Source organism: Medicago sativa, chromosome 5 (assembly GCF_051527215.1).
Source record: "Medicago sativa cultivar Bolivia chromosome 5, Bolivia_mono, whole genome shotgun sequence".
NCBI lineage: Eukaryota > Viridiplantae > Streptophyta > Magnoliopsida > Fabales > Fabaceae > Medicago > Medicago sativa.
This window is the reverse complement of record NC_140753.1, coordinates 28676729-28748817: the sequence shown is the minus strand read 5'-3', so window position 1 is coordinate 28748817 and position 72089 is coordinate 28676729. Positions and strand designations below refer to the sequence as shown.

General features: G+C 36.2%; 3 protein-coding genes, 2 long non-coding RNA genes and 1 other non-coding gene across 6 annotated transcripts; 1 reads left to right on the top strand and 5 right to left on the bottom strand.

Annotated features, from left to right (window-relative positions):
• Positions 1-15596: 15596 nt before the first annotated feature.
• Positions 15597-17330, top strand: LOC146921567 (NAC domain-containing protein 2-like). The gene is made up of 3 exons (XM_085714942.1): positions 15597-15897; positions 16142-16422; positions 16792-17330. Exons 1-3 carry the CDS (start codon positions 15750-15752, stop codon positions 17185-17187), a joined length of 825 nt encoding a protein of 274 aa, XP_085571068.1. The 5' UTR covers positions 15597-15749; the 3' UTR covers positions 17188-17330.
• Positions 17331-19731: 2401 nt separating this feature from the next.
• On the bottom strand, positions 19732-24515 carry LOC146921566 (2-hydroxy-palmitic acid dioxygenase MPO1-like). Its single transcript, XM_085714943.1, has 4 exons — positions 24026-24515; positions 20412-20474; positions 20266-20337; positions 19732-19975 (listed from the first exon to the last, which is right to left on the bottom strand). The coding sequence occupies exons 1-4, from the start codon at positions 24380-24382 to the stop codon at positions 19859-19861; spliced, it is 609 nt and encodes a 202-aa protein (XP_085571069.1). The 5' UTR covers positions 24383-24515; the 3' UTR covers positions 19732-19858.
• Positions 24516-40193: 15678 nt separating this feature from the next.
• On the bottom strand, positions 40194-40300 carry LOC146921565 (small nucleolar RNA R71). The gene has a single exon (XR_015013033.1). It is a non-coding gene; the product is annotated as a small nucleolar RNA R71 (small nucleolar RNA).
• Positions 40301-49432: 9132 nt separating this feature from the next.
• On the bottom strand, positions 49433-52870 carry LOC146921564 (uncharacterized). Its single transcript, XR_015010778.1, has 2 exons — positions 52464-52870; positions 49433-49734 (listed from the first exon to the last, which is right to left on the bottom strand). It is a non-coding gene; the product is annotated as an uncharacterized LOC146921564 (long non-coding RNA).
• A 2811-nt stretch (positions 52871-55681) lies between these two features.
• On the bottom strand, positions 55682-59095 carry LOC146921563 (uncharacterized). The gene is made up of 2 exons (XR_015012174.1): positions 58689-59095; positions 55682-55983 (listed from the first exon to the last, which is right to left on the bottom strand). It is a non-coding gene; the product is annotated as an uncharacterized LOC146921563 (long non-coding RNA).
• A 9476-nt stretch (positions 59096-68571) lies between these two features.
• On the bottom strand, positions 68572-68952 carry LOC146921562 (uncharacterized). The gene has a single exon (XM_085711332.1). The coding sequence runs from the start codon at positions 68950-68952 to the stop codon at positions 68572-68574; it is 381 nt and encodes a 126-aa protein (XP_085567458.1).
• Between the last annotated feature and the right edge of the window lie 3137 nt (positions 68953-72089).

Genomic DNA, 72089 nt, shown 5'->3' with positions numbered 1-72089 from the left:
TGGACCGGCCAAAACGAGTTTCGGCCCATCTACTTAGGCCGAATACAATCCAAATCCCAAATACCACATTTGGCAATAATACTTGGTGTTTCATCACAAAGGGGAGGGAATCCTATACAAAAGGGGTTTCATCACACCACTCATCAAGTGCCTAGGACCCAACAAGACCCAAGAAGTCCTCGCCGACGTCCATGAAGGAATATGCGGACAACATCTTGGTGCCAAAGATCTTGCCAAAAAGGTCCTACGAGCAGGATACTTTTGGCCCACCATGCCGAAGGATGCAAAAGACTATATCAACTTGCGCGACAAGTGCCAACGACACGGAGAAATGCACCTAGCACTCCTACCGAATTGACATCTATGGTCTCTCCTGGGGCCATTCCCTAAAGCTGCAGGTCAACTCAAATATCTGATCGTAGCAATCAACACTCAACTAAATGGATCGAAGCCGAGCCATTATCGAAAATCACAGCAAAAAACGTCCTCCGATTATTCAAAAGAAACATCTTAGCAAGATTCGGGGTACCGGCCCTCGTGATATCTGACAATGGGACTCAATTCACCAACCAGAAATTCCAGGTCTACCTGAGAAACAACGGTATCAAACAATGTTTTACCTCCGTAGAGCACCCTCAAGCTAAGGGCCTCGCCGAAGCAGCAAACATGGTCATCCTGTGAGGGATACGAAGAAGGCTAGACGCAACAAATACCAATTGGGCGGAGGAGCTACATACGGTCATATGGGCCTATAGAACCACTCCCCACTCTAGTACTGGCGAGTCACCATTTCGACTCACGTATGGGACGGAAGCGGTCATTCGCATTGAGTTAACTGAACTCACTTGGCGAACTAGCGCCGACTCTGACTTCCCGGCCAACACGGCCAACTTACGTAAAGAGCTCGAATTCGTGGACGAAGTCAGAAGTGAAGCAGCTTTGCGAGAAATAGCGCCAAAAAATAAAATAGTTGCTCGCCACAGCAAAAAAGTCATAAAAAGGGACTTCGAAGTGGACGACCTCGTTCTTCGGCGAAACCAGAAAGACTCTAAGGAGGGAAAACTTGCCGCTAACTGGGAGGGTCCCTACAGAGTCCGGATGAAAACCGGAACAGGAGCTTATGGACTCGAAGATCTCTACAAAGGCACAATTCCTAGAACTTGGAATGCCGAGAAACTCAAGAAGTATTACACTTAGATGGCAAAGTCAAGCCAAACTACTCTAATGTACATACTTAGTTCAAAACAACGAACTTCATGCTTTCCAAAAAACGAGCAACTACAACGGAAGAGGAAGGTCGTGCCACTCCAAATCCAAAAAACAAAAAAGGATAAGTGAAATCTACACAACAGATTCGCATACTCCTCGGTATGATCGCTACCAACTGTGACATCACCGCTCGACATGTTAGGTAGAACCCCAGCTCGCGATGGGTGATTCACTCCTCAGTGTGTTGAACTTAGATTGAGTTCTTCGTTCATCAACTGCTCTCAGTCTGAACCACAACTTTGAACACACATTCATATAAACTATCTCTTGCAAAAACAACGCAGAGCTATACGTGCCTGTCGAGCAATAATACTGGGAAATGAAAGGTGAAACTTTAATTCAAATCAACGAGTTAAAGTGCTGAATCGCCGGAGAACATACAAAACTCTTCAGTCATTGATTTATTTCATCAAAACAATGACTACGGGGGGTAGACCGTACTGCCCCAGCAAACTCCTTTTTTGTTTCAAAGGTCGCCTAGTCCAACAAGACAAAGCACCAAAAGAACAAAAAAGAAATCAGAGCATACGAATTGTTACTTTGTAAAACATACAAGGCTAGCAGCTCGCTCTAAAAAAAATAATACTTTAAACAGTACAAAAAAGCCTCACGCAAATGAGCACGCAGTTTAAACGTCATACTTGGAAATAAAACAAACATTTTTCAAGCAAAGTATGATAAAGAACGAAAAGCAACAAATTACATTAAAAGGGAGCTAAAACCACGAAGGGCGCACAATGTCATCAGCTTGGAAGCCGATTACAGATAGAAGTTGTTAAAGAAGAGTGATTAAAATTACAAGGCCTCATCGGCTTGGGCTTCATCAACATGCCCCATATCCTCCTCTAAGTCTGGGGGAGGTTTGATCATGTTAGCTTCAACATCACTAAGACGATGAACCCCCTCGACACATAAGTCGACGCAGGGGTTCACCACTTTGAACTGGGCCACTACGCGATCAAAACCAAGCCTGACGGCGTCCACCAAGCTTCCTTCCAGCACGCTCACCCTTTCCACAAGGGCAGCATGCCTCAGGACAGCTATGTCCTCCGTCTCGTCCTCCCCAGCGAAGTCCACCTTCTTCAGAGACTCTTCCAAAGTCCACCTTCTTCCTGGAAGATTTAGTCGCTTGCTCCAGGGCAGTCCGAGCATCTGCCAACTGCTTTTCTACAACACGCTCCTCAACATCTGACCTCTTGCTCGCCACCTCACCTTCAAGCTGGGAGACCTGGGCTGCTAAACCATCCCTCTCATTGAAAAATGCATTCACCCGAATCTCGCCCTCGAGAGTAGCATTGTTCAGGACCGTGGCGACCTCTAGAGCCTTCATAGTAGTAATAACTGCTTCCGTTATTGCCTTACTCCGGCCAGCAGGACCAAGGTCGTGAATGGCCCGTAACTCAGGGTCGTCCAAGAAAAGGGTCGAATGAGGGCCACAATGATCAGGCTCGGACCACACTTTGGGAAGCTGAAGGAAGTCACCACTTTTCGAGCGAAGAGGAGTGGCCCTGATTCGCGTGGTTGGCTCTTTCAAAGGGGTCTCTACCCTCCTCCTCTTCACAGGGTCCTGCACTTTCTCCTCAGAGCAGCCATCCCCTTCCAAGTCCACCATCGGACTAGAGGTCGAACAGGGGCCGGACCCAGCCACGAGATGGTCCGTGGACTGGACATTCTTGCCCCGTTTCTTGGCAGCCACCTACTTATTCGCTTCATTCACCAAGGCCTGTATCATTTTTTCTGCAAACACAAAAAGCAAAAGAAACTTGTCAGGTTCGGAAAACAATACACAGAAACAAAGACGAGAAAAAAGTAAGAAAAATGCAACTACCAAGGCAATCATCGGGGTCAGGAGACACCACAAACTCATGGGTATTGATGAAGCATGGCTCTATTACTGGTGTCCCGTCCGCATTCATCAATGGGTTTCCCCGTTTGTCAGTTTTAATCTTCCGCGAGAAAGACTGAACAAACGCCCAAAGTCTCTGGTGCACGTCTATCTCCTCCTCCGTCAAACTATGAATGGTTCGACAGAAATCCTTTAGCTCATAACCAAAGTGGTCTTGTTGCTAGTACAAGAGAAAGAGGGGACGGTGGTCAAGGATTCCTTCTGTCGCCGTCTCTAAAAGAGAATCCAGAGCAGCTTCGCTTTTCGGCCTTACCAAAAAGAAACGCTATTTGAAACTCCACACTTTCCCCGCAAAGATTTCAAACATCTTCTTGGTTTGACGGAAGGAAACCCAGTCCGCTCCTCGTTGGACGGTAAAAATTGTGAAGAAGCCATTCTTGAGAGGAGGAATTCCCAGATGCTGACACACAAGTTCAAACGCCATCATGAAGGCATAAGAGTTTGGGTGAATCTGAGACGGGGACAGTTTGGTCCAACGGAGCACCTCTCGTTGAAAATCAGAAAAGGGAGTTGAAAACCCATGTCTTTAAAAAACCACTTCGTACATGGGAAAAACGTGGTTGTCGTATTCCGACCACACTCTATCAGAAGTGCTCGAAAGTACGACCTCCTAATCTTCGATTTTACCAACAGAAGTAAAAGGGATCTATCCCGTTCCGTCCAGGGCGAACGCCGATTCTGTCTCAAGGGGTTCCTCCCCCGGCCAAGTAAGGACCGGTGCGGCGATCTCTTGTTCTTCTGCCATGGAAAACCTGAAAGAGCAAGGAAAAAGTGAATCTAACATTCAGATCCACCATTCCTTCACCCATCAGATCGACCATGGCGAGGAAGGGATCAAACATCACCGCTGAAACAGAAAAAAGAACTGATGGCGAGACCAGTCCTACCATGTCGGAGAACTCACTCATGAGCAAACAGGACTGAAGCTTATAGGTTAAAACTATAGCCTGTCGCTACTGCTTTTCTTTAAACACATAAAACTGACAGCAAAACTCCTAAGACTCCTTACACGAAGCGGAAACCACCGCGTTGGAGTAACTTCTACCGTAAAAACATGTGCTTTCTACGGTTTCTAAAACAGGAAACTAAAGAAATCAAGCGTAAAAACAAAGGGAGGGAGGATCGTCAGAACATTACATGTTACGACGAGAAACTGAGTCTGAAATGAAGAGTTGAGGGTTCAGAAAGGCTTCGTCTCTGAAAGAACTCTTGGAAATTTTCTAAGTTTCTGAGAATGAAGTGATAAAAATGTTCCAAACAAAGCGTTTGAACTATTTATACCTGCTTCGCAAACCTTTCAAGTGCCAATATGCTGCGATCCGATACAACCCTTCACACACAACTCTCCACTCAAAGTGGCCTACCCACGGTTCAGATCAAATCAAATCATCCATCCAAGGGCCCTGATTAAAGACAGCGGTTCCTCAAACGTCAGAATCAGATCAACGGTCCAGATGACACCTCAGAAACACAAACCAAGAATACATTCCAGGCACTACGTACTCAAGTACCACGCTAGCCTTTACACGTGTCAGTCAGAAGCCAGAGGTCATGTTTCCTCAAACTTCCCTCGAGATGTAGGCATTAATGACAGAATGACAATCGACCAAACTTCCTGACGAGGGAATCTTTCATTTTGAACGAAAAAAAATCGGGCATCCACATGCCGAACATAAATCACCCGGTCATCGAATTTGCCTAACTTTGGAACTAAAGGTACTTGAAGAACAACGAACACATCCCCGCACATGCTCGCCCAATTCTATCGAAGTGTTATAGCCGTCGCAGGCGAACAGTTCCCAGACTCAAGGTGTCCTCGCATGTTCCGCCAGTCCGGTTCCCCTTGAGCGAACCCCTCCTCTTCTACCGTCCACAAACAGCAACGCATATTCGCCCTTAAGTCATCACTCTTCATCAAGAGTACGACTTGGGGGGCTACTGTTCTGGCCCATCTACTTAGGCCCAATACAATCCAAATCCCAAATACCACATTTGGCAAAATTACTTGCGATACACTTCTTCCCCGTGAAGGAGTGCACAGAGAAAGCGAGACCGGTTCAAGCGAACCCCAATGTCTCTTTGCACGTTCATGCAATAATCTCTCTGGCGGTTACACTTCCCACGATTTTGTAACCGCCAGAGCCTGGTGTGCCATTACAACGGCTCTGCAGCTCTCCACCTCTATATATAAGGGACTCATAGCAGTCCCCAAGGTAGAATCTTCTTCCCCTCTTAACCCTCACTCTCTGATCTCTATTGACTTGAGCGTCGGAGTGTCTGTAGGTACACACCCCCCCGCCGTTCCAAGAGCATTCTTAATGTATTCTACCACCTTTCAACCATCACATTTAAAGTACCGGCAGTAACCTTCTGATCAGGTATGATCAAGATATATACTTTATTTCACAAAATAAACATAAATTGTTTATGTTGTGCAGTGGTTTGCAAGGCTTAAATACTACCATATGCTTAAATACTACCATATGTGCCATGGTTCGAGTCCTGCCAAGATTTTTTTGTGAACAAAAATAAAAATAAATTACAAATATGCAGAAAAGGGTAACTGAAGGAGTAGAACTCAAGACCTTTTGATGCAAAAAGACTTTAGCTACCACTACCATATGTGCCATGGTTCGAGTCCTGCCAAGATTTTTTTGTGAACAAAAATAAAAATAAATTACAAAATAAAAATAAATTACAAATATGCAGAAAAGGGTAACTGAAGGAGTAGAACTCAAGACCTTTTGATGCAAAAAGACTTTAGCTACCACTGCGTCACTTGCGAGCCACCTTATAAATCATGGCTAATATTGTATTAATACTAAATCTTGGGGGAGCCCAAGAAGATCCGCGGTTGTTTCTTCTGATAAGTGCCAAATGAACTTGATTTTATCTATATAACCCATGACACTTATTGAATTATTTTGCAAGAAACGACATGAAAATCGCCAATTATTATAATGATTAGAGTATCAATATGATATGAGTTTTCTTGTGCTTTTGTTGCTTATTCTAACACAATGTGTTTCAGTTCAACGAATAATGAAAGTTTAAAACATGGAACCTAAAAAGGCTAGGACCTTCATCCAACAAAGAAAAGACAAAGACTCAAACTCTGAAACAATGGAAAATAGCCCAACGAAGCTACTAAGTCGCCCAACGAAGAAAAGTGGTTTAGTAAGTAGGAGTTTCACCCAGTGAATCTATAAATAAAGGATTGCAGCTCATTTGAAATCATTCATTCAATACTCAAGTTAGAGAAAGCAAGTTTATGATAGAGTTAAAGGGCAAAAGTGAGGTAGAAACATCGAAGGCTTGTAGATCAAGTCGATTGATGCAACACTTCGAACTCCTATCACATGTCTTGTAAGTTATATACTATGTGTAGCTAATTTCTCTATATTTTGACATTAAGTGCAACTAGTTAGGGATCTAATGTAAATACCTGATCAGACTGGATATAAATAAATCCTATTTTATTATATTAGTGTCTTTATTACTACGCTTAATGTTTCTTTGACTAGCAATCTAAGATTAATCTTTTGACTCAGGGCGTGCTAGACATATGCATCCCTTGTAAGGGACATGTGTAAAAGAACTTGTAGATGCTAGTTGTGAGACATCGAGCTAGGTTTACAATTACACACACTATTGGAACTTAATGTTTCACTTTTAGCTAACTGAGTGAAACATCATATTTTAGAGACAAGAGATGACTCCCATTATCTACAAGATATATGGAAGGAGATATGTGAAGGTATAATTGGGATAAAAGGAGTTTATACTCGATCAAGGAAATATATGGGTGAACTAACTAATGAAGCTTAATCTCAACACAACTTGTCTGTTGTTTATTTCAACCTAGTCATATTCTACCAACAAATTCCTATAGTCATTTGAGTCGTTGTAATTTAGTTTCTTCCCAAATCATTCAACTCCATAGATGTTGAGTCTTTTTTATTGCCAAATAAATAATGTAATTTGACAAAGCAAGACATGACATGAAGGATAAAAGGATATGAAAAATGACAATCAATGGTTCATATAAGGTTTTTGAAGACAATACAAGTTGGAAAAAATTCATCCAAAGTTAGAAGAACACTCAAAAAAGGACGAAAAATTGAAGAATTCTCCCTTGAGAGGTTGTGTAATGTGCCCTTGTGTATGGGGAAAGCGCACCTGTGCTTCAGGGATGTGTAATACGCCCCTACACATGGGGTTATGTGCCTATACACTTTTGTTGTAGGCAAAATGCATTATTTGCTTGTTTTTCAAGCTAGACTGGAGGAAAAACCCCATAAATCATAACTTAATCTCCAAACTAAGATGCCTATAAATAGAGACCCACCCTTATATTGATTCAAAAAGTTAGCGGTACAAGAAAAAGGTCAAACATCTAGAGCTTCAAGGCAGGTTTTCTCCTCCTATCGTTCTCTAGAGTATGTTTTTCTTTTCTTCAAGGCAGGTTTTTCTTTTCATTGGCGGTACAAGAAGGAACTCCTAAAGAGAAAAGACAATAAAACAACCTTGAAGGGAAATATAATATTCACACAGACAAAGGAAGTGAAATGACAACTCCCCGTTTCTTGCCATACAAAGATCCAATATCTATAAACATGTAATCAACGACTCAACTCTATCTAACAATCAGCCATTGTCCTCCTCAAAAGTATCATCATCGTTTAATTCCCCCTTGGTGGGTAACCCAATACCCCAAACACGATAGAAAGATGTTGTGAATTCGGACAAAATCACACCAATGAATAACAAAGATGTGTGGAGCAAAGGAAGTGGTAATCAATAGATAAAGTGTCTCCAAGCAACAACAACAAAAACAGATCTAAATCTAAGTGTAGAGCAACACCACAAGCATAATCAAAGCAATAAAGATAAGCAATGAAAGAAAGGAACAAACACACCAAGATGGTAACCCAGTTCGGTCCAATATGACCTACTCTGGGGGAGAGAGCAGCCCTCCAATCCACTAAGATGAAAGTGATACAAATGGGTTACAAGAAATTAGCTTAAAAGCTCACAAAAGAACAAGACCTAATTTCTACCCATTTTCATGTCACCCACACTCACAATGAATCCTAAGAGAAAACACAAAAGGAAGCTTTTGATCCTTCCAATGGTGAAATCTCACTACCCAAGGTGTTTACAATGTTTCCCAACCCAAGAGATCCTCACTACAAAGACACTCAACCCTAAAGTTACCTCCTTTGTAATCCAAGTTTCTCTCTCTTCAAGCTCTCCTTCAAAATCTGCAAAGAAACACTTATATAGCAGTCTTCAGCTGTCAAAATCGTGTCACGTTTGTCCAAATCGTGACACGTTTGATACGTACGACCCAAGGTACGACCAACCTTATCCTGAAAACGTGCCCAGCAAGCCGAAAATCGTGTCACGTTTTCCCAAAATCGTGCCACGATTATACACCAGCAAAACATGCTTTCGGCATAGCCAAAATCGTGACACGTTGATGAAATCGTGTCACGATTTCTCTGTTTCTCAAAACCACAAATTTGAAGCCAAAACAACAAAAGAAAAGGACAACACTAAGCTTAAGAACCCCCATGAAATTAAAAGACACATCCTTTAACAACACTAAGACATATCACATCCAAATATGATCATTGCTCGGTCTCATACTCGACAAAGACGACCGCTTGAAGTTAACTGTTGAATTCAAAAGACTGCAAATTACCTTATGCCCCCACCTCAAGCAATGAGGTGACACTTTGAGGGGCTATTATTGTAGACCAGTTTAAGGTCCACTCCTCAGAACTAAGATCTACTAACAAATTTAAAGCCCAATAAGGCGCATGAAGACATCTACAAATCACATATTCCAACATAGATTCATGAAGAACCAAATAAGATGATTAAAGACAATATTAACACACTAAGAAATCAAGCAGTCACCTGACATTTGCCCCATAACAATACAACCATCATAATACACATACATGCACAAACAAACACACACTCATGTGTCACTTAGGAATCTATAAATATATCAACCCATCACAAAATTATGTACACATTCTCATTCAGAGATAATCCTCAAAGCACCTTGAGATCTCGTTAACTTGAGCGTTGTAGCTTCTTTATGGATACATCACAACGCACTAGTGAAAAACAATATACAACCACCATCAACAACCACAATAGTATTGTTGCACTTTCATTGACCATCTCTTATGATCATGTGTAAATCAATCTCCTTTAACCAAAGACACTGTCACACAACCAAAAGATTTAAGTAATAAGGAAAAACATATGTAGTATTAAGGAAATTTGTTGAAAACAAGGTGGGGGCACGTGCACCCGCAATGATTCGCATAGGACCGTCCATGAAAAGAGTTGTATTTGAACATCATATCAAATATAGTACACTGTGAGACACCATATATTTTTCTCTATCTCTCTCTTATTTTTTATCTTCTATAAGATACATTTTACAATTAAATATAAAAATCAAAGAATATTGTGTTTGACATCAAAACTTTGATGTTAAAATATCATTTATTATTTCAAAATTTAGAATTTTGGTTATCTCAAATTTCAAGTTATGTGATTTTTGTCCCTCCATCGATTAGACATCCTATATGACATAGACATTTGGAGCTCAACCCACAAACATAGTTGTGAAGTGTGAAGATAGAGTCAAGGGTGTTTATTGATTACATGAGAGTCTAGCTCCTTTCATTAGATGCAACTCTCATTGATTGATCACATGTATATTTACTAATTTTTCAAAAAAAAATGTATTTTGATATATCATACTTAAGCTAACAAAAGGTAATGTTAAAAATATTAATCAGTGTCCTGTGAATAAGGATGTCACTATTTTTCTCTATAAACTAGTTGTCACTATTATATTTCATTAATCAACTAGAAGCAACCGTTCATGATGAAAATATTTTTAGGATCAAAATAGACATTCTAGACTTCAAAGAAAAAATTACAATTAAGGTTGTCGAACCCGAGTTCTTAAATGAACTTATTTGTTCATGTAGAATCAACTCGTAATCTCGACAAGTTTTTCTCATATTTTTTTTAGAGGGAGTTTACCTCATATTTAAATATTATTAAAAATGCATTGCATACATACTTACATAAGAGTGTTCAAAACCAAACCAATCCAGCAAAAAAACCACAAACTGAACCAACTCAAACCGAAGCCGCATTTGATTTGGATGTATTCGGATCATTTTTTTACTCAACCGCATAGTTTGGTTTGGTTTGCGGTTTTTATTTTACATATCAAACCAAACCAAACCAAACCAAACCGCAACATAAGAAAAACACTAATTAAATCTATGTCACCTAGACCAATACTCATAGAAACTCAGTTGAAACTTTTATAAAATGACATATTTTTTCTCTTGTTATGTTTCTTCTTTGCTTTTTATTTCAAAAATATATTTATGTGCTACTTGAACTTTTAGAGAATGATAAAGTCTTAGTCTTTTATATTTCTTACATAATAGAATTATTTTTTTATTTGGTTTATGTTGTTTGGTGAAGATGAAATTGTAACGTGGGATGAAAGTAAAAACATTGTCATAAATATTGTTGAAAATATGTTGTGTTTTACCTTTTTAACTCAATTTTAATGTCGAAAACAAAAAAGTGTATTGTCTCGAGAAAAACACACCAATTGATCCAACCCAAACTGTATTGGTTTGGTTTTGTTCGCATTTTATTTTAAAAATCAACCGAACCAAAAAAAACTGCATGTTTTTTTTATCTTGCAGTTCGGATGACTTTTAACCTAAAAACCGAACCAAACCGCACCGCAAATACCTCTGTTAATAACTTAAAATTTCAACTTAATTATAAAAAATACCAAATCGCCATAATAAAGAGTCTTGATCATAAACTTGTATCAAGCAACATTAATAATTCTACCAAATCATCAAAGTATCTAAAAAAAAAATCCAAAAAACAAGAGTTTACTAAGTTTCTAAAGTTTTTAAAAGATAAAAGAAACGCAAAAAAGAAAGAGAAGTTCTTCAAAATCAAGTAAAATCACTCAAATTGGGTTGAATTTCAATTTCACAAAATCAATTTTGCCACTGATTTAACACAAAAATCACATCTAAACGAATTTCACATTTTAAAACGTGATTTTGACAATATTGGTTACAATTGGAGGAAGCATGAGATATCGATCCTTTACTCCTTTGGAATTTGAAGCAAAGGGATGTCAAAAAAGTTTGTCACATGCAACTATGTGATACTCGCAAACGCCAAACACAAACAAAATAAGGAGGGGTGGGTTTCAAAATCATGTAATAATATACTACATCCATCTCTAAATATAGGAGCCTTTTGCCAAAATTAAGGAGATTAAGAAAGTTGGTTGTAGTATTAAATTTGTATATAATTACTATTGTTTTTACAATTTTATCCTTAAGAGGGAGAGTTAATTTATGTTTTCAACATAATATTTATTGTTGATTGAAGAAAAAGATGCAAAATAAATAAGGGTATGTTGGTAAAGAAATAATTAATGTACTTGGAAATACCAAATGGGTCTTATAAAATGGGACAATTTTTTTTCCAAAAGGGTCTTATAATTAGGGACGTTTTTTTCTTCCAAAAGAGTCTTATAATTAGGGACGGAGGTAGTAATATAAATGAGAAGAACTAGTGATTTTGTGGTTGACATATATTGATGGTTGGATCTTCCATTCACACTTGCTTCCCCATAGTTTTTTTTTTTTTTAATAAAAAAGTGATTTAAATATGATTTTAGTTATGGTAATTCTAATATTTTTTGGTTTTAGTTTATGTAAAATTTTTGTTGGAACTTTATCATTGCAAATTTAAGAACTATTGCTTTTAGTCTTTGACGTCCGCTTTTTGGATCACATGACTTGATTTTATTAAATCCACACATAGCATGATTTGATTTTATTAAATCCACACATAGCAAGAAAGACTAAAATCAATAATCATTGAATTTGCTGGGACTGAACCTAGACCAAAAAAAAAAACTTATTAAAAAATAATACTATAATCATAGGAATTTTTTTGAGGGAATAATACTATAGTCATAGGAATTAAAATCATATTTAAATATAAAAGTATTATAGATTTGCTTACTCTTGGAAAATATGAATATGGCTATGGGTATATCAATCAATAAAGTTTTATTTTTTATTTTTAATGGTATGGAGCTTATAAACAAAAGTAGGTATGGAACTTATAAAAAAAGTAGGTATAGACACATACATTCAAATGCTATAGTCAATGTTTTAAAACTAATACGATAATAACCAACAAACGAACACAGTAGCTTACACAATTTACTCTCTTTTTTTGTTGTGTAAAAGGAAAAGGAAAAATGAAACAAAAAGGAAAAAACCAAGTCCTTAAAAAGGACATGTCTAAAACATCGTCTAATAAAGTAGATGATAAACATGAAAGAGATTTATTAAATGTAATAAATTGGCGGGAATTATTAGCTTTCAATTTAGCAAAAACTTTTGTGCAAGAATTTCTTTTCTAAAGATATAACGAATACAAATAGTTCAACCGTGTTGGGTGGGTAACAAATCCTTAACAAGATAGAACCTCAAAATGTCTTTTATCATCAATTATACAACATGAAAAAGGTTATACGATTTACTTAATATTTAATTGTGAAATTATGATGAAACGATATGGTGAACACATAACTTATTATTATTATTATTTGTTTTTTAAGAATTATTATTATTATTATTATTATTATTATTATTATTATTATTATTATTATTAGTTAAATTGTGACGAGGCTTCCAATCGACTTGGGATCTTGGATAGACGTCTATTGTTTTGGAATTTGAATCTCAAGCGATTTTTAATTTGATTGATGTTAATCATCAGAATGAATTTCATCCTCATATGACTATTTTTTCACTCATTAAAAAGCTCTCATCTCTTCCTTGGGTGTTTTTCTTTTCCCACACACCGAAGGAAGGCAATGAATATGCCAATTAGTTGGCTAAATACGAGGCTGGAAACATTGACACTCTGAAGATATGGATTTCTCCTCCTCTGCAACTAGATGTTATCTTGTTAGCCGACTACTTTGGAGTTTTTAGGCACCGAGTTGCTTAGTCTTTTATTTTTATTTTTATTTTTGCATTTTCCTTGTACTAAAAAAAAATCATGACTAGAAAATCTATGAATTTTATTCTAAAAACAAAAGAACAACTTTTTGTTAAAAAATACCAACTTTTATTTATTTTTTCCCATATGATTTTCAAAATTCTTGACCAGAATACCCACCACCTCAAATCAATAACATATTTCAAGATTACTAAGATATTAAAATTGCATATGCAAAATCCATTGACCAAACACTAGGGATGGGAATAGGCCAGACCGATCTACAGGGGCCTACGGACCAGCCTACGACAGGCCAGGTCAGGTCAGACTTTTTTCTTAAATAGAGAAGGCCTAGGCTTTTTTTTTAAGCCTATTTAGGTTAAAAGGTCAGGCCACATGCCTCTCAAAAAGCCTCTTAAGCTTATTAGGCCGACCTATTTAAGTAATATGAATAATATTATTTATTATTATATTAAATTTTGTACTTTGAATTAAAATATAAATTTATAAACTTTTTCAATAATTTAAGTAATATGAATAATATTATTTATTATTAATTTTTTGCATATATAAATGTATTATTATAAACTAGAATAAAAATATGATACAATATATAGTTGAATTTCTTAAAACCTCGTGTTGATTATCAAAAAAGAGTTTAATCTAATTGAACTATTAGTTTGCTAGTCCATTTAAACTTAGATCACATTGCTTATTTAAAGATGTTCATAAGATATAGACTTTTAAACAGGCTAGTATGTCGTATCAGGCTTTCAGAATGCCAGACTCAGGCCTAAAAAGTAGGCTTATTACAGGCCGCAAGCAAGGCTTTAAAAAAATATGGCAGACCAGACTTAGGTCTTGCAAAGCCTAGCTCGGCCTAACCTATTCTCATGCCTACACAAGACCATGCATATACATAAGAATCGAACTGCTTACCACTCAAACCAAAGCAATTTGATATCTTTGAAGATTATTAATACAAAACAAAACATCCATATTTTTGTAGGTGGCATTTACCATGGGAAAGGTGAATCCTTTCCCACAATGGGAAAGTTTTTTTTGGACCATTAGATTAAGTAAGGAACATGATATTATAATAGTCTCTCAACACTATATTTTCTCACACCATCTTCCACCACCATCCTACTCTTCTTCTATCTTTCTTCAACCATGTGCAACTAAGGGTGTGCAACTAACTCAATTTTGCCGGAATCTCATCGGAGACAAAGGATACCTCGTTTCTAATTCATCATTATATCATTTCATAATAACTTTTAATTAATTTCTCCCTTTCCTTCTCAAATCTCAAACCCACAAAAACCAATTAACAAGATTACATAACACCGATCTCAAACCCACAAAACCAATTTCCTGTCTCCACTTCCAGTAATGATATCTCTCTTTTTTTGCTAAGTTTGGGGGACTAATAATAAGAAATTTTAATTTAGTCATGATTCTGTTGTTAAATATGTCTTATGGGACAGCCTTTGATTTTTGTTTTTTTTTCCCTATTGATTGTTCCTCTTCAGTTTAGTTTGAGATTGTAAGTTGTAATTGTTGTTTTTGGCCTTGGAATTTTTTTAATTGGGTTGTAGCAAGATCAAATAAACAACTTTAGATCTCATAAAAAATGAAACAAAATGTTACGGTCAACTTAAAGCTACCTTGAGGAGTTTTATTCAACAAAATGTTAAGGATGCAACAAGAAGGACGCAGTTGTGAGGTTTGGGAGGGCGGCCTTGATGGTGAAGTTGATGTTGCTGGTGGGTGAGTGGGGACATGGAGGAGAGACAAGGGTGGTGTAATAGTGTAAAAATAATATAGTGTGGAGAGAATATGATAAGAATATAGTCTTCATTTGATCTAATGGTTCAAAAAAACTTTCCCATGGTGGGAAAGGATTCACCTTTCCCATGGTAAATGCCACCATTTTTGTAATGATGTAAGAATTCAAAAAACTAGCTTTGCTGACATCAACTCAACAATTATACAAAAAAATTATACAAAACTTTATATATATGCAATATGCCAATAATATTCCTCCAAAGCATTGAATACAACCTTAATGTGGATAAAGTCGACCTAGCTAGTATTATTCAAAAAAAAAAAAAAAAAAAGGAAAAAGTCATTTAAAAGATATGTGAGGGAGTTCTAGTCACTGATTGGAGCATGGCATGAGCTTAATTTGTAACGCATATTCTAAGGTAACATAAAAAAGTCTTTCTATGAACCAATCAAATCCATGCAACACTACACAAACGACAAAAAACCTCAAAGATAAAAGGGGCATCAATCTCTTTGCAAACATTTCAAACACCTTGATTTCTTTTGAACCCTTCTTTACAATATCAATTTCCTAACAACTTTTTCTCAAATTAATTTCCTAGTAACATTTTTCTCCTAAAGAAAATAGCCAAGAAAATTATTAGTCTATAGTTTCTTATTTTTCTCAATATTTTACTCAATGGAACTCCCACCTGGCTTTAGGTTTCATCCAACTGATGAGGAACTAATTATGTATTACCTTTGTAATCAAGCAACATCACAACCATGTCCTGCATCTATCATCCCAGAAGTGGATATCTATAAATTTGATCCATGGGAATTACCAGGTACATATGTTATCGCCTTATCGAATTTAATTGATATGTATATGCCGATGTAAAAAATTTCTACGCATGCATCCAATTATATATATAATTTTATCATATTAGTTCCTAAAATATATCTAATTGTTTATGCTGTCAGTTGTGATTGGACGTGTGTGTAAAACTTTTTTATACGAATTAATATCAATTTATTATGTAGAGGTTTGGATGTTTTTTTTCAATATTAACTTGTCATGGTGAAATGCAGATAAATCAGACTTTGGAGAAAATGAATGGTATTTTTTTACTCCAAGAGAAAGAAAGTATCCAAATGGGGTGAGACCAAATAGAGCAACTGTTTCTGGTTATTGGAAAGCCACTGGAACAGATAAATCAATCTTTAGTGGGTCTAAGCATATTGGAGTTAAGAAAGCTTTGGTATTTTACAAGGGTAGGCCACCAAAAGGAATCAAGACAGATTGGATTATGCATGAATATAGGTTAATTGGATCAAGAAGACAAGCTAATAGACAAATTGGGTCTATGAGGGTAAGCCTTTTAACCCTATATAGCTTTTAGAATTTCAAGATTTGTCGAGTAAATCATCCGATTAGTCTTGAAATTGTCACAGTCGAGCAGTTTGATTTTCGAATTAAAGAAATTTTAAATTAGTTTATAAAATTAAAAAATTCGGTCAAATAACATTTTTTGATCGGCCAATTTAGCATCTAAAATTGTCTTGTAAATCTTATCAGATCGAAAATTTTGATTTTCAGAAACCATTAAGAATTTTGTTAATTTGAAGGGTCGATTGCCAGACGTCTTTAATTGAGATTCCTCTTTGATTCGCTGTAGCTATTTTTTTTTATAAATATTTTTGCTTGAACTAACCTTGACTTTGTGTTCATGTGTCATCAGCTAGATGATTGGGTCTTATGTAGGATCTATAAGAAGAAGAACATCACAAAATCATTGGAGACAAATGAAGACTACCCAACAAACCAAATCAATATGACACAAACAAATATTCATGATAGTGAACAAGAATTGGTGAAATTTCCAAGGACATGTTCCCTTACTAATCTTTTGAATATGGATTATATGGGACCAATATCACAAATATTATCAGATGGATCATACAATTCAACCTTTGAATTTCAAATTAATACAGCACATGGTGGAACAATAGACCCCTTTGTAAAACCACAGATGGTTGAAATGCCTAATAACAACACTTATGCAGCTGATCTAGAGAAGTACAATGTGAAACAAAATAGCAGCTTTGGGAACCAAGTATTTGATCGAAGGGAATAATAACCAAAAAAGAATAGAAAATGACATTAATGGATTATTTGGGTATGGCGATAAGCATTACCAATATAATAATCTTGAAGATTCTTTGTAGAAATATATTATTATTACATCAACCAATGAATGAATTTTCAGTTATATTCAAACTGATAGGTCCCACAGAATATTAGTTATAGGTTTTTCTATTTTTTTTATTGGCTGAAATTTTTTTAAAGACTTGGACATAAAATAATCATTCAAAAAAATAATAAAATTCATGAAAAGTTAATGTTAAACAATTGATTGCTGGCATTAATATTTCATTGGTTCGAGTAAAATTTAGACTCAGATTTGTTAAACAAAATATCAGGTTCGAGTCTTTTAGATGAAAAGAAATGAGCTCGAGATGATAGACTCCACTAAAAATCGGTAAAGTTTTTCATGCTTACAAAAATGAACATTTTTATTATATAAAATAAAACGACAAGTTAATTGGTTATTATTTGATTTAAGTTCCAAATGTGGAATGACAATCCTATTGTGATCCAGTTCAAACTGAATTCCTATGTCATGCTTACGAATCATTTAACGGTTAAGCACACATTTTCTTATTAGAAATGATAATTTAATGTGACGTACGAAACAAGTGACCAAAAAGAAAGGAAATAATTGCAAGTATTGTTAGTCAATAATTGAAGCTAAGAATGAGTTATATCAAAATAGTACTTAATTTAATGTTGGTACATTCGTGTTGCTTATCCAAAATGATGACGGCAGTGTGTAATGGTTACAAAATAAAATATCATCAAATAACTGATGATTGAACTCAAATCGTAAATGAACTTAATCGAATGATAAATCGTTTGGGAAAATCCGAGTTTAATGCTTGAAAAAACAATTATTTGTCAAGACTTAACATACCTCATGCCAAACTCCAGATTACTACGACGTATATTCTCTAAAAATCGGAAATTTAACATCAAAATTGAATTGTTTAGAAAAATCCGATTGTTGGTCAAAGCTTAACATACCTCGTGCTAAACTCCAGATTACTACGACGTCTATTCTCTAAAAATTGGAATTTTAACATCAAAATTGAATCGTTTAGAAAAATCTGAGTTTGATGCTTAAAGAAAAATTGTTGGTCAAAGCTTAACATACCTCGTGCCAGACTCCTGATTACTACGACATCTATTGTCTAAAAATCGGAAAGTTAACATCAAACAATTAAAATAAAATATCAAATGATGACCATAAGGGAATGACGTGTTAGGGAGGTCGGTAATGTGCGCATGCGTTGTTTGGTAGTTTATTGCGGCTGCTGAGGCATGCACATCTGAGTTGAGACTTATAGTTAATAATACAACTCCTCGTACAAAAATAATAATAATAATACAAATCCTTGTATTTTCTTAGTCAGCAAGCAAGGTGCTACATAATTTATAAATTAAATTTATTGAAGTAGAAAAATTAAGCAAATTAATCATTTGAATAAGTCGTAATGTAATTTGGATAAAGTTGAAGTTTAGTAAGATCCATCGGTGGGATGCACTTATTAAAATGAGATGCATTAATCTTCCACATGTATCTATCTATCTCATGATAAATAAATAAAGAGTAGTTAAACGGAGGGTATCCAGATTGGTAAATCAAGTCCATGTAAAAAAAAAGGTAGGGTAGTCTGGTGTACTGAAGCTCTCGCATACACATGGTTTGGGAAGGGGTCCTACCATTTGGTGTATTGTACGCAACCTTACCATGTTTTTTACATAAGATGTTGTTTCCAGAACTTGAACTTGTGATCTTTTTGTCACGTGACAACAACTTTACCGTTGTGCCAAAGTCCCTCTTAAAATTGAGTTGATGTAGGGACTCGATTTTAAGTCCATACATGGAAGAGTCCATGTATAGACTTAAAATTGTGCATATTAATGCTAGCTAAGGTTATGTTAAGAAACAAAAGTGTTATGTACTGCTTCGAACTAAGTTCTCTACCATGAGCACTTCCACAGTGAGGCTGAGATGCGCCGTTCCCAGCCTCTTGAGCATGGTCGTGCGAGGTAGTTTAGTACAACATAGGGCAAAGTTATTAGCCTGCCACACCTGTTGCTTCGAAAATGCATTTACCACCGTAAAACCCAATTGTAGTTGGGGGAGGATATTAGAGCCATGGGAATATTTCCCAGTTGCTCATTTCACCATTAAGTGCATGAATACATAATCTACAGGATGAGATTTTCTCGCGTGAGAATCTCATCATTCAATTATTTTTCAATGACTTTGACCGCATGTAATAGAAATTAACGAGTGACTAAGATTTCACTACAAAAAATTTCACTTGAGAGGATCCGTTTCCATAATCTATCAATTTGGGCACCTTACCTCAACATTCACCTCTTATTGCGAATAAACAAATAAAATATGAAGTGTCATTACTCGTATATACAATCCGGTTTGTTAACCAATTCAAGCATGCATTCATTCACTGCCAATGAATTTCTTTATTCACTTAACATATTTTAGCATAACCATGGTATAAATATAATTTATATGAAAAAAATTGAGGAATTATCCTGAAAAGCATATATACCATGTAATATATACAAAAGATCATCTGTAACTTTTATTATTCTTTTGTTGATGGAAAGATTGTTTTAACATCAAACCATTAAATATACACAAATCCAAGCAGAAGCTATGAAATTAGTCTCTGCTTACTTTCTTGCCATTCCTCGATATTAGCTTCAACTTTTGCTTGCACAATTGAATGAAATCCTGGATATGGTTCATAGCCAAATACAGTCTGGAGAGCCTACAACAAACAAATAGCCTTACATTCAGACGTGATTTTGAAGCACCGACACAGACACCAGACATTGACAAAAACACCGGTAGTAGTTTAAGAAAACATAAGTTATTGAACTACATGTGTCCAGTGTCCGAAACCAACATGTGACAAACACCAGACACGTATTTAATATGAAGTATCGGTTCTACATTGAATACATTTGAGCAAATAAAACTATATTAAGGAAAGACAGCTATACCGAGTAAAGAGAACAAACAATATCAGGAAAAATATAAAGAATTTCGGTCCAATACCTCAAGCAATACAAAGAAAGGAGCCATTACTAAGGCCTGGGTGAGGTTATCCAAAAGAGCAGGTGCTCGTTTCTGCGGGAAAAGAAATTTCAGGTGCATATAGGAAAGGGTAAGTGAGGAATTGAGTTATTGTAGAAGAAACTTACCTCAAATACTCCATGACCAATGAACTGTCCTATCCAACATACTAGCTGAGTCACCAGAACAATCTATACATAACATGAGATTGTTTGAGAATTGAGATCAAAGAGCAAAAAGTTACGTTGATGTTTATGTATGCATCAAACAAGTATTTTTTACATAAAAAAAAAAAAAGAAACAAAAATTCTTAAGTTTTCTCTTCTATGTTTTTAGATTGGTTATTAGTCATGTATTACCTGTCCAAGAACCAATTGATGATTCTATACACAAGAAATAAAACAAATATTCACGAAGTCAAGTAATTTCTAGATAAAAATTGTAATTTTGAGGTAGCCTGTACAGAAATTGGCTAAATGATAATGAACAAATACACAACGTATGTAATTTTTTTTAAACTTATTGAGATTTAGGTGGAGGAGGAAGAAAAATAGAGATAAAAAAAAGGCTGTTAACAATATTCTCTTGTATAAAATGATGTTACATGTTGTCATATAAAATATATAGCATTTACATATACCAATTCCAGACTCATAATCCTAATGAAATGAGAAACCAAATCATGAAATTTAAGGAAATAGGAAACCAATCCTAAGAGATAATTTGAGATATAAATAAATAATCCAAGATAAAATCATGATATTATGACCTATGAGATAAGTTAAATATTCTAAAAATCGTAAAGCACTTTTCAGAAAAGGGTTGTGTCATGATCTCTGAGTAAAAGTACATGCAATAGACAATTTGCTTGATAAGTTTACTATATAAGAAATTTAAGTATAATAGTTCTATTATCTGCTTCTCAGCCTAAACAGAAAAAATGCACTCAGAACCTCTGCCACTACTCAGATTAAGCGTGTCCCAGTGTCCGACACCGACACATATAATTACACCGAATTATGTGATTTTATCAAATTATTAGCGGTGTCGACGTGTCAAAGCCCGTGTCTTGTATGGTGTCTGTGTCTGTGTCCGTGCTTCAACTACATATCTATGTTGCAACATGTAGATATTGACACTGGAATTTATCCTCTGGTATACTTGTTTATAGATTAAAAATCAAAATAATGAATATGCCTCATGGGCATATGAGAATCTAAATCCACATGTAACTGCTTAAAGTATTATGTTTTGATGAGATTCTAAGAAAGTAAATTCTGAACTCGTTGCGAAAAGCTTTGAAATCAAAGGTATTTAGTATTTAGAACCTTATATCCTTACAAAGCTTCTAAATATGAAATACCTTCAAGAGTATATGAAATAAAAGCTAAAAGGTATTGTACTTAGAAGCTTAGTATATAAATGTATTTAGAACCTCTAAGAGCATATGAAATAGAAGTTCATTTGTAACTTGTAAGATGCTAATTATCAACAGATGGAGGTGAAAGAGTGGTGACCATCATACCACAAGTTACCAAAATAAAAATCGATAAAATGGAGATTTACTTCATGAATGTTGAAATGGATGAATAAACAGATTGATCCACCAAAAACGGTAAGATCAGAAACTAATGAATATGTAAAAGTTAGCACCGATGTCAAATATTGCCTATTGTAGTTTGGTAATGGAAGTAGAAGACCAATAAGATTTCAGACTTCTATTGAATAAGAGTTAATAAAATGGAGAATAACCTAATAAAAGTAATAGAGTAAGACAGAAGAGAAATTAAGGAGAAACCATTGCAATGAAAAGCTTCACTGTAAATGATTTCATCAAAAAAACTGGCTTTCAAAATAAATCAATGGCATCTACTCACTCATTATAAGAATAAGCCGCCAAATAGTGTTCTGAACTATCATTCTCTCTCCTATTTGGTCTTTGGAAATATAGAAACCTAGAAAACAATCTAAAATATTCCTGTCAGTTTGAAAGGTGTTATGTTCCATGTTGGTACTCCCTCTCCCTCTTAAATGGAATCAAATTCTTCTCTAAATCCATCTTATTGGTCCCTAAAGTTTAAAAAATATATCATTTCAGTCCCTGAATGTTTTAATCAACAATTGAAGAGAAGACGTTGATTTCACTAATTTGGTACTACAGTCCCAAACCTTTTTTCTTTCTCTACATTCTTCAAGTTTGATTTTGCAGACACCCGTTTTCTGGCTGGTGTCTCCTTCAATTACAGTTCTAGCTCAACAAGGGGAAAATGTTGCACGCTTTTAGTCCCTCTACTGTGGCATCCAAAACTTTTTCCCTTTGTTGAGTTAATACCAATGTCATTGAAGGAGCCATTAGCCACTGATATTAAACTCAAATACCCTAGACAAGAAAATAGATTATGGATTGAAGGACCAAATTGGTGTATTTATCATCTTCTCTTCGATATGATTTTTGAACATTCTGGGACTAAAGTGAATATAGGGAGAAGAGGGATGAAACTGATTCCACTTACGAGAGAAAGTGAGTGCCAACATAGCGTTTAACAGCTCTGAAACGTTCCAAACTAACATAGGATCAAACATAATGGATAGAGGAACACTTTAATGACCGTTTAGTAGGTTTCTATACTTCGTGGACTAGATTGAAGCGGGAGTAATAGTTTGAAGACCAGACAGTGGACTATTTCATTAGATTAGATTAAGTTCAGACTATACATCTAAACTTACCTTTTGCCCACATTCCCATTAGATTAAGTTTAGGAGACTTCACTGTAGCCACAGATGCACTTACCGTGGCAAACTGTGTTAACAAAAAGTGCAGGCTGATGGCGATTGAGGCAGTGATTCATGACTACAGACAGATACTATCCAGAGTGGGGAATGCCAGGGTCACTTAAATTAGGAGAAATCATAACTATGAAGCACATGAATTAGTGCAAGAAGCCAGAGTCAATGGCTCGTTCTTTAGACAGGGGAATGCCGAATGCCCCTCAGTTTGTTTTAGATTCTTGTTTATGTATGAATTCTACTTATTGTAACTGTTTCTCTGTCATTGAACCAAAGCAGTATTTGAAATCCAAAAAAATTTAGGCTTCTTATCATGATATATCACGGGTTCAAGTCCTGGAAACAGCCTCTTGTGTAAAAATAGGGTAAGGTTGCGTACAATACACCAAATGGTGGGACCCCTTCCCGGACCCTGCATATGCGGGAGCTTCAGTGCACCGGGTTGCCCTTTATCATGATTTATCACATAGCTTAGTGACTATGAAGCACGGATATGGACACGACACGAACACTGACACAGCTAATAATTTGAGAAAATAACATAATTCAGTGTAATTATATGTGTCGTCTAATCCGAGGAGTGTCTTGTGCCCGTGCTTCATTTAGTGAGAAACAATAAACAATTTCAGTTCTACCCCTACCTCAAACAGTATATAAGCTAATGTCATTTCATTTCCTACAAATTACTTATTTGATGGTCAAGTCAGACAATTTCTTTTGTTGAAAACTCAGTATCCACCCAAAGAACGACTAATCTGAGAGACCAATCCCACAGTCAACTAGCAGGGAGACCAATTAAAGCTAGAGCAATCGATATCCGGTCAAATCATACAATTACACAGATACAAAAAAGACAAGAACAAGAAAACATGTTCCTGTCTCTAACATATGAAAAACAAACATTGACATCACTTTCAAACAAAAAATGCATCCAAAAAGGTACAAGATTGTTTACCTTCCAAGCAAGAGACCAACCAAGTTGATGAGCAACAAAACAACTACCAACCCAACAAACAACACAACACAAAGCAGCCAAAGAACCAGCTTTCAGATCCAAACTAGCATAAAAAACAGAGTACACCAAAGTAACCAAGAACCCAAGATTCCAAACCAATACAAAATTGCATCCAAATAGTACAAACTCGAAATTGGGAAGGTCGAAAAAGGGAGGGGTGAAGTAGAGAAAAACAAGGGCTGTGAAGAAAATTGGCCAAACGAATAAAAGATGAATTGCTATGTTAATTGGGTTTCTGTGATATGATCCATAGAAAGCAAAGTGCTTTTCAAGATCAAATAATCCTGTTCTTCCCATATTGGAAATTGAAGGTTTTTCTTTTGAGGAGAATGTGTTTGAGAAAATGGAATCAAAGGATGAAGATGAAGGTGAAAAACATGTTACTTTCGTCAAAGACAAACGACAACGAGTACGAGGAGGTATAAATGTTTTTTTTTTTTTTTTGACACATGGGAAGGAGGTATAAATGTTGGAATGGTATAATCAAAATTTGTTATTTTTTATAAAAAAAAAATCATTTTTTAAAACAAACATAATTAAAAATGCTAAAAATAATTGTATTTTGAAATTCGGGAAAATACATACCTACTCGATTTGGGTTTCTTCATTTGTTTTGCACAATAGTTAATGAGAGTTTATTGTCGTTTTCTCTCTTAAATTAGGTGGATGTTCTATTGTTTAGGTCGGGCCTTTGGGAATCTTCCATGGTATAAGTATTTGTATTCATTATCGACATTTTTCGATTATATTGTTGAATGAGTCTCAAGTTGCTTTCCACTTTAAGGAGAGTGATATTTCTTTGACCCATCCTTGTTATGATATTGTGTCTCAGATTTACTCACTTGTTGAGAGGAGATTGGTGGTTAAATTGGCTCATATTTTCAGAGAGCAAACTAGGTGATTGATGTTTTACCTAAGCTTGGTATGTCTCTTGAATATTTGTTTTGGAGTTTTGACTTTTTTTTTTTTTTGAGGGAAAATAACTTATATCATTTCATTAGAAATTAAATCAGTAATACATGTTGGAATTTCATCAAAGATGTGGAAGCTAGGTAATAATGTGGCTGCCTTAGCTAACTCATGAGCAACCTCATTTGCTTGCCTCCTAATAAACTCAACATGAGAGTTTGTTAAAAAGGTATTACAAATCTGGATACTTTTATCCATAATGGATCCAAATTCGGTGCTATCTCCTCTGCCTTTGTTAAAATAATCAGCTACTGTTTTCGAATCTACCTCAAAATCAACATTAGTGAGCTGAAGTTCATTAATCCACCGAATTGCATGATAAAGTCCCAAAGCTTCTCCAATGTCAACTGGACATAGTGGTGAAAACCACATGGTCTTGGAACGAACGTGGTTTCCTTCTGAATTGCGAATACACATGCCTATGCCTACTTTATTACTGGATGTAGAAAAAGAGGCATCGACATTGCATTTGAGTCTACCACTCCTTGGTTTCCTCCATCGGGTACTACCTTGCCTGTTATCCGTATTCTGACCACCCTGAGATTGAGGACCTGTGCTTGTAGGTGAGTGAGGCTGACCTAAGAGACCCTGCTTTCGATTCGCCTTCCTCCATCCTTCTAGGAGATGCTTAGCTCTTTCCAGAATTGTAACTGTCGACTCTGACACCTGTTGCCACAGCTTTAAATTACGGGACTTCCAGATACTCCACATTATTGTAACAATACTCTCCATTTGACTTGCCGACAACTTTTGCAATAGATTGAATATAATGTCTGGTGCATTATCAAACTGATTCAGGGATGGTGCAATCAAATACCAGACATTTGCAGCGTTCCAAGCATCTATGGCAGTCGTGCAATGAAAAAATATGTGATAGCTATCCTCGTGTGGATCATCACACTTAACACAAGCTGATGGACAATTAACTCCTCTACTTATCAACCTTACCCTTGTAGGGAAGCATTCTCTACACACTCTCCACACTAAATTCTTCACTCTTGGGGGTACTTTCAATCTCCATATACCACTCCAATATCCTGGTTTCCGCAGATGAGCATTGTTTGCAATATCTTCAACACATATACGGTAGGCACTTTTGACCGAGTAACAGCCATTCTTCTCGGCCTTCCAAAGCAAACCATCGGTATGCACTTGTGAATATAAAGGAGTATTCAAAATACTTTGAGCTGTTTCTGCTAAAAATAATTGCCTTATTAGCTGTTCATTCCAGACTTTATTGCTTTGATCAATCAAATGCCCCACAGAGTAGTTTTGAAGGTCCATGGCACCAGGGCTAACAAGAGGGATACTCAATCCTGTCTCTATCCAAGGTTCACCAATAATAGGAATATTAAATCCAGACCCAATTTTCCAACGAGCACCTTGCCTGACAACCACCTTCGCACTATGGATACTGCGCCACACAAAACTTGGGTTATGGCCCAATTTCGAATTCAAGTAACTGCTGTTCGGATAATACTTGGATTTAAAAAGTCGTGAAACTAAACTATCTGAATCAGTTTGTAGCTTCCAACCCTGTTTTCCAAGCATTGCAACATTAAAGGCTGCCAGATCTTTGAAGCTCATACCTCCATGGTTTTTGTGCACTGATAACTTTTCCCAGGATAACCAATGCAGACCTTTGTTGCTTGCACCTCCATGTCCCCACCAGAATGCATTCATCATCTTTTCAATTTCGTCCAATAATGTATTTGGCAGTCTGAAGATACTCATAACATATGAAGGAATATCTTGAAGGACAGACTTGATCATGACTTCCCTCCCTACTTTGGATAAGCACTTGCTGCTCCAACTGCTTATCCTTTGCCACACTCTATCCTTGATAAAACTAAACGTTGCTTTTTTGTTACGCCCCACCATAGATGGCAGTCCAAGATACTTTCCGGTGCCTAAAACCGCACGCACCCCTAGAATATCTGTGATGACCTGTTGGAGTGGCTGCTCAACATTCTTGCTATAAAATATTTCTGATTTGGGGAGACTAATCGCTTGCCCTGAAGCTTCCTCGTACTTCAATAAGATTTGCTTCATCACATTTGCCTGGTTTTCGTCTGCTTTGAAGAACAAAAAGCAGTCATCGGCAAAGAGTAAATGAGAGACTACGGGAGCAGAGTTGCAAATTCGAATCCCTTGGAGTTCTCCTCGTGATTCAGCATTTCTGATTAAAGCTGACAATCCTTCAGCACAAAGAATAAACAAATATGGCGACAAAGGATCACCCTGCCGTAATCCTCTCCCTGGGATGATAGGGCCTACCATGTCTTTGTTCACAATAACTGAATAATCAACTGTCTCAACACACATCATAATCCAACTAATCCACTTGTCAGAGAAACCCATCTTATGCATCACATCTTTAAGGTAGGACTAATCTATCCTATCATAAGCTTTACTTATGTCCAGCTTTAGTGCCACACTTTTGTCCTTTCTTCGTGGATTAGTATTCATGTAATGCACCACTTCTATTGCCACTAGTGCATTGTCCAAAATAGATCTACCCGGTACAAAAGCAGACTGAGTATCTGCAATACACTTATGCAGAATCAATTTTAGACGATTGGCTAAGACTTTAGCCAACAACTTATACAACACATTACAAAGTGCTATGGGCCTCCAATCTTTCATAGATCTCTGTTCTGAACCTTTTGGTATCAAGGCTATGTTTGTGGAATTCAGAGACGGCGGAAAATGACCTTCATTAAGCCATTGACAACATTCATGGAAGATATCATCACTACACGTGTTCCAAAAATGCTGATAAAAACCTGGATTAAAGCCGTCTGGTCCCGGACATTTGTCAGGGTGCATAGAAAACATCGCTTCTTTGAATTCTTTAATACAAAAAGGAGCTGTTAGTTGCTCGTTATCCTCTATACTGATGACCTGACTTAGCAAATTGACGAACGGATTACGAGAGCTCTCCTTTTCCTGAAATAATTCCTCAAAGTAATTTTTTGCAATTGAGCGCATTCCCACCTCGTCAGAAATACGCACACCATCATCATTTTCCAAAGCTGAAATCCTGTTAACTTTTTTCCTAGATGTTGCTGCAGCGTGAAAAAACTTTGTATTCAAATCCCCATCTCGATACCAATGCGTTTTGGCCCTTTGCCTCCAATACATATCATCTTGGATGAGTAAATGATCAAGTTTCTTCCTCAAGGTCTCAAAATAAAGTTCATCTTGAATTCCTCCAACACCTCGACTCCGGTTCAACTCCTTTCGACACACTTCAATGTCTATACGAAGTTTGTTGCAATGAGATTTACTCCATTGTGAAAGATCTTCCGCACAGGCTGACAACTTATGAATGACATCTGAACCACTATTACTCTGCCAACTATCTTTAACAACCTCATTCACTCCTTCTTCTATTCTCCAAGCATTCTCAAACTTGAAAGTTCTTTTTATTTGAGTAGGGCGCACCACTGGTGTTCTTTCAAGCAAAATTGGAAAATGATCAGAAGAAGGGGCAGCAAGATTCTCTAATCTGACATGTGGAAACAATTGCATCCAAGCTTCATTAGCTAATGCTCGATCTAACTTTTCCTCCACGGCTCGAGGGGTACCTAAACTTTTGAACCAAGTGTACTGGTAACCCTCCATATGAATGTCAATGAGGCCAGCTTCCTGAATAGCTTGTCTAAAACCACGAATAAGCCAATTTGGCCTAATCGCACGCCCTTTTTTCTCTTGGGCATGCAAGATATCGTTGAAATCACCAAAAATGCACCATGGGAGATTGATATTCCTGGCAAGACTTCGAATAAAATTCCAAGATTCCCTTCTTCTCCCACTTTCCGGATATCCATAAAACCCTGTGAGTATCCAAGGGCCATGGTTACCCTCTTCAATTCTTGCACTAATATGATTAGACGAATAGTTGACAATATTGCAATTAATTGTTTTTCTCCAAAACAAAGCGATGCCTCCACCTCTTCCTATCCTATCCGGAGCAAAACAATAATCAAAACCCAATAAATAACGGAATTCCTCGATTTTATTAGTGTGGATCAACGTCTCACTTAGAAAAAGGATACTGGGATTGTAGTACCGTACAAGGAATTTGATTTTTGGAACTACACTCGGGCTTCCCAGGCCCCGGCAGTTCCAACTGACGAGACTCATTTTTCCCGGCAGGCCTGGTGACCAGGACCCGCCGATATATCATTACCCTCAAAAACAGGATTATTTCTAAGAACAATTACATCATTATTATTTCTAGCTCTTTCTACTTGCATGTCCTCCTTTCCTTGATCACCTTCTTTAGCAATATCAGTTCTGGGCCTCTTTTTAGGCCCTTCTTTGAGCTCCTCCTGCTGCCCACCAGTTCTGTTGGCCCCACGTGCACTAGCCATGAAAGAACCAGGCTGCACAGGGTTGCGTGCCAGAGTAAACTTGCGCTGCTTGTTGTTTGGTTGGAAGTGAGCTGGTGCTTTATCCTTCCTGACTGGCTTGGCTCTGCTTGGCTGCACATTTTTGTCTTTATTGGTGGTAGAGTCAAAGAGAGCACGATAATCCACAGCCTTAAAAACAGGGGACATCACTGTTGATTGCACATTAACTACATTTTGACTGTTCTCCACTGTTTGCACCTGCAAAAGAGCTTTACTCACCTTAAAAGCAACATTATTCTCTGCTGACTTATTGCCAAATAGTTGACGAAAATCAGGTGCTGACATTTTCTTTTTATCATTAACCAATACTGACTGCAATAAAGGCTGACCGTGTGGGGCCCTTGTCTGCTGAAGATTATTGTGTAAAACAAGCTGTCCTTGATTTGCTACCCTTGTCTGTACACGTGGGACCAAGCTGCCCCCTCCAATTCTTTGCTCACGTGGGATTGGAGTTTTGACTTTGTCCCTTCTTTTATTTCCGGGTCTCTCTTAGGAGACTCCATTGGGATTTGTTTTCCTAGAGGTTTTTAGTTTTCGATTAGGCTCTAAGCCTCCTTTATTCATTAAAAATGGAATTTATTAAACAATAGCACCCAATCCTAAAGGATTTTGTTTACGATAGATGTGAGAGACTCGTTCTTCAATCTAGATGTCCCACATCGACTAGGAATGAAGGAAACAAAGGATATATAAGAGAGAGAACCCATAAACCCATTCCCTTAAGATTTTGGGTAAGAGTGTGATGTTTAAGTCTCTTATGGTCCTTGACGTTTAGTCCATTGCCGCTCCCGGGGCTCCCCAGACTCCCCAACAATGGTATCAGAGCCCTGGTTAGGCTCGGTGGGGAGCGGGAGCGGGATCCTAGCCTGGATCAGGCTAGTGATGTGGGTGATTCACACTTGAGGGAGAGTTTAGTCCATTGCCGCTCCCGGGGCTCCCCGGACTCCCCAACAATGGTATCAGAGCCCTGGTTAGGCTCGGTGGGGAGAGGGAGCGGGATCCTAGCCTGGATCAGGCTAGTGATGTGGGTGATTCACACTTGAGGGAGAGATTGTTGGGTAATCAAGTGTGAGTGAGTATGTCCCACATCGAATAGGAATGGAGGAAACAAATGATATATAAGAGAGAGAACCCATAAACACATTGCCTTAAGGTTTTGGGTAAGAGGCTAGTGATGTGGATGATTCACACTTGAGGGAGAGATTGTTGGGTAATCAAGTGTGAGTGAGTATGTCCCACATCGACTAGGAATGGAGGAAGTTGGGTAATCAAGTGTGAGTGAGTATGTCCCACATCGACTAGGAATGGAGGAAACGACTAGGAATGGAGGAAACAGGATATATAAGAGAGAACCTATTAACCAACCCATTGCCTTAAGATTTTGGGTAAGAGTGTGATGTTTAAGTCTCTTATGGTCCTGGACGTTAAGCCCATTGCCGCTCCCGGGGCTTCCCGAACTCCCCAACAGATTGGACTAAATCGTCAACCAAACCATGTAACGAGTCAATCAATTATGTTCTTTACCAACAAAAATAAGCCTAGAATAGCATAACCAATGTCCAGGTACCAAGTTTATGTTCTTTACCAACAAAAATAAGCCTAGAATAGCATAACCAATGTCCAGGTACCAAGTTTTTGAATTATCCAACTCTGGATTTTTTGTAACCATTAGCATGACATGATCATCATCTGAATCATCATATTGTGCCATGTTTGCTTCATTTCTTCTACCTCCTTCCTTGTTGTTGTAGCGTTCATCCACAAAATGGCCACATCTATTGCAATTGTAACATTGTACCTTATTTTATTTTATTTTTAAATTTCTTCTTGCCACCCTTCTTTTTTATTTGATCCACTTTTTCTTAATGATGATCTTGGTTGATCAAAATCATGTTTGGGTTGATCTTCATCACAAGATTTTCCACCAGCATCACTATTCGAATATTTCTATTTCCCCTTGCCTTTCCCACCTTTCCATTTGTTACTACCTCATTTATTTGAAATTGAGCTTACACTTGATCATTTGATCGTTCAGTGCTTCCTTTCAATTATATATTTTTTCAAAAGCACTCACCCTTAAATTAGGAATATCCATACATTGATGTAACAAGAAGAGGCTTTATTGTGTTTCTTCTTATTTTATGCACAGTCTTCTCGGCATCCATAACACCTTCCCTTAGTGCTTGATATCCATCTTCACCACCACGTCCTTGTAATTGAAAAGGATTGACATATGAGTTTGCCATATGTCCTGAATCTTGTCATCAAGTACTATATATTGTGTAGGGAAGTTATGATTCGGTCTAACCATGGAAGGTTCTCTATTGGTAGAGAATAAACACTCACCTATATCAATTTTTCACACATGAATTCTTGGATCCAAAACTAATTTTTACTGATAACATTTGTTAGGGAACAACCAGGTGAACTCACACCTCACACACATAAAGAGAAGAGAAGTAGTATACCAGAGAATTGTAGAATATTGCACTGATTTCGTTCACAATAGCTTCACATTGGTATTTTTATTTAAATATAATTTGGCAAGTGCACCAAATTGTATCAAGTAATAAAGTAGTGAGTTAATAAAGTAGTGAGCAAATAAAAGAAGAGATTTGAAGGTGGTTGGAGGATTTTAATTGTCCTACCCAATGCGAGATTATGTTTGGTTGATTTAGAAGTGTAACGACGATTAGCGAATCCTTGAATCTCTCCTTCCTTTTTGTTAGAAATTAAATCGAGTAATCATTAGTTTATAACTTGCCTTATGTTTGGATTTAAGATAGTACAACATAACTCCGTGATGAATTACTGGATGTTTATTTTAGGTTTAATAGGTCATTTGGTCCCTTAATTAATTTCCAGTTTCCATTTTGGTCCCATAACTAATAAAACTCATGTTTTGGTCCCTCATGTTTGCCTCCGTCGGTCAAATAAATCCCTGATTGTTAAGTTTGACCCCATATGTCTATGGTGGACCAACCTTAAGAGTGGTCCACCATAGACTTTATTAAATTTTTTAATTTAAACCGTTTGATCTATTTTTAAAAAGATGGTCATTGGATTATGCGTGTCTATTGTAACTTACAGTGTACCAACAACAACTAATTATCTTTCTTTCTTTCTTCATCTTCCACCTTACTAATATTCATCATCTTCAACTCACATTCATCAACATTCATGAGAAAAACTCAAAAAAAATCATGAGCAACAACAAACAACACATAACCTAATCACAAAATTTCATATCATGTTCAACATCAAAAATTCTTAGAACAACAATTCAATAAAACAACATCATCAATTCTACACAAATTAATCACCAATTTTTCCAGAATCAAAAGGGAATTTTTTTCTTGTTCTAAAAGGGGATTTTTTTTTTCCAGTACATAAACCCATGAATCTATACAACACAAATCCACAAACATATTAATCTGTCAACACAAAATCCAGTAAACAAAATTCAATAGTAATCTATAACACAAACTCAATGTTGTCATTTCAAAAAATCCCAAATGATCGAAACCAATTTTTTCATTGTCAGCCACCAGTTTTCTTCACAAAATCCAATTCATCACCTTCAATTCAATTACGTTTTTTTATTTTCTATATAAGAGTTCAATTAGCATAATAATGGAGCCTATTGGTGAATTAGTCTTTTTTTTTTTTTTTTTGAGAGGTGGTGAATTAGTTAATAATGAGTCAATGTTTGATTCATAAAGGAATGAAATTCAAGATGTCTCTAAAATTCCAGATTCAAAGGACTAGAATCAGAAGGTTGAAGAAGATGATTCGATTTTGCAGAGAGAGAAGAGGGAACTTGAAGGAGAGGATGAATGGAGGAGAACTTGAAGAGGAGAGGATGAATGGAGGAAAATGAACCCTAATTTCTGGGTTTTAAAAAAAAAAACCGTAACTTTTATACTTGCCACGTGGACAAAAACTAACGGAAGTGTGAGGTTTTGACATAAAGGATTTTTTTGACCGACGGAGGGACAATTAAGGGACTCAAACATGACTTTTATTAGTTATGGGATCAAAATGAAAAGTTGAAATTAATTACGGGACAAAAAGACCTATTAAGCCTTTATTTTAATATCCCCGCATTTCAATCATTTACAATTGCGGAGTTCCCTTAAGACGAGTTATATCCCTAAATTCATACTTAGATTCAATTATTTTAGAAACTAAACAACTTATTACTGCCTTGCTCCAATGGAATTCGGGTTGTCAATCCTATTTGATGGATATAAGATACAGTATAAAAACGAACATATATGAATTAAATCTAACTTTAGATTATAAACTGAATAAAAACTTTATTAATATAATCCAACAAATAAGAAGGGGTTCATCATAGAACTCTGTTTAGTCACTCATGAAAATCGACATCATTACAAAACAATAGAAAAACATACCTTAGAGAGAACAAGATGAGGATGAAAATCCTCTGTCTTGAAGCTCTTGATGCTTAACCCTTGCCTCGTACCGCTAGCTTTTTGAATGAATAAAAGAGTGTGCAAGAGTCTCTATTTATAGTGCATCATTACTTAGGAGTTAAGAGAGTGAAAATAGGGGTTTTCACCAAAAACAACTTTGAAAACAAGCAAACAAAAATTATTGCTCGTTCTCATGCACATGGCTTGGAAAACAAGCAAACAACAATTACTGCATGTTCTCATGCGCAGGGGTGCATGGCTCGTGTGCAAGAGCGTATGAGGCAGCCCCTCCTATGCGAATTTTTCCGTTTTCGACCCTTTTTCAAGCGTTCTTTCGTCATGCAATGCCTTGGAACTTCAAATGACTTTTCTTCACTTTGTATTGTCTTCAAATGTCTTCTACAAACCATTGAACTTCAATCTTCATCTCATCGATCCTTCACTTGATGTCTTGTTTTGCTGATTAACATGATTTCTCACTAAAACGGCTCAAAACACATATGAAGTTGGATGATTTAGGATAAAACTGAATTACATCGACTCGAATAAAAACAGTACAAAAATTTCTCAAACCATTGACAACCCCTCTAATTGACTCATGATTTGCCTTCAAATGAAAATAAAATAACTAAAAATATCATATGTTATTCCATCATCAATATCACTAGTAAATTCATTTTTAAGTACAATATGATTAATCAATGCAACTAAGTTTCTATCCGACTTAATTATTGTAACACCCTAATTTCACTTGACAAAGGTTATGTTAGGATGTGTTCGTAATTATGTGTGTATGAGTTTTGATTGTATTTCAACTACTTAGATTTTAAGGATGTAGTCGGAGAAAGATTAAAATGAGTTAAATAAACCAAATGTGAAAGAAAAAAAAACAAGTTTAGTTTTTTTTTTTTTGAATCAGAAAAAAAAAACCAAGTTTAGTGTTTCTCATTGTATTTTGTTTTCGTTTTGAATAGTATGGATTTGATGTAAATATCTTCTACATGAACATTAATAAAATGAGGCGTTTTTTGAGCTATCATTATTTGTGTACGATAGGAAAAAAAAAAGGAACGAGCACATTCCATTATTCCTAGCCAATGTTATGTGCTCGAGCGGAAATGGAAAGTCAAAGATTCCTAGACAGAAATATGTGCTCAAGCAAAAATGGAAGTCAAATTTCCTAGATGACACCACCCTTCGATAAACGAAGGAAATTGTGTCCTCGTGAGTTTAGCTCAGTTGGTATGGACAATGCAGGTCCGAGGTTCAGACCCCAGCCACCAAAAAAAAAAGAAGGGAATTGTTATAGGTGAAAAAGAAAATCCAAAGCTTCAAAAAAAAATCCTAGTTGACACCATCCTTTGAAAAATGAAAGGAATGGTTAGGCGAATATGGAATGGAGCAACACAAAAAAATATATTGACTCCCCAATGTGGATAGACACCATGTAGCGGAGGTATAGTCACACTGATAAGCGTCTACTTCAAACCTGATCTTAACTTGGTAACATGGAAGAGAAGTTAAACCTCGGCTATTCCTAATGATGTCCAACAAAGAGCCCTCGACGACCAAACAAAGCCAAACATAATGTCCTCATTGTTGGGAAATGCCTGCATAATTTCCCTCCTCCGTGAACTCAAAATAGGCACTTTAGCGGAAACGTAAAATGACACACAACAAATTTTTAGCGTGGAAAACCTTCTCAATGTGAGTAAGGAAAAACCACGGGACCCGTAGGCCTCTTAAATCTCTACTATAATAATAATGGGAATACAAATCTTCACCCTCAGGTGGACCTAACTATGTATCTCAATTTGTAGATACAGCTCTCACAAATTGGCTCACTATATTTTTCTCTCACACTCTTATGAGGAACTCTCTATTTTTCTCTCAACTCTATGAGTGAGGATTTTTCTCTCTTTCTCTCAACACTCTGTGTGTTGAGGATTTCTTGTTGTTGTTGTTGTGTTTTGCTTGCTGCAATTCCTCTCTATTTATAGAGGAAGCTTAAGCTACTGTTGATGCAAATTGCTTTCTCCTTTCTTGGCTTTCGGCTGGCACAAGCTGGAAAAGCAACTTCAACAAGTTGTAATTCTTTCTTTTCACATGTGGCTGGACCCCACAATTCTCCCCCTCCAGCCAAAGGGAAACTATCCTTCGATTAGTTTGGGGTTGCTGCCAAGCCTGCAGCTTCTTTACAAAACTCTATCTTCTCTTTTGGTAGAGCTTTTGTCATCATATCTGCTCCATTGTCATTGGTGTGGATTTTCTCTATTTGCAGCAGTTTACTCTCCAACACATCACGTATCCAATGATACCTCACATCGATGTGTTTCGACCTTGAATGGTATGTCGAATTCTTGCTGAGGTGAATTGCACTTTGGCTATCACAATAGAGAACATAACTTTCTTGATTCTGGCCTAACTCTTGCAGGAACTTCTTCATCCACAGGATCTCCTTACAACCTTCAGTGATTGCGATGTACTCTGCTTCTGTGGTACTTAAAGCAACGCACTTTTGTAGTCGCGATTGCCATGAGACAGCTCCCCCTGCAAAGGTAATCAAATATCCGGATGTGGATTTTCTTGAATCTACATCTCCGGCCATATCAGCATCTACATATCCAACGAGCATTTGATTTCCATTGCCAAAACATAAGCACTTTTTGGCAGTTCCTTTTAGATACCTCAGTATCCATTTCACAGCACTCCAGTGTTCTTTTCCTGGGTTTGATAGGAATCTACTCACGACTCCTACAGCATAACCGATGTCTGGCCTCGTGCAGACCATGGCGTACATAAGGCTACCCACAGCTGAAGAATAGGGCACCTTGCTCATTTCTTCTTTCTCTTGGTCATTCTTTGGACATTGTGTCTTACTGAGTTTCAAATGACCAGGTAGCGGAACATGCACAGGTTTTGCATTATGCATGTTGAACCTTTCAAGAACTTTCTTGAGATAATCTTCTTGTGACATCCACAACATTCTTTTTGAACGATCTCTAACGATCTTCATTCCAAGAATCTTCTTCACTGCACCCAAATCCTTCATAGCAAAAGACTTGCTCAATGCTTTCTTGAGAGCATTTATCTTTGCCTTATCTTTTCCAACGATAAGCATATCATCAACATACAACAAAAGTATGATGGATTCTCCATTTTCATAGTTCTTCACAAACACGCAATGGTCTACTGATGTCTTTGTGAAGTTGTGTTGGGTCATGAAGAGATCAAACTTCTTGTACCATTGTCTTGGAGCCTGCTTTAAGCCGTATAGACTTTTCTTCAAGCGACACACAAGGTGTTCTTTGCCTGGTTCAACGAAACCTTCAGGTTGCTCCATATAGATTTCTTCCTCTAGGTCTCCATGCAAGAATGCTGTTTTAACATCAAGTTGTTCTATCTCTAAGTCTAGTTTTGCAGCTAGACCAAGGATTGCTCTAATGGATGTCATCTTCACCACCGGTGAGAATATTTCTTCAAAATCAATGCCTTTCTTTTGATGGCACCCCTTCACGACAATTCGTGCTTTGTATCTGGGGTTTGGGTTGTTCTCTTCAGACTTGAGCTTGAACACCCACTTATTTTTCAATGCTCTTTTTCCATCTGGTAATTTTACCAGGTCATACGTCTCATTCTCCTTTAAAGATTGCATCTCTTCTTCCATGGACCGCAACCATTTTTCCTTATTGGTTGTCTCTATGGCTTCCATGAAGCTTTGAGGTTCCCCTTCGTCAGTGATGTTTACATATTCACCTGAGAAGTATCTTTTTGATGGTTGTCTAGATCTGGTCGATCTTCTCAATTGAGGTTTTTGTCCCATCTCAACATCATCATTATCATCAGCATCATCATCTACCATCTGTTCTTCATGCATTGGTTGATTTTGGTCTCTCTGATCAGGCTCCTCCATTTGATTGGGTTCTGTTAGCTGATCACGATCATAATTCATTTGAGGAGTCTCTCCCCCTGAATTGTTTACCACAATAGTCTTTGGCTTTTTAGATCGAATGTCGTGGATTGTCTGATCTTCATAGAATGTCACGTCTCTGCTTCGAACCATCTTCTTAGTAGCAGGATCTCATAATCTAAAGCCAAGTTCATCTTTTGGTGAACCAAGGTATATGCACTCCTTCGTCTTAGCATCTAGCTTTGCTCTTTCATCTTTTGGAACATGCACAAATGCCCTGCATCCAAAGACTCTCAAATGACCATAGGAGGCTTTCTTTCCATACCATACTTCATCTGGTATCTCTCCATTTAAAGGTCTTGAAGGAGACAAATTTATCAAATCAACTGCAGTTCTCACTGCTTCACCCCAAAATGATTTGGGAAGTTTTGCTTGAGAAAGCATGCTTCTGACTTTCTCTGCTGATGACATGCTGTCATTACGTAATTTTTAGGACTTATTTTGACATTTTGATAGAGTTCTAAGCAACATTAAGTGTCCAGGAGCAGTTAAAAGCATCAAATATGGAAGAACTGGAAGAAGCCAATCGTACTGCGATTTGCTAATCGCAATACGATTTCTTGAAGTCAGAAAGCATGTTTTTTGAAGAGTTGGATCGCAATACGATCCATACCATCGTGATACGATTTCAAGGAGGGCTTTAAAGGAAATTAGGGTTCAAAGTACCAATCGTGGTACGATTTGTGCCATCGTGGTACGATTTTGGGCGATCAGAACTTGCCTATTTAAGCTGAAGTCAGTCTCAAACAAAGGGGATTACGATTTTGGAGAGCTAAAGTGCGATTTTAACACCCAGAAGGCTGCAGCGGAGAGGATTTCATCATCTCTAACCCAGTTTATGTATGTTTTAATTCTTTCATTGATTATGCTATTTGTAAACTCAATTATGAGTAGCTAAATCTCTTAGAGATTAGGTCGGAGATGAACCTATGTAACCCTAATTGATCATATGTTGCTGTGAAACTCTATTGTTTATTAATGAATTTCTAGTCTTTATCCAATTCAATTGTTCTTAATGCTTTTTATATCCTGATCAAATATAAACATGATTTTGTGAGATCGAATGACTACTGACCATAGCTTTCGACTTAGACCTAATTGAATTGTTCTGATAAACATGGTTAGTCTAGGAATGGATAATCGTTTGTTAGTGATATTAGGTTAACGTTCATAAAACCTTCAAGGATTATTAGACCACCTAAGGAATTAGGGGCTGTAGTTTAAGAAGAGGGTCCTAACTCAAGGGATTGATTAGGGCTAATTTGTTAACTATCGTAAACCTAGAAAATCATTAGTAACAATAGGTGCAGTAACCAATTAGGGGAAACATAGAGGATTCAAAGACCTGATCTCATCTCTCTCCATATTTTCTTAATCAAATCTATTCTTTTTTATTTGATTTCTTAAAAATCAAACCAAATCTACTGCCTAGTGGCAAAACAAAATAAACTTTTATACATCCTAATTTTATAACGCGATTGAATTATTGAAGTTAAAAACAGTCCTCGTGGGATCGATATTTTTACTACTTCGATAGTATTTGGTGCACTTGCCAGAGATCTATCAAGTTTTTGGCGCCGTTGCCGGGGACTGTTGAATTATTTCAACAAGGCAATTACGTTATAATTTAGGGTTTTTGCAATTTAATTTTCTGTTTTAATTTTTATTTTTCTGTTTTCATATTCACTTGATTACTTTGCGTTGTGCAGTGCTACTAAGGTATTTTGCTGTTTATGCGAGGTAAACAGAGCTCTGACGACTTAGAGTACGATCCGGAAATTGAAAGAACTGCTAGAGCACTTCGGAAAGCTGTCCAATCGCAAAGGTTAGCTCAATCCGTTCCACCGGGTGTTCGAGAACAAGTACCGGAGCAACTCTCAAGTGAATCTGAAACAATCTCTTCTCCTAAATCTGCAACTATGGAAGGAGAAGGAGTTGTACCACCAAGACCTAAACTAGGAGACTACGGGTTAGCCACTCATCGCGGTCAACTGACCCACACTTTTCAACCAGCTAACCCCGTAGCTTTCGACATCAAGACAACTGTCCTCAACGGTTTAAGGGACAAGCAATTCGATGGGACTGAAGCTATGAGTCCTCATGAACACTTGAGTCGCTTTGCTGAAACCTGCGAGTTTTGTGTGCAACCAGCCACCGTGACTGAAGCACAAAAGAAGCTAAGGCTATTTCCTTTCACCTTGACGGGAAGAGCAAAAGATTGGTTGCTAACAATTCCAAACGGGACTGTCCAAACATGGGAAGAGTTAGAGCTGAAGTTCTTGGAGAAATATTTCCCGATGTCTAAGTATTGGGACAAGAAGATGGAGATCTCTAACTTCAAGCAAGGAGAAGGTGAATCATTGTATGATGCTTGGGAGCGATTCAATTTGCTTCTTAAGAGATGCCCTAATCATGAGTTCACCGAGAAACAATACCTCCAAATCTTTACTGAGGGGGTGACACCAAACACAAGAATGTTCTTAGATGCTTCCGCGGGAGGTAGTCTCAAGAGCAAAACTGATCATGAAGTCCAAGCTTTGATAGAAAACATGGCTGGAAATGAGTATCGTGCTGAAGCTAAGAAGAAGGAAAGAGGAGTGTTTGGGGTGAGTGAACAAACTGCTATCCTTGCTAACCAAGCAGCTATGAACAAACAAATCGAAGCTCTAACTAAGGAGTTTCAAGGCTTCACTTTGGCTCATAAGCAACAACAAGTAGCTGCAATCAAGTGCGACTTATGTGGTGAAGAACATCCCAATGGTGAATGTGTTCCAGAAGGATCAAATGAAGAAGCTAACTTCATGGGAGGTTATCAAAGGCAGAATCAATACTACAATTCAGGCATTAACAAGCATCCAAATCTAAGCTACTCAAATAACAATGCTTTGAACTCTCAGATGCTCACTCCTCCTCAACAACAACAAAGGAAGCCATCAGCTCTTGAGGAAACTATGATGAATTTCATGAAGATGACTCAAGGCAACTTTGAAGAGATGAAGAAGAGTCAAGAAGCTGAAAGAAAGAACAATGAAGCTTCTAGGAAGATGCTTGAAACTCAACTGGGGCAATTAGCTAAGCAATTGGCTGAACAAAGTAAAGGCGGATTCTCAGGTAACACTAAAGACAACCCTAAGAATGAGTCTTGTAATGCTATTGAATTGAGGAGCAAAAAGGTTTTGACACCTTTAGTTCCAAAAGCTCCAAAGAAGGTTGATGATGTAGTTGAGGTGGAGGAGAATGATGTAGTTGAAAAAAATGATGAGGGTGTAGTTGAAAAAGAAAATGATCAGGGAGTAGTTGAAAATGAAAGGAAGAAAAAAATAGAGGGAGAAAAAAGTGAGAAGTTAATTGATGAAGATTCAATCTTGAGGAAGTCGAAGAGTCAAATTTTGAAAGATGGAGACAAACCACAGGTTATTCCATCATATGTGAAGCTTCCATACCCTCACCTTTCAAAGAAGAAAGAAAAGGATGAAGGGCAATTCAAGAAGTTCATGCAACTTTTCTCGCAACTACAGGTGAACATTCCTTTCAGTGAAGCTCTTGATCAAATGCCGTTGTATGCTAAGTTCATGAAAGACTTGTTAACCAAACGAAGGAAGCCTAAGGATGATGAGAACATAGCACTTTCTGAAAATTGTAGTGCTATTCTTCAAAAGAAGCTGCCACCTAAGTTGAAGGATCCTGGTGCCTTTACTATCCCTTGTTCAATTGGACCGGTAGACATTGGAAGAGCTTTATGTGACTTGGGAGCAAGTATAAATCTGATGCCACTTTCAATGATGAAGAAGCTTAAGTGTGGGGAACCAAAACCAACAAGAATGACCATTACTTTAGCTGATCGGTCAATCTCTTATCCTTTCGGTATACTTGAAGATGTGCTAGTCAAGGTTAATGACTTGGTGTTCCCAGCAGATTTTGTGGTCTTAGATATGGCTGAAGATGAGGATATGCCACTCATTCTAGGAAGACCTTTCCTTGCAACTGGTCGTGCTTTGATTGATGTTGAACGTGGAGAGTTAATGTTGAGATTCCACAATGAGCAGGTAGTTTTCAATATCTTTGAGGCAATAAAGAACCAAGATGATAACCACAAGTGTTACCGGATTGACGTTAGTGAAGAAACAGTCGAAGAAAACTCCTTTGAATCTCAACCTATTCAACCTATGGAAGGGGAAATTGTGAAGCTTATTGAAAGTAAGAAAGAGGTTGAAGATGTGGATCTAAGGAAGTCTGGTGCACATGGAACTTTCAAGGGCAAGGAACAAAAGCTGAAACGGTACCGTAAAGGAGGACTCCCAAACAATGAAGAGGGGGAGACATCAACTGATCCTTAGGGATAGTCATCAGTCAAGCTAGTGACGGTAAAGAAGCGCTGGGTGGGAGGCAACCCACTGATTTATTTTCAGGTATAATTTATAGCTTTCAGCTTTTAAATTTTTTCTTTTGGAACAAAACACAAAAACAGGCAGAGGATTGTAATACAATACTGATGTTGTATCACAATCTCCCTTTCCAAGAATAATTATTTTTCAAAAGTAGAAGTCCAAAAAAAAAGTTTAAATTTTAAAATATTGGCATTCTGACTTTACAAAATCGCATTACGATTGTAAAATCGTAGTACGATGGTGAAGTCAAACACCTGGACTTTGACTTTTGATATCGTATTACGATTGGGGTATCGCAATACGATAAATGGAAAAATTTTGCACCCTTTCTGTTTCAAACAAATCGCACTACGATGGTAGAATCGCATTACGATGGCATCAAGAATTTGAAAGATATAACCGTTACAAACTTCAATCGTAATACGATTATACAATCGCAGTACGATTTTATCAGGTTCAATAAAAACCCAGCAGTTGCAAGCACAACCCATTCGACCCTTTTCCTAGTGTTACTCTGCCCAAATTTCTCCAGAAACCCTAACCACGAAATTCATCCCTTTTCTACCAATTTTTCATCTTCCTAACACTTCCCAACATCAATTCACTCAACAACCTTCATCTTCATCCACATAATCCAACATATTCATCCAACCCTTTTCACCAAATCATCCAATTTTCATCAATGGCACCCAAACAACAACCACCTTCCAAACCATTGACCCGTCAACAATCCAAGCCTAAGAAAACAACCACCCAACCTTCATCTAGCCAAAACAAACGCAAACGAACCGCCGTCCCACCAACAAACGTTAACCGGTTCATTTCCGAAGATGCTAGAGCGTGGTTTGATTATTGCAAGGGTTTTGAAGTGGTGGGAGAACGAAAATTTGATGTGGTGAATCTCACAAAGTATCCAGTCTTTGACACAATGCTTCGTGAGAGAGGATGGGAAGAGTTGAACAACATGGTACCGGAAGAGAATAACAAGTCTGTGGTGATGGAGTTCTATGCAAACGCTCGTTTCACGGAAACGAAATATCAATCCTACGTTCGAGGGAAGGTGATAGATTTCAGTCCTGCTGCTATAAACAATTTGCTTGGGTTAATTGCACCGGAAGAGTGTGCGGTTCGGAGATTGGAGCGTGAAGCAAAAAGTTGGGGTGATGATCGATGGGCTGAGTTGCTTGCCCAAATGTGTAGGCCAGGGGCTACATGGAAGAAAGCCCGGATGTTGACTTATGCTGAATTTTTGCCCATTCCAAAGGCATGGGCCTCTTTTGTTATTCAGACGCTTGAGAGCACTTCTTGCTCCTCTGAGATTCCTCTCAAGCGAGTACTCACTGTTTCTGCTATTCTTGATCAACAACACATAAATGTTGGTGAACTCATTGCCAACAACATTCATATGATCGCAAAGGGTAGCAAGTCAGTCTATGGGCATGGGAGCATGATTAATTGGCTATGTGAGAAGATGCTGGTGTTAGAATTTGAGGGTGACTTGCATACTCCTACCACAAAGCCTATCACTGACAAGACTATGGATGTCTTGATGAAAAAGTACGCGGATTATATGCGGAGGAGAAGCGGTGAACCTGAAGCACCACCACAGCAACAGCCACCACAAATGGAGCATGGAGAGGGTAGTAGTCAGCATGGTTCTTACCCTCCAGTTCATCCAATGGTTCTAGAGTATATGTTCAGTTCTGCTAACTGGATGAATGAGACCTCTGATCTCATGTGGGTTAACCGTCCGAGGTTCTCCGCTGAGTTTGCTGCAGAGGCACAGATGCATAGGAGGCCTATCACCGGGTCTTATGAGAGGTTTGACAAGTCTAGGGAGTCTATGGATGCTTACTTTGATCGCCAAGAGCGATATGCTGCTTTCATGAAGAAGGAGATCACTGATGATTTCGAGGCAGGAGAGAAGGCAGATGCTGATGACTTCTTTGATGGGATACCCGGGACTGCTGGTGATGATGATGTGGATATGGGACTGGATCACTGAGGGTCCAGCTTTGCTTGTTTTATTGTTTTGTTGTAATTTTTATTTTCTATTGAACAATTTTATTTCATTCCGTATTATTTTTTTTTATTTTATTTTCTCGTATTGTCAGAAGTCCATTGAACTAATTTCCCCGTTTGTGATAAATTTGCACTTGTTTATTATTGACGAATTTGTTTGTTATGTGACCTATTCCAGTTTAGTAACAGTTGTCTGATGAAACGGTATTCTAAAAGTTCAAAAGGAGGGGTGACTTGATTCAAAGGCGAAGTGTACGGCGTTGCTAGGTAGTCACATACTCCCACAAATCTCAGCCATAAGGTTCATTGTCAAATCTTGTTTTTCAATTTACTTATATTTAGATTAGTTTTCCATGCAACTACATTTCTAGAACTTGCATTGTTTCTCTATTATTAATTGGTCTTTGTCAATTACACACTGAGGCAAAAGTGCTTGGTCCTGTGAGCCTTTTTGAAGCCTACCCTGTTTTAATTTGTTGAATTTATCCTTTCTTAACCAATTGTGAGCCGGTAGGATTAGAACTTTTTGTTCGGTGACAAACTACATTACAAGCCTAGAGACTTCTAGGATTTGTCCCTTAATGTATTTTCTGAGTTAAGGCATTGTAGTATGTTGCTAAAGATTAAGTTTGGGGTTGCTATTGGAATTTGCAACCAATTAAGTTTGGGGTGGGGGTACTAGAGAATAAGAGAACAAAAATGAAAGAAAAAGAAATTGTCATGCAAAATATACACAAAAATGGTGTATCAAAAAAAAAAAAAAAGAAATTGAATGATGAAAAAGGGACAAAACATTTAAAATCCGAGTAACTTCAAACTCGATTGTCCCTAAATGTTAAAAATATTCTCTAGTACCTTTGCATTAATTGTTATTCCACAAGGTGAATGATTGAAGGATTGAATTTTGTGCTTTAACTTCCGTAGGAATGCCTAACTCAAATTTTGTGTAGCCTACTTATCCAAATATATCCCACCTTTCACCTAAGCCCCGTTATAACCCTAAAGACCTCAAAAGTGTGTAATGATATTGACTTTGATTGATGTTTAGAAACTTTTCAAGCGTATGGTAATATGTAGACCTGCATGTCGACTGGTAGAACCCTGTTTCAATTGAATGCGTGGAGTTGTGAATTGGTGGATGCGAACAAGTCAAACTAGCTCATCTTTAGCTAGAAGGAGAATGAACTTTTGGGTACTATCGTTTTGTCAGGTAACTGTTATTTTACTGTCGTTTGTCACTGTTGCAAGCAAATTCCTTGAGGACAAGGAATGGTTTAAGTTTGGGGTTGTGATGACATGCTGTCATTACGTAATTTTTAGGACTTATTTTGACATTTTGATAGAGTTCTAAGCAACATTAAGTGTCCAGGAGCAGTTAAAAGCATCAAATATGGAAGAACTGGAAGAAGCTAATCGTACTGCGATTTGCTAATCGCAATACGATTTCTTGAAGTCAGAAAGCATGTTTTTTGAAGAGTTGGATCGCAATACGATCCATACCATCGTGATACGATTTCAAGGAGGGCTTTAAAGGAAATTAGGGTTCAAAGTACCAATCGTGGTACGATTTGTGCCATCGTGGTACGATTTTGGGCGATCAGAACTTGCCTATTTAAGCTGAAGTCAGTCTCAAACAAAGGGGATTACGATTTTGGAGAGCTAAAGTGCGATTTTAACACCCAGAAGGCTGCAGCGGAGAGGATTTCATCATCTCTAACCCAGTTTATGTATGTTTTAATTCTTTCATTGATTATGCTATTTGTAAACTCAATTATGAGTAGCTAAATCTCTTAGAGATTAGGTCGGAGATGAACCTATGTAACCCTAATTGATCATATGTTGCTGTGAAACTCTATTGTTTATTAATGAATTTCTAGTCTTTATTCAATTCAATTGTTCTTAATGCTTTTTATATCCTGATCAAATATAAACATGATTTTGTGAGATCGAATGACTACTGACCATAGCTTTCGACTTAGACCTAATTGAATTGTTCTGATAAACATGGTTAGTCTAGGAATGGATAATCGTTTGTTAGTGATATTAGGTTAACGTTCATAAAACCTTCAAGGATTATTAGACCACCTAAGGAATTAGGGGCTGTAGTTTAAGAAGAGGGTCCTAACTCAAGGGATTGATTAGGGCTAATTTGTTAACTATCGTAAACCTAGAAAATCATTAGTAACAATAGGTGCAGTAACCAATTAGGGGAAACATAGAGGATTCAAAGACCTGATCTCATCTCTCTCCATATTTTCTTAATCAAATCTATTCTTTTTTATTTGATTTCTTAAAAATCAAACCAAATCTACTGCCTAGTGGCAAAACAAAATAAACTTTTATACATCCTAATTTTATAACGCGATTGAATTATTGAAGTTAAAAACAGTCCTCGTGGGATCGATATTTTTACTACTTCGATAGTATTTGGTGCACTTGCCAGAGATCTATCATCTGCAATCGTCCAGTTCATCCTTTCGGCTACTCCATTCATCTGAGGAGTCTTGGGAGGTACTTTCTCATGTCTTATTCCATGAGATTTACAGTAGGCTGCAAATGAGCCTATATACTCTCCACCGTTGTCTGTTCTTAAACATTTCAGTTTTCTTCCAGATGCCCGTTCTACAGAGGCATGAAATTCTTTGAAAACCTGAAGAACTTGATCTTTCGTCTTCAATGGATACACCCACACTTTTCTAGAGTGGTCGTCAATGAAGGTAACAAAGTATTGTGAGCCACCAAGGGACCTTTCAGATGTAGAGCAAACATCTGAATGAACAAGATCTAGGATATGTTTTCTTCTTCTTGCATCATCCGATCTTTGAAAAGATACTTTGTGTTGTTTGCCTGCTAGACAATCTTCACAAGATTCCAGTGGTTGACCCTTGATGTTTGGAAGATGATTCTTAGCAAGAATCTCCAAACTTTTCTCGCTCATGTGGCCAAGTCGTTTGTGCCACAGTTCTTTGCTCATGTCTTGAGATACATTGATATCTCCCTTGTTTATCTTTCCCTGCATAACATACAGAGAGCCTTCCTTTTTACCACGAGCAATGATCATGCTTCCTTTACTGAGCTTCCATCTACCAGCTCCAAATTGGTTTATCATACCAATATCATCTAACTTTCCTGTTGAGATAAGATTTAGACGCATGTCTGGAACATGTCTAACCTCCTTCAACACGAGCTTAGAGCCATTATCTGTAACCAGAATCACCTCGCCAATGCCAACAATCTTGCTTGTGACATCATTGCCCATCTTTACCATACCAAAATCTCCTTTTTGATATAATGAGAAGAATTCTTCATGAGGAGTTACATGAAAGGATGCTCCTGAGTCAATTATCCAAATTCAGTCATTAGACGCTACATTTAGATAATTTTCATCTTCAACGAGAAAGAAATTCTCGTTAGTTGCTACGACTGCTGTCGTGGTTCCATCTTCTTTCTTCTTTGGATCGATTATATCAGGATGGATCGTTCCAGCCTGTTGATCTCTCTTGAAGAATCTGCACTCAAAATTTTTATGGCCCGGTTTGCCACAGTAATAACAACTTAGTTTAGTGTGAGTCTTTGATCTGCCTCGTGATTTTTCACGGCCACCTTTTTGACGGTTCTTGCTCCTTCCTCTATTGTCAACGACGTTGGCTTCGAACTGATTGTTCAAGCCTCTTTCCCTTCGTCTTGACTCTTCATTTAACAAGCAGTCAGTGACTGAATCCATGCTAAGTTTTCCATCTGGAGCAGAATTGCTGAGAGTGACAACTAGAGTGTCCCAACTTTCAGGTAAGGAACTGAGAAGTAGAAGTGTTTGCAACTCGTCATCTATCTTCATTTCTGTTTTTGTTAGTTGATTTACAATACCTTTGAAGGTATTTAGATGCTCGATCATGTTTTGACCGTCTGAGTATTCTAACTTCACCAGTCTTCTAACAAGGTGTGCTTTGTTTCTGTGCGTCTTCTTTTGAATCAACGATTCAAGCTTCGTCCATAACTCATACGCATTGGTATAAGTTGACACATGCTCAAACAAGCTTCGATCAATGTATTTTCGGATCATAGCCACTGTCTTCCGATTCTCCGTCTCCCATTCCGTAGCGGCCTTCTTCTCGGGTTTATCTTTTTGGGTGATTGGCTCATGGAAGTCTTTGCAATACAAGTGGTCTTCCATCATTGGCTTCCAATATGTATAGTTGTCAGCCGTTAGCTTGAACATATCACCATCATGGCTGATTGAACCATCCATCTTGAGTTACACAGGAAATAATTTCTTTAACCAGTGTCACTAGTATCGTATACTAGAAAAAATGAGTTTGTGAATAGTGCACCAGGAAAATTCCCAGGTAAGAGAGGTGGGTCAATAGACACACTTAAATACCAAGTCTTTCCTTGCCAGAACTTTCCTAGACATGCAATATATCACTACCTCACTTTATATCTAGCGACAAGAAATTTCTTTTCTGATGTGGAAGATCAAACAATGTTGCAGCCACAGAGCATACTAAGAATTATCTTGCAGATACAACACCTCAGAGTCCCAGAGCAACGAGTGCTCTGATACCACTGTTGGGAAATGCCTGCATAATGTCCCTCCTCCGTGAACTCAAAATAGGCACTTTAGCGGAAACGTAAAATGACACACAACAAATTTTTAGCGTGGAAAACCTTCTCAATGTGAGTAAGGAAAAACCACGGGACCCGTAGGCCTCTTAAATCTCCACTATAATAATAATGGGAATACAATTCTTCACCCTCAGGTGGACCTAACTATGTATCTCAATTTGTAGATACAACTCTCACAAATTGGCTCACTATATTTTTCTCTCACACTCTTATGAGGAACTCTCTATTTTTCTCTCAACTCTATGAGTGAGGATTTTTCTCTCTTTCTCTCAACACTCTGTGTGTTGAGGATTTCTTGTTGTTGTTGTTGTGCTTTGCTTGCTGCAATTCCTCTCTATTTATAGAGGAAGCTTAAGCTACTGTTGATGCAAATTGCTTTCTCCTTTCTTGGCTTTCGGCTGGCACAAGCTGGAAAAGCAACTTCAACAAGTTGTAATTCTTTCTTTTCACATGTGGCTGGACCCCATGTAACACCCTATTTCTATTAAGCGGTAAAACGCGCTAATACATCAGACATATTCTAGAAATAGATGCTACGTCTCCGAATAAACCACAATACATACATGCATAAAGATCATGTTACACAACATAGCAGCGGAACAACATATAATTCATAAACATATCTGGATCTCCAAACAAAATACAAATGTATCTCCAAATCTCAAATAACAGAATATCTCAACAACTCCGAAATACCAAGTCAAATAAACATCATGCAAAGACTATCCTAGATCAGAGCCCTAATCTAGACACTTGCATGAAAAAGAGGAACTCCACTCCTCGGCATCAACAAGCAACAACTAAGCATCCTGCACGCCGTCTACCCGTCCATACAGAAAGGTAGGCGGTCCACCACAGACCACTGAGGGTTAGCATTACATCATCATAATCTATAAAAGATTTAAACAAGAACATTGGAAATGAAAGATATATTCAAGAATACAAAATAACAAATCATACATGTATTCACAGGTATTCATGATTCTCATACCATTCAAACCATTCCATATCATCATTCCAAGTTCATATCAACAAGTGTATCATACACGTATCACATATACATAACCATCCCTCCTAGAACACTAGCATCACATGATCATTATTATCCCCCATCACTTACATTTCAAGCTATCACATTATTATCATAGCATAGCATGCATATTCAACCTCTAATCAAGTCATCAACAAAAGCTCATCATTTATCAACATCAATCAATGAAAACATTACTCACTTCATTACTCATCTAGCATGCTTATCTCAACAAGTACAATTCATCATATCGAAGTTATAAGCAAGCCATCATCATTATCAAAGAACATCACAACATCATATATATATATATATATATATATATATATATATATATATACATATACATATACAAATCTCACCTCATCATTATTATTAAAATAACCATCATCAATTGATTCACCAAGTGTATAAGCACAAACAATTAAGGCATGCAATTAGAGCATAATACAATTATTCACAACCATCTACAAAATTCACCAATGTACATATACACCAATCCACATCATCACAACATTCACCAAATTTCACCAATACACAAATTCACCAATGTACATATACACCAATCCACATCATCACAACATTCACCAATTTCACCAATACACAAATTCACCAAGTCATATATTCAATTATGACACAACTCATCAATTATTCAAATGCATGCAATGTTCTAGACTCTTCTCTAGATGCATGTGGTACCAAAACACCTCAAGGTCGTCACCTTCGATGCAACAAAAACATCGTACTCACCTCAATTGGATATAAAATCCGCCACCATCAGTCTTGGATATAAAATCCACCACCATCAGTCATGAATGCATGAACATATGACTCGACTCAATATATATGTTCACACAAACAATAATCACCTCAACATCACCAATACTTGTACATATGCAATCAACAACAATTCACCACCACTTAACATATGTACAATCACCAACAACATCCATAATTCAAGCAACATATAGTTGTCACATATATACACCACCAACAATCAACATTTAACATGTTCAACAAATAACATAACATAAACATGTTCATCACCCTTCAATTAGTATATATGCATCGACAACATTCACAATACAAGCAACATATAGTTGTCACACGCATATACATCACCAATCATCTTCACATAAATCGACATATAGTTGCCACATTTCCATATAATTCTTTACAATCCAAATAAAGGAACAAATACAACATATGATCACAAACATCATATTCATCACTCAATAACCATTCATACACCATTTCATAGTCATATTAATCTATTCATAAAGGGTTCATAAGCAATTGGCTCTCAAAAATCATTTTATACCAAGTTCGTCTCCAAAAACACAACGTTGAAAATAATTGAGCACCTAAGCCAAAACCAAGTAAACGAGCTCAATTGCCTATGCCATGTATCCTCACAAGTCACACATATGTGCAGTAGAGGTTACATAAGCATTTCATCGGCCAAATACGATGAATTCATAAAAATCACAAAGTTCGTCTCACCGAAACACTTCTCAAGAAATTTTCCATTTTCTAAGCAAAACAAGTTAAATCCCTCACCTCATAGTTTAAATACTACTAAACACCTTAATTGAACTCATAAAACATAAGTCTGAAGTTTGGAAACAATCCAAAGGGTTTGGGTCGATTTAGAAATAGTTATGCGGATTTTTTCGTAAAATTTTCTCTAAGACCTCCTCAGAGTATTTGCCTCATAACTCAAAAACCAAGAATCATTTTCAAGTCAAACCAAAGCCATTGGAAAGCTAACAAAATTATCTACAACTTTCATGTTTACACCGAAAGCCAATTCAAAACAGAAACGAGGGAAAAAGACGCAAGAAAGCGAAACAGGGGATGCTGCCACTGTGCAGCTCGCCGTGGCGAGTAAATCTACTCGCGAGGCGAGTAAGCTCACCGAAAGCACCTCCTGCTCGCCTCCAACTCGCCTCCCACTCGCTGTGGCGAGTTGGGACAGTCCTGTTACGAGAAAAACTCACTTTTTCACCCCAAAACCCCAATTTTGACTTCCCAAAGCTCAAATTTGATCCCAAAGTTTGTTTAAACATTTCTAAACATGAAAAGACACTCAAAATCATGTAAAACATGCATCAAAACATCCTTACAACAAAAATCATCATTTGACCCATTTTTCAACAAACATTCAAAAACAACACAAAGTCATATCAAACTCTCCAATTATGATTACCCAATGTTTTAATCATCAACAACAACATCTATCAACAACAACAGCAGCTAAACATCATGAATTCACCAACAATTCATCACAACAACATCTCATATCACCATTTTTGGGCAAAAATGCAAAGTATACATATAACCACAACTTAAGCATGTAATTTCATCATCAACAACTCAATTAACATTTAATTTACATACCCAAACATTGCATCAAAACATGAACACGAATTTACAATCAATTAGGTTCAATTCATCAATTTCATAAAATGGGTAAAAAGAAAAAGAGATGAATTATGGTTGAAACCTAACCCTCTTACCTCTAACACCAAGAATCTCTAACCAAAGCTTCAATTTAGCTCCTAGATGATGAATCCCCTCTTCAAGCTCTAACCCTTGTTCTTCCCTCTAGCCTCTATCTCTTCTCTTCTCAAATGAAATGAAATAAAAATGTTTGTAAACCTAATTCTCACCAACACTAGAGTTTATATACTAGCTCTATTCAAGTGGGCTTATTTCTTAAACCTTAATGGGCCTAACCCATTTCTATTCTAACACTCAAAATGTCACTACTCACTTACCGGTAAAATATAACACTAACGGTCACTTAACGGTAAATAAAATAATTACTACACCCTCTAGCACTTAGTAAAATAAAACCCTCACTAAGCACTAAAAATAATTTTCTGCAAAATTACAAAATTGCCACTGCCCTCAAAATGACCAAAATGCCCCTAAGTCCAAAATGACTAAAATACCCTTCTAACACCGAATTCTACGATTCCCAACCAAAAATACACACGGAGGCAAATAATCACATAAGAGCACATATAACACACATAAATAAATAATAAAATAAAACTAGCGAAAATCGGGCTGTTACAACTCTCCCCCACTAAAAAGAATTTTCGCCCTCGAAAATTACCTGAAGGAAACAACTCTGGATACGCAACTCTCATCCTACTCTCCGATTCCCAAGTGGCACTCTCGCCAGTTGGTCCAACCCAAATCACTTTAACCAAAACGACCTCCTTGCCACGCAAACGCTTCACTTCACGATCCTCAATCCTAACTGGCCAAGTCTCAACGGTTAAATTATCCCTTACTTCCAAATCATCCACTTGAATCACATGGGACGCATCATACACATACTTCCTCAACTGAGACACATGAAACACATCATGAAGATTCGAAAAAGATGGTGGTAACGCAATCTGATACGCTACAACCCCTACCTTCTCAACAATCTCAAAAGGTCCAACAAAACGAGGAGTCAACTTCCGACACTTCAAAGCACGTCCGACACCAGTTACAGGATTCACTCTCAAAAACACATGATCACCAACCTGAAACTCGATGTCCTTCCTCCTCTTATCATGATAACTCTTCTGTCTATTCTGAGACGCTCTCATCTTCTCTTGAATCATCTTAACCTTCTCGGTCGTCTCTTTCACAACTTCCGGTCCTAACAAAACACTTTCTCCTGACTCATACCAACACAAAGGAGTTCTACACCTCCGACCATACAAAGCTTCAAACGGTGCCATCCCGATACTAGAATGAAAACTGTTGTTGTAGGTAAACTCAATCAACGGCAAACATTCGATCACTGACACCTTGCTCCAACACACAAGCTCTTAACAAATCTTCCAAACTCTGAATAGTCCTCTCCGTCTGACCATCAGTCTGGGGATGATACGCATAACTAAACCTCAACTTAGTTCCCAAAGCATCTTGCAAACTCTCCCAAACTTAGAAGTAAACCTCGAATCCCGATCCGACACAATACTAGAAGGAACACCATGCAATCTAACAATCTGCTCAATGTAGATCTCAGCCAACTTCGCCACAGACATACCAGTCTTAATAGGAACAAAATGTGCCGACTTCGTCAACCGATCAACAATCACCCAAATAGAATCAAAACCCTTAACAGTCTTCGGCAAAGCTCCAACAAAGTCCATTGATATACTATCCCACTTCCACTCTGGCACAAACAACGGTTGCATCAAACCTGACGGCTTCTGATGTTCAATCTTAGACTTCTGACAAACCAAACAAGCATACACAAACTCTGCAATATCCTTCTTCATTCCAAGCCACCAAAACAACTTCTTCAAATCTTGATACATCTTAGTTGCTCCTGGATGAATACTCAAACTACTTCTGTGACCTTCTTCCAAAATCTGCTTCTTAAGCTCAAGTACACTTGGCACACAAACACGATCACGAAACATCAAAACACCGTTCTCATCCAATCTAAAGTCTCCACCTTTGCCTTGATTAACCAACACCACTCGATCTACAAGTTCCAAATCTTCCTTCTGACCATTCTTGATCTCCTTCAGAATATTACTTGTCAGCTTCAACATTCCCAACACAATCCTTACATGCTCGGCATGCTCTTCCTCCGACTTGGAATACACCAAAATATCATCGATCAACACCACCACAAAACGGTCCAGAAAAGGATGAAATATTCTATTCATATACTCCATGAAGACACCTGGCGCATTAGATACTCCAAATGGCATCACAGAATACTCATAGTGTCCATACCTCGTTCTGAACGCAGTTTTGGATATATCTTCCGCCTTTACTCTAATCTGATGATATCCTGACCTCAAATCAATCTTACTGAACACTTCTGCACCAACCAACTGATCCATCAAATCATCAATCCTCGGAAGTGGATACCGATTCTTGATTGTCACCTTGTTCAACTGCCGATAATCCACACACAACCTCATGCTTCCATCTTTCTTCTTAACCAATAACACAGGAGCACCCCACGGAGAAACACTTGGCCTAATAAACTGCTTCTCAAGCAACTCTTCCAACTGCTTCTTCAACTCACCCAACTCTAATGCAGACATCCGATACGGCACAATCGAAATAGGACTCGTTCCCGGAACCAAATCAATTGCAAACTCAACTTCCCTCTCCGGCGGCAACTCGGTAATGTCGTCCGGAAAAACTTCTGGAAACTCTTGCACTACCGGCAAATCACCAACTCCTTTCTCACTACTCTCCTTCAAGGAAGCAAACATCATGAACACACTAGCTTCGCCATCCAAGGACTTCTTCACTTGCTCCGCGGTCAAGAACTTCCTACCTTCCTCAGCCACCGGCTTAGAAAACGTTACACTCTTGGTCAAACAATTAATGTTAACACCAAAAGTCAACATCCAATCCATACCGAAAATCACGTCCATATGCTTCAACGGAAGACACCCAAATGCAACTCAAAATCAACATGAACCTTAACACAAACCACAACCAACTGAGCCTCCGCAGCCAAAGATAGCTTCCCTTGCCAGACCCAACAACATGAAACAACCTGCTCCTCCCCCACTACGCTCAAACCCACCTAAAAGAACGGAACAACACAACAAGTACCGACAGTACTCCCGTACATGTCGCATACAACAGGAAATTCAACGGGTTTTGGTCTGGACAAGACCGACCACGGCTCTGATACCAACTTGTAACACCCTATTTCTATTAAGCGGTAAAACGCGCTAATACATCAGACATATTCTAGAAATAGATGCTACGTCTCCGAATAAACCACAATACATACATGCATAAAGATCATGTTACACAACATAGCAGCGGAACAACATATAATTCATAAACATATCTGGATCTCCAAACAAAATACAAATGTATCTCCAAATCTCAAATAACAGAATATCTCAACAACTCCGAAATACCAAGTCAAATAAACATCATGCAAAGACTATCCTAGATCAGAGCCCTAATCTAGACACTTGCATGAAAAAGAGGAACTCCACTCCTCGGCATCAACAAGCAACAACTAAGCATCCTGCACGCCGTCTACCCGTCCATACAAAAAGGTAGGCGGTCCACCACAGACCACTGAGGGTTAGCATTACATCATCATAATCTATAAAAGATTTAAACAAGAACATTGGAAATGAAAGATATATTCAAGAATACAAAATAACAAATCATACATGTATTCACAGGTATTCATGATTCTCATACCATTCAAACCATTCCATATCATCATTCCAAGTTCATATCAACAAGTGTATCATACACGTATCACATATACATAACCCTCCCTCCTAGAACACTAGCATCACATGATCATTATTATCCCCCATCACTTACATTTCAAGCTATCACATTATTATCATAGCATAGCATGCATATTCAACCTCTAATCAAGTCATCAACAAAAGCTCATCATTTATCAACATCAATCAATGAAAACATTACTCACTTCATTACTCATCTAGCATGCTTATCTCAACAAGTACAATTCATCATATCGAAGTTATAAGCAAGCCATCATCATTATCAAAGAACATCACAACATCATATATATATATATATACATATACATATACAAATCTCACCTCATCATTATTATTAAAATAACCATCATCAATTGATTCACCAAGTGTATAAGCACAAACAATTAAGGCATGCAATTAGAGCATAATACAATTATTCACAACCATCTACAAAATTCACCAATGTACATATACACCAATCCACATCATCACAACATTCACCAAATTTCACCAATACACAAATTCACCAATGTACATATACACCAATCCACATCATCACAACATTCACCAATTTCACCAATACACAAATTCACCAAGTCATATATTCAATTATGACACAACTCATCAATTATTCAAATGCATGCAATGTTCTAGACTCTTCTCTAGATGCATGTGGTACCAAAACACCTCAAGGTCGTCACCTTCGATGCAACAAAAACATCGTACTCACCTCAATTGGATATAAAATCCGCCACCATCAGTCTTGGATATAAAATCCACCACCATCAGTCATGAATGCATGAACATATGACTCGACTCAATATATATGTTCACACAAACAATAATCACCCCAACATCACCAATACTTGTACATATGCAATCAACAACAATTCACCACCACTTAACATATGTACAATCACCAACAACATCCATAATTCAAGCAACATATAGTTGTCACATATATACACCACCAACAATCAACATTTAACATGTTCAACAAATAACATAACATAAACATGTTCATCACCCTTCAATTAGTATATATGCATCGACAACATTCACAATACAAGCAACATATAGTTGTCACACGCATATACATCACCAATCATCTCCACATAAATCGACATATAGTTGCCACATTTCCATATAATTCTTTACAATCCAAATAAAGGAACAAATACAACATATGATCACAAACATCATATTCATCACTCAATAACCATTCATACACCATTTCATAGTCATATTAATCTATTCATAAAGGGTTCATAAGCAATTGGCTCTCAAAAATCATTTTATACCAAGTTCGTCTCCAAAAACACAACGTTGAAAATAATTGAGCACCTAAGCCAAAACCAAGTAAACGAGCTCAATTGCCTATGCCATGTATCCTCACAAGTCACACATATGTGCAGTAGAGGTTACATAAGCATTTCATCGGCCAAATACGATGAATTCATAAAAATCACAAAGTTCGTCTCACCGAAACACTTCTCAAGAAATTTTCCATTTTCTAAGCAAAACAAGTTAAATCCCTCACCTCATAGTTTAAATACTACTAAACACCTTAATTGAACTCATAAAACATAAGTCTGAAGTTTGGAAACAATCCAAAGGGTTTGGGTCGATTTAGAAATAGTTATGCGGATTTTTTCGTAAAATTTTCTCTAAGACCTCCTCAGAGTATTTGCCTCATAACTCAAAAACCAAGAATCATTTTCAAGTCAAACCAAAGCCATTGGAAAGCTAACAAAATTATCTACAACTTTCATGTTTACACCGAAAGCCAATTCAAAACAGAAACGAGGGAAAAAGACGCAAGAAAGCGAAACAGGGGATGCTGCCACTGTGCAGCTCGCCGTGGCGAGTAAATCTACTCGCGAGGCGAGTAAGCTCACCGAAAGCACCTCCTGCTCGCCTCCAACTCGCCTCCCACTCGCTGTGGCGAGTTGGGACAGTCCTGTTACGAGAAAAACTCACTTTTTCACCCCAAAACCCCAATTTTGACTTCCCAAAGCTCAAATTTGATCCCAAAGTTTGTTTAAACATTTCTAAACATGAAAAGACACTCAAAATCATGTAAAACATGCATCAAAACATCCTTACAACAAAAATCATCATTTGACCCATTTTTCAACAAACATTCAAAAACAACACAAAGTCATATCAAACTCTCCAATTATGATTACCCAATGTTTTAATCATCAACAACAACATCTATCAACAACAACAGCAGCTAAACATCATGAATTCACCAACAATTCATCACAACAACATCTCATATCACCATTTTTGGGCAAAAATGCAAAGTATACATATAACCACAACTTAAGCATGTAATTTCATCATCAACAACTCAATTAACATTTAATTTACATACCCAAACATTGCATCAAAACATGAACACGAATTTACAATCAATTAGGTTCAATTCATCAATTTCATAAAATGGGTAAAAAGAAAAAGAGATGAATTATGGTTGAAACCTAACCCTCTTACCTCTAACACCAAGAATCTCTAACCAAAGCTTCAATTTAGCTCCTAGATGATGAATCCCCTCTTCAAGCTCTAACCCTTGTTCTTCCCTCTAGCCTCTATCTCTTCTCTTCTCAAATGAAATGAAATAAAAATGTTTGTAAACCTAATTCTCACCAACACTAGAGTTTATATACTAGCTCTATTCAAGTGGGCTTATTTCTTAAACCTTAATGGGCCTAACCCATTTCTATTCTAACACTCAAAATGTCACTACTCACTTACCGGTAAAATATAACACTAACGGTCACTTAACGGTAAATAAAATAATTACTACACCCTCTAGCACTTAGTAAAATAAAACCCTCACTAAGCACTAAAAATAATTTTCTGCAAAATTACAAAATTGCCACTGCCCTCAAAATGACCAAAATGCCCCTAAGTCCAAAATGACTAAAATACCCTTCTAACACCGAATTCTACGATTCCCAACCAAAAATACACACGGAGGCAAATAATCACATAAGAGCACATATAACACACATAAATAAATAATAAAATAAAACTAGCGAAAATCGGGCTGTTACACCCCACACTCATAACAGTCAAGAACCTTGGAATTTGCCCACAAAGGTATAATACAAAAGTTTAGCGTACTAGTTTGTTATTAGTTATACTTGTTTATTTTCGCAACATAAAAACAATTTTTTTGGTAAAGATAGACAAAATAAATAAGAACATTGGTTCATCAAAACTGCCAAGACGAATTGATCATTCATTAAAAATATTGTCAAAGTACATCAAAGTTAGGCTAGGTGAAGGAGTGGGAGCGGGATCATAGTTTGGATCAGACTAGTATGGGGTTGACTCACACTTGAGTGTGTGGGAGCGGGATTTCAGTGTGGATCTGACTAGTATGTGCGTGACTCACACTTGAGGCGGAGATTGTTGGAAATCAAGAATGAATAGTTAAGTCTCACGTGGACTAAAAATGTTGGATATATAATAGAGGAAACTCCTATATCTAATATCTTAAGGTTAGTGTCAAAGTCTCTTAGTAATCCTGAGCATTTAACTTATTGTCGCTCCCCAAACTCCCTATGTCCTTCCAAGTTTCTTTCTAAAATTATCAAGAATAATAGTTTATCTACAGAATGTAGCTAGATCATGTTCTTACTTAGAGCAAATAAGTGTCTGGGATTTAGTAATAGTATCCTTAGCATCTTACTCCTACAACAAGCCAATTATGTACTTTCAAATCATATTATGAGATTAAGGCTTTGAATTCCTTTTCCTGTACATTGCCACTTGATATGTGAGGCAATTGATTAAGTTTCTCTTTTGTTTTACTTGCTTTAATGTGATGACCATATCTCTTCACCTCTCTGCATGTGAAAAGAATAAACAAAAACAATAAAATTGACTCTATTGCATTGGTATCCAATAAATTGAGTGTATGATTAGCACATCATTTGTGGCTTAGGTTAGGTGTGCTACATTACATCTAATCTAATTAATTTGTTTCACCAAAGGAAGAAAGAAAATTTGTTTCACAAAAAGACAAAAGAAGTGATACAGGCCAACTACTCTTACTCCCTGCATCAAAGTCATGTGCACCCCAAATGAAAAATAACAAACACACTTTAATAAATGAAAGATGAGAAGCAACAAATTTTGCATGTAAAAGGAAATTTGTGAAACCGAGTCCTACATTTAATTAATTACCTCCAAATTCAAAAGGATACTTTTAAGGGTATATAAATAATTGGACAACAAAAGCATCAATAAACAAAGAAGCACAAGGGTAATTGTTTGTCTATAAAAACAAGAGAGAACTCTATTCTTTTCAAACCAAACTACGCTATGCTATCACACCTTCCTATCCTTTTTTACTCTTATGATTTTTGTATACTTCCCTCATATTCACTTCATTTTCCAGCTGAAATTGATTAAATGATTTATTTCTTTGTAAACTTTAGGAACACAATTTTCACTTTTTATTCTAACTCTTTATATTTAAATATAGAAAAATGCTAACAAATGTAATTACAACATGTAAAGTATGTTTGCTCACATAAAGCTAATCCTGAAACAAATTTTCGTTTACATACAAAAGTAAATATTGGACTTTTGTTTTTGAAATAAAAAGTAAATGTTTGACTTGGTTTCACAAATTTCACAAGAAGGAATAACTTAAACAATTTAATTTCGAAGGAAAAACATGTTTGCTACCATGAAGTTAATCCAGATCATCATCTGCCTCCCACTTCATGGTAGTTTCCAAAACAACACCTCTTACATAATTCTTATCCAGACATAATGACATTGACGAAACATGGTGAAAGAGAGGTTCAGATTGTGAGAAAAAAAAATCGGTGTTACTCATCATTCCTGCTGAGTTGTTGTTCCTGGTGTCTTCCCCATCTTTCCCTTACCTTTATTTGTTAATTTGCGATATACATCCAACTATGTATCTTCAATTTGGATAATTCCTTGCTTTTTAATGTGTAACAAGTTGTTAGCAACAAAGTCTTTTTCAAATAAAAAAGGAAGTAACAGTAGAATATTATCACAAAATGTACCTATCTAAATGCAATTTTTGTCTCTCATGTGTATGTGGGACTTAGGTTGTAGACCCTCTTGCAAGTTTTCCTCATCATTGGAGCAAGGAATTTTTATATTCTTCTAAAAATTGTATAAATAAAGTGAAATGGATGTTCTATTGCATAGTAAAAGACTTTTGATCATTTGGCTGCTATTCATACACTACTATTAATTTATCTAGTAACAGTGTATGAATTGTATTCAAACTTGAAGTGTTTCACTATATAATATTCATTCATATCATATCATTTGTGAAATTTTTGAAAGAATCTAAACATTTCTAACTCTAATGATATGGATAATTTTCAAGTGGGCATGTAACTTGTTGTCTTCTGCACGTATGCGACAAAGATTTTATTATATTTTGAAATAATTTACTATTGTTATTTATTTATTTATTTTGGTAAAACATTTAGTGGCTAACGACATGCTACACTTAACAAAAACAAACATAAAATCATATATATATATATATATATATATATATATATATATATATATATATACAAACTAAATGATATAGATGCATACTTCATGACTAAGAAACTTGATATATAAGTTTTTTCATGGTTAGATTCATTTAATGGCTAAGTTTTATTCCTTGGTGACTAAGTGATGATAAGCACACAAGTGCACAACTTTATCGTGCAATAAAAAGTATCAATCCCACAGAGACTTGGTGAGTATCGAATCGATTTTTCTAACTTGTTTAGCTTGAAAAGATTGAATGTCTGAAAGTTTGATGATTTAAAAATTAAATCATCAAACTTTCAGACATTCAATAATTCAATAATCTGAAAAGTGCCTTCAAATTATTGAATTTCATCATTATTATAATATAAATTCCCAATTCCAGTTCTTCCTATTGCTATGAAAAATCAAAGTCTAAAAGCGATGTATACTATGGTGACTAACGCACTCATTTGAGGTTTCAAAAGTGTATCTTAAACCAATATAGCCTCCTATTCTCATGGTTTCTATATTACTAAAATCTTTAAAGTTTGAATACACTATATCACCTCAAGAGCTTTTAGACTATTTCGTATTTCCATGTTTCAAATCTCTTGTTCAATCTTATAGTTCTAGCATCAACTTTTTCCTTTCGGTACTTCAATTGATGCTTAATTTTTTTTAAAAAAATTAATTAGATTGAATTAGATACCTTATTAAAACTCCATAACAAAAAGAAAAGAATTGGAATTGTGAAAATTTTAGCATTGAACTACTTTCCACAATTCCAAGACAAGGGGAATACTCACTCATCGTTGAGTGAGAGCAAATACAAGAAAACAAGAAGTAAAGAACTTAGCTTTATTGAAAATGAAAGAACAACATTACAAGTGTTTCTGTGTATATAGTATGATGATGAAAAACACCGATTACAACCCAATATAAGTGCAGATTACAAGTGTGTCTGTCACTAAGACCATAATTTTGTGCATTAAGTAGCCACTAAGGTATAAGTGCTGATTACGGCCATTACGGCCATAACCAACCATTATGGGTCATAATGGTTGTTAGCATTGTGTGCTTTGTAATTTTCAATCTTCTTTGAGTTATAGTAAGTTTTTTTTATCCTTTGGCTATGTATTTGGGTTGTTTCCCTTTTATTATCCATTATCTTTGTATTGAAGAAGCCTTCTACTATCATAAATTTTGCCGTTGACATAAAGACTTCATCAAATGTATACTCCTATCCTATGATTAGAAATTAAACAAAAAGTAGTAATTTAATCCTAAAAATATAACAAAAACTATTAATCTATTAAACAAAGTATAACTATAAAATACGTATAAAAACATGTTATCAAGTAACTTGGTGGCTAAGTATGTTAGAGTGGAAAACTTCTCATTATTATTTCACTAAGAGTTTAGCCTATATATAGGCAAAGGTACAAAGCTTGTGTTGCAAGTAACAACACTACTTAACAAACACTCCCCTAATCTGAACTCCTATCAAACAAATTCAGATTAAAAACAACAAACAGAAAAACACTTAGAAAAACAAGAATAGAACTAAGGTCAATCAGTAATCTATCTTCTTCATCTCACAAACTCCAAGTCTTGCTCTAAGCTTACAGAAACTTTCCAGCTTTAATGGCTTTGTGAATATATCAGCCATTTGATCTTCTGAGTTACAATGTACCAGCTCAATTGTTCCATCTTTTGTAAGATCCCTCAAGAAGTGATATCTAACATCTATGTGTTTGCATCTTCCATGAATAATAGGATTCTTTGACAACTTAATAGATGAGCTATTATCACAATAGATCTTGGTGCAACTCTTTTGTGTTTGACAGAGATGATTAAGAATTCTCCTCAGCCATATCCCTTGACAAGCACATGATGAGGCAGTTACAAATTCAGCTTCAGTAGTTGACAATATGACAATAGCTTGTTTTTTAGATGACCAAGATATTGCTCCAGACCCTAGTTTATACACATATCCTGATGTACTCTTTCTGTCATCCAAATCTCCTGCATAATCAGAGTCTGACCATCCCTCTAATTCACAGTTCAATTCACCTTTCTTATACAATATTCCATACTGCAGAGAACCTTTGAGATATCTTAGAATACGTTTTGTTGTAGCAAAGTGAATTTCTGTAGGATTCTCCATGTATCTAGCTATGAGACAGACAACATAAGCTAGTTCAGGTCTTGTAGCAAGCAGATGCATTAAGCAGCCTACCATTTGTTTGAAATTAGTAGCATCAACTTTCTTTCCACTTTCATCTTTAGAAAGTTTGTTGCCAACGACAATAGGATTGCACACAATGTTACATTGCTTCATATCAAACCTGGATAGTATTTCTCTTGCATACTTCTGTTGAGAAATGAAGATTCTTTTGTCATTTTGAGTTACTTCCACACCAAGAAAGTACCTCATTTTTTCCAAATCAGTCATAACAAAGTTTTTCCTCATTGAACACTTGAAGCTTTCAAACAATGCTTCAAAGTTTCCAGTATATATCAAATCATCCACATATAGACTGACAATTAAGATCTTGTTTTCATCATGCTTCGCAAATAAAGTATGCTCATGAGGACACTTTTCAAAGCCTTCTTTGCAGAAGTAAGATTCTATCTTACTATACCAAGCTCTTGGTGCCTGTTTCAAACCATACAATGCCTTCTTCAGTTTATAGACATTATTGCTATCTCTCTTTTGATATCCCATAGGTTGATCAACATACACATTCTCTGCTAGTTCTCCATGCAAGAAAGCACTCTTTACATCTAGCTGATACACACTCCAGATGTTACAAGCTGCAAGAGATAAAATAGTTCTTATGGTATCCCATCTTGCAATTGGAGCAAATACTTCATTATAGTCAATACCATACTGTTGAGAGTAGCCTTTAGCTACTAATATTGCTTTGTAATTCTCTATTTTTCCCTTTTCATTGAGCTTAGTCTTATAAATCCACATAACACCTATCTTCTTAGCATCTGAAGGTAAGCTGGTGAGTTCCCAGGTGTTGTTCTTCTCAATAGCTTTAATCTCTAGATCCATAGCATCTCTCCGTTCTTTATGCTTGACAGTTTCTTCATATGTGATTGGATCACTGCTAGTACTGAATACTGCTAAGTGAAATACCTATTTCCACCATTGGATTGTGGATTAATAGGTCCACACACATCACTATGAAGTAGTTCAAGTTTCATAGTAGCCCACCATTTTGCAGTTTTTGAAATAGGTTCTCTATGCTGCTTTCCCACCATACACTTTGAGCATATGTCAGATACCTTCTTTAGATCAGGCAAGTATTTCACCATTTCCTTCTTCACCAGAGTGTTCAATCCTTTGTAACTCAAATGTCCATATCTGTCATGCCATAACTGAGTTTCTCTTTCATTTGAAACTTTCAAACACATAGGAATGATCACAGGTGCAGATATGATATACATTCTATTAGCTGACATTTGAGTTTACATGACCTTACACATATCTTTCTGAAATGTAATTGTGAGATTTCTTTGTTGAAGTTGCCCTATACTCAAAAGATTATTACTAAGTCTAGGTAAGTAATGAACATCGGTAATAACTTGAACAATACCTCCAATGAACAACTTCAGATTCCCTTTTCCCATAACTTGCATCTTTGAGTTATTTCCCAATTTTACTGATGCTCTAAAGCTATCATCAAATTCAAACAACCATTCTTTTGTTCCTACCATATGATTGCTACAACCAGAATCAAGGAACCATACCTCATCACTAGCTTGAGTTATGGTTTCTTGCTTTTCTATTAGAAGCATTTCATCACTATCATCAAATTCAGGATAATTGGCATCATTTTCTTCCCAAGTGGGACACTCACTCTTAGGGCTAGAAATGAGTCGAGTCGAGTCGAACCCGTCTGAGCTCGACTTGACTCGATAAGAATTGACTCGGTTCGAAACTCGACACGAGTTCGATACGAACCATTTTTTTAGCACGAGTTCGGCTCGTTTAAAGTTCACGAACAACTCGATTCGGCTCGTTAGGTTCAACTCGTTTGCTCGAGTAACATAATTCAAAAAGAAAATTTGTTTTTGTCAAAAAAATATACCTTGACTTTTTAATTTACTTTGGGTTAATAGGCCTTTACCCACTGTAATATATGCGACTTTTGGTTTTGCCTCCTGTAAAAAAAAAATTTAGATTCCGTCTTCGTAAAATGAAGATTCTTCAGGTTTGCCCTCTGACCCCAATGAGTCAGCAGAATCTCCTACGTGGCACGTTGCGTCACCTTTTTCTGATGACGTGGCGCGCAGACTGTATAATTTTTTATTGGGGTACACATGGCATTTTTGATTTTTTTTTAAAAAAAATATAAAAAAATTCTGGAAAAATGAAAAATAATAAAAAAATCTGAAAATTAATAAAAACTTGAAAAAAAATTCTGAAAATACTAAAAAATTCTGGAAAAATGAAAAATTAATAAAAAATATTAAAAAAAATTCTGGAAAATTGAAAAATTAATAAAAATGAAAAAATATGCAAAAAATTTAAAAATTCTGGAAAAATTAATAAAAATAAATAAAATCTGAAAAAATACGGAAAAAATTTAAAAATTCTCGAAAAATTAATAAAATTAAAAATGATTAAAAAATAAAATAATCTTATAAAATGAAAAAATTCTGGAAAATTTTTTAAAAAAATTCAAAATTTTGGAAAAAAATTAAAAAGATTAATCATTTTTTTAAAAAAATGAAATTTTTGAAATTTTCATTAGTATTTTTCGAAATTTTGATTAGTATATATGTCGAGCTTAGGTTTTTTCAGTGTATTTTTTCCCTTATTCTCGGTTTATAAATACACAAAAGTTCCCGGTTTATAAATACACAAAAATTCCCGAAAAAAATAGTAATGAAGATTTCAAAATTTCGAAAAATACACAAAAAACCTAAGCTCGGTTTATAAATACACATATTTTTTCCCTTATTCTCGGTTTATAAATACACAAAAATTCCAGGAAATTTTTTTGGAAATAAATACGCTGAAAAAACCTAAGCTCGACATATATACTAATGAGAATTTCGAAATTTCGAGAAATACTAATGAAAATTTCAAAAATTTCATTTTTTTAAAAATGATTAATCTTTTTAATTTTTTTTCAAAAATTTCGAATTTTTTTTAAATATTTTAAAGAATTTTTATTTTTCATTAAAATTTTAATTAGAATTTTTATTAAAATTTCAAAAGTTTTAATTAAAATTTTTCATTAAAATTTCGAAAATTTCATTTTTCCATAATTTTATTTTTTTCCGAAAATTTTGAAATTTTATTTTTTCTGAATTTTTTCGAGAATTTTTCATTATTTTCCATTTTATTAGATTATTTTATTTTTATTAATTTTTCCAGAATTTTTAAATTTTTTCCGTATTTTTTCAGATTTTTTTTTATTTTTATTAATTTTTCCAGAATTTTTAAATTTTTTCCGTATTTTTTCACTTTTATTAATTTTTCAATTTTCCAGAATTTTTTTATATATTTTTCATTTTTCCAGAATTTTTTTTTCAATTTTTTTATTAATTTTTCATTTTTCCAGAATTTTTAATTTTTTCTTAAAAAAATAAAAAATGCCACGTGTACCCCCAATAAAAAATAAAAATAATTATAAAATCAGCGCGCCACGTCATCAGAAAAAAGTGATGCAGCATGCCACGTAGGAGATTCTGCTGACTCATTGGGGCCAAGGGGCAAACCTGAAGAATCTTCATTTTACGATGACGGAATCTAAAAAAAATAAATTACAAGGGGCAAAACCAAAAGTCGCCTATATTACAGGGGGTAAAGGCTTATTAACCCATTTACTTTTTAAGAAAACAATTGAACTAATATTAAAGTGTTGGCCATGTTGATCTAAAGAACACCATGGAAAAAATCACGCGCACCTTATAGGTTCTACCGTAGTGCTACCTACTATTGAGCTTCTATTTATAATTACTTATCCGTACTAATGTGTTTAAACTAACCGATGTGGGACAAATTTTAGTATATGTATGTGTAGTTAAAAGCCTAAGCTTCCACCGGTTTATTTTAGCTTTTTTTTATTCTTTGTTTTTTAAAGGATCTCTTTTCTTATAATTATTGATAATCGTTAATTAAATTAGTAGTATTGTCTCTAAAACAAGTACTTAAATATCAGAAGAAGCTTGTAGTAAATTAGATATTTTTTCTTTTAATATCTAAGTTTGTACTATATTAATTTTTACTAAACTAATATATATATATTATCGAGCCAGCTCATGAACCAACCTAGTCGAACTATATACAACTCAAGTCTAGCTCATTTATTTAACGAACTTAATTTTCAACTCAAGTTCAGCTCATTTGGTTCATGAACCAAGTTCAACGAGTTAATTGTCGAATCGAGTTCCGAACTATTGTCGAGTTGGTTCGATTCATTGTCAGCCCTACTCACTCTGATAATGCCCAAGTTTATGACATTTGAAGCACTTAATGAACTCTTTATTCACTCTTCCTCTTCCTCTTCCTCCACGGCCTCTGAACCCAGTTCTTTCTCCTCTGCCTCTTCCAAAACCTCTTCCAGATTGAGAAACTTTCAATGCTTGTTCTTCTTCCTTTGAATGTTGGGCCTGCATTCTTTGTTCATGAACAAGAAGACTGCTTTGTAATTCATCAACACTGAACATCATTAGATTCTTCAATTGAATAAACTACATAGTTGAACTTTGGAGTCATAGAGCGCAGAACCTTCTCCACAATGATAGTTTGTTCCAATCTTTCATCATGTGATGTCATCCGATTTGTAATTGCAAGAGTTCTTCCAATGTAATCATTCACAGATTCTCATTCTTTCATGTAAAGAACTCCAAATTCACGACGAAGAGTTTGCAGTTGAGCTCTTTTCACCTTTGTAGAGCCTTGATATTTTCTACGCATAGAATCCCAAATATCTTTAGCAGTATCACAAACAAGGATAGTTTCCATGATTGAACGATCAATGGATTGAAAAATATAGTTCTTTGCTTTCAAATCACGAAGCTTGCTTTCATCTGCAATTCTTCTTTTTTCTGGTGTTCCGTTTGGAGGAGCAGTGGTAACACCATGTTCAATAAGATTCCAATACTCTTTGGAACGAAGAAGATTCTCCATTAACATAGACCAATGATCATAGAAGCCATCGAACTTGGGAATTGCAGGTTGAAGGAATGAGGATGATTCCGTCATTGTTGAAGCTGTGGGGATGAAACTGGTAAAAAATCACTGAAGATGATCGGAGTCGCCGTAACTAACTGTATAACCGCCGTAACCAACTGTCACCGCCGTAACAAACTTGCTCTCTTGTTCTCTCTCTCTCTCTCTCTCTCTCTCTCTCTCTCTCTCTCTCTCTCTCTCTCCAAATGAAACTGTGTTTCTTTTTGTATTTGGAGGAACAAACTCATGACCCTTTTAGGCTCCTGATACCACTTGTTAGAGTGGAAAACTTCTCATTATTATTTCACGAAGAGTTTAGCCTATATATAGGCAAAGGTACAAAGCTTGTGTTGCAAGTAACAACACTTAACAAAGTAGTCTTGAGTATTGACTAACAATCTCCCACTTGAAGAATAATTTCAATTCACCTTCACAAATCGATGACAGAACAATATTCACTGGTTTGCTAACTAAGTTGATCAGCACACTTGCAGTTTGTTGATGCTTGCTACTTTTTTTTTTTTTTTAGGAAGTTGCTTGCCACTTTTGTCAACATGTTTGTTGGGTTCAATCTTCTTCAATGTCAACACTTCATCCTCAAGAATATATCTGATAAAGTGATAGCAAAGCATAATGTGACTCACAAAATGGGTGATACGTGAGACTCATTTAAGTATCTAAAAATGGAAGTCTACTAAATGATGTTGCCGCGGGTCCTTCAATTTTCTTACAAAAAGCACTCATAGAAACGATAATCATGCAACGATCATAAAATATTTTAAAAACAATATAATCCACTCATAATTATAACTATCACATTAAATTAAATTGTGGTCGTGTGTGAACTTGCGACATAATTTTGTGTCAAAATTTCAAGTTTAATTTTTGTGGAGACAGTCCATAGTCTTTACTTGAAAAAAGTGGATAAAAAGGGCAACCTGGTGCACTAAGGCTCCCGCATACGTAGGGTCCGGGAAGGGATCTCACCATTATTGGTGTATTGTACGCAGCCTTACCCTGTTTTTTACAGACACATATTTATTTAGATACACATTGGTATAATAACATCGATTTTTTTACTCAAACTATAATAAGGTTCAAGGCATGGTTTATGTGTGCAAATTGTGCAATGCAATAGTATGATTCTTATCTGGTTAATTTGTTACACTAAAAGACAAAGAAAAAGTGATCCAACTCAACTGCTCCTTACATCAAAGGCATACACACCCCAAATGAAAAATAACAAACACACTTTCATGAATGAAAGATGAAAAACAACATATTTTACATGTAAAAGGAAATTTGGAGTGAAAGCAAATCCAACAAATAATTATCTCCAAATAAGGCTATATAAGTATTGGACTACAAAAGCATCATTAACAAAGAAGCAGAAAGGCGCATCTATAAAAACAACAGTGAGAATTCTCATCTTTTCAAACAAAACTTCACTACTAGATATATCCATTTTTATTTATTTTCGTTATTCTATCTTTTCACATGTGCCATTCAAATTCTAACTCACATATACCATTCAAAATCCAAAAACAGAAAGAAATACCAACAATACAATGCATGTAGTCGTTTTCACTAATTACTTAGTTATATATATAGGGCGTGTATATCACATGAGAATGACTTTTGTATTTGAGATTAAAATACAATTAAGTAAATCATGTCCATTCATGTGACCATTCTCTCAATCACTTCCATCATTCACGCTCGTGACATACACCTTTCATTTTTCCCTCGCGTTTCTTCCTCAATACTACTATAACCATTCTTCTTCCATCACCTTCCAATTTCACTTCCCCCTCGCCTCAATATCGCTGCCTCCATTTTGCTGTCGTCGCCAAAAACACACTCTCTTTTATGAGTGAATCAATGTGAACCCCACCATTCTATTTGAGACTCATTTTTAAAGTCTGAGAATATTGATTTAATCCAATACATAAGTGAATGTTGGAGAAAATGTTAGAAATTGTTCATAGCACTTCCTCTTCCTCTTCCAAGCAACTACTCTCCTCCCTTTATAGTAAGCGATGGAACTCTTTGTTTACATAAGTGGAATTGACGTTGCTATTGCAAAACTCAATCGAGTGTAAACTACTGACCCTCCTTCAAAAGTTTTTTCTTTCAAAATTTTGTTTGTTTTTATTTGGCTTTTTACTCACTACCAATGATAGACCACATTTTAAAAGTGACCTCCTCACATCAATCACCTCCCAAATTTCATAGTATACATTCATATTGAGATGTTTGCTCACATGAATCCGATCAAAATCATCTTCTGCCTTCTCACCTCTTGGCATTTGGCCTAAACAACCTTATTCATACTTCTTGGAAATATCCGGAACAATTGAGCGTGATAAATCGACATTGATAGAACAATTGAGGGTCTTCATCATTCGGTCTATACATAATTTTTTTTTTAAAAAATTGTGTATAGACCGAATTGAGGGTATTCATCATTCGGCTCAATGAAACATTTTGTATACCTTGTTTATGATGTGGACCGTCTTAGACATGGGAAACAAAATTTCAGTGAGGTATGCATATTTGAATAATTTATTATTGTTATGTTTATTGGTAAAAGTTTGTTTGCTAACAATTTGTTACACTTTTTTAAAAAAGCACAAAATTATATATAAAAGGGTTAAATATGTTTTTGGTCCCTATAAATATACCAACTTTTCGTTTTAGTCCCTCTAAAATTTTCCTTCAACTTTTAGTCCCTATAAAATTTTCAATCACTACTTTTGGTCCCTATTTTTAAGTTAATTTTTGTATTTTTTAATGAAATTATGCAGAAATGTGTCGAATATTGTAAAAATCTTTCCCAAAAAAATTAGAATTTTTTAACAAAATATAAATTTAATATGAATTTTTAACCATCAAAAATATAAAAATTCATATTAAATTCATGTTTTGTTAAAAAATTCTAAATTTTTTTGTGAGAGATTCTTATAATATTATGAATTTTTCTACAAAATTTTATAAAAAAATATGAATTCTACATATGAGTTTACTTCAAAGGAGGGACCAAAAGTGAAGATGGAAAATTTTTATAGGGACTAAAAGTTGAAGGAAAATTTTAGAGGGACTAAAACGAAAAATTGGTATATTTATAGGGACCAAAAATATATTTAACCCTATATAAAATAAATAATATG

Excerpts from the sequence above, each read along its gene's own strand:
- LOC146921567 (XM_085714942.1), top strand. The coding sequence starts at position 15,750 with ATGGAACTCCCACCTGGCTTTAGGTTTCATCCAACTGATGAGGAACTA. Across the intron at positions 15,898-16,141 it reads TGATCCATGGGAATTACCAG|ATAAATCAGACTTTGGAGAA; the intron begins GTACATATGTTA and ends GGTGAAATGCAG. Across the intron at positions 16,423-16,791 it reads GACAAATTGGGTCTATGAGG|CTAGATGATTGGGTCTTATG; the intron begins GTAAGCCTTTTA and ends ATGTGTCATCAG.
- LOC146921566 (XM_085714943.1), bottom strand. The coding sequence starts at position 24,382 with ATGGGAAGAACAGGATTATTTGATCTTGAAAAGCACTTTGCTTTCTAT. Across the intron at positions 20,475-24,025 it reads GTTGGTCTCTTGCTTGGAAG|ATTGTTCTGGTGACTCAGCT; the intron begins GTAAACAATCTT and ends TGTTATGTATAG. Across the intron at positions 19,976-20,265 it reads CTTTCTTTGTATTGCTTGAG|GCTCTCCAGACTGTATTTGG; the intron begins GTATTGGACCGA and ends TGTTTGTTGTAG.
- LOC146921562 (XM_085711332.1), bottom strand. The coding sequence starts at position 68,952 with ATGACGGAATCATCCTCATTCCTTCAACCTGCAATTCCCAAGTTCGAT.